This window comes from Eucalyptus grandis, chromosome 4 (genome assembly GCF_016545825.1).
Source record: "Eucalyptus grandis isolate ANBG69807.140 chromosome 4, ASM1654582v1, whole genome shotgun sequence".
NCBI classification, from domain to species: Eukaryota; Viridiplantae; Streptophyta; class Magnoliopsida; order Myrtales; family Myrtaceae; genus Eucalyptus; species Eucalyptus grandis.
In genome coordinates this window covers 28599462-28661347 of record NC_052615.1, presented here as the reverse complement: position 1 = coordinate 28661347, position 61886 = coordinate 28599462, and the positions used below count along the sequence as shown (strand labels likewise).

General features: G+C 39.1%; 2 protein-coding genes across 5 annotated transcripts; one reads left to right on the top strand and one right to left on the bottom strand.

Annotated features, from left to right (window-relative positions):
* Positions 1 to 22540: 22540 nt before the first annotated feature.
* LOC104441659 (putative E3 ubiquitin-protein ligase UBR7) lies at positions 22541 to 28305 on the bottom strand. Of its 4 annotated transcripts, none has more exons than XM_039311544.1 (7): positions 28087 to 28305; positions 27770 to 27860; positions 27004 to 27162; positions 25535 to 25795; positions 24001 to 24651; positions 23681 to 23806; positions 22541 to 22962 (listed from the first exon to the last, which is right to left on the bottom strand). In XM_039311544.1, the coding sequence occupies exons 2-6, from the start codon at positions 27848 to 27850 to the stop codon at positions 23717 to 23719; spliced, it is 1242 nt and encodes a 413-aa protein (XP_039167478.1). In that variant the 5' UTR covers positions 27851 to 27860; positions 28087 to 28305; the 3' UTR covers positions 22541 to 22962; positions 23681 to 23716. The 4 variants fall into 4 exon arrangements, with proteins under 4 accessions (XP_039167478.1, XP_039167480.1, XP_039167479.1 ...); XM_039311546.1 differs by lacking the exon at positions 22541 to 22962 and adding an exon at positions 23007 to 23607; XM_039311545.1 differs by lacking the exon at positions 22541 to 22962 and adding an exon at positions 23007 to 23604.
* Positions 28306 to 39725: 11420 nt separating this feature from the next.
* On the top strand, positions 39726 to 43155 carry LOC104441658 (RING-H2 finger protein ATL20). Its single transcript, XM_010054828.3, has 2 exons — positions 39726 to 40577; positions 42530 to 43155. The coding sequence occupies exons 1-2, from the start codon at positions 39833 to 39835 to the stop codon at positions 42943 to 42945; spliced, it is 1161 nt and encodes a 386-aa protein (XP_010053130.2). The 5' UTR covers positions 39726 to 39832; the 3' UTR covers positions 42946 to 43155.
* Positions 43156 to 61886: the final 18731 nt, after the last annotated feature.

Sequence of the window (61886 nt, the reverse complement as noted above, 5' to 3'; positions counted from 1 at the left end):
GATCTAATAAGAAGTCTAACAAGTGCAAATCAAGTAAAGTGGGAGATAAGTGCTCTTATCAACGAACCCCATGCCCAGTTGAGGCTTTTCTCAAATTTAAAGCCAGTCTATTGTAGAAGAGAGTATAACAAAATAGCAAATTGGATTACAAAAGCCAAACAAAAGAATGATTTACCATCGCCTTTAAGCGGTTTGGGATTCATTATGTCTCGAAGCTTCAATTACGTATTTCCAAAAAAAAATGAAACATATCGATTGAATGGATATTTGTGTGAAAATTTGATGGACCACAGAATTTTGATTCTCTCATCATTGTATACAAGCAATCCAATATATTTGGATATTCCAATAAATTTCGACCCTCTTCATCTCCTATTCATGGAGCTAATGAATGCAATCCTGGAGTCTCGAGATTGGTCCATGATTAGCTTTTCTCCTTGTGAAAACTTTGTATTCTAGAGTGCTGGCCCTCCGTGCAGCCTTCCAACCCGTATTCCACGAGTTCAGCCGGCCATTCCAAGGTCAACGAAGCACATTTTCTGCACTCTTAATTTTTTTTTATTTTTTTACTTGGCGGATCAGAAAGCACACTCTTTCGGTACGTATTCCCGAATGACACGTGTAATTAAAACCTTAAAAGACAGAAACCCTTAAATGCTAGAGGACAATTAGGTGAACAGTCGCCGCCTCCATTCTCATTCGGATACAGCATCTTTTCCATTCCCATGGACTTCACAAATTTGACTAATTCGCCTCTTTACCTTCTCCCTCACTCTACATTCATTCTTCAACTGACCCATTTCGTCTTCTCGATGGAATCTATAACTTTTTTGGCGGATCCACACGATAGGTGCAAATGAACTAATCCCACTGATGAATTTCTTTAAACTAGAAATCAATTAATTACTCATAGAGTCGTTGATCCTCCCAATGTATCTCTTTTCCTCATTTTTCTAGAAATTTGTTGAAATTACAAATTGAAAAAAGAAGAAGCACATGACTAAATTTAAGTTCTCCCTTTATCAGCAATATATAAACATAGATTTATTTATAAAACTTAATCTACTAAATAATGTGGTGGAATCACATTAAACATCTACGTAAGTTCGCTGTTCCTTGCTTTAGAGTTTCTTCTTGAGGAGAGGAAAATCAAGACGTGGAAAAGAGGTTTAAGGGGATGCACAGTCCGGCAGATCAGCACATAATTCTGTACAGGACGATGAAGGAGAAGCATCGTTCGACATAATATCTAGAAGAAAAATACCATGTTGTGCATATGATGTTTACCAAATAGGAGCGCATACTTTTTATAGGTTAAAGAAAAGATCATAAGTTGGAAACCCCGGCAACGACATTTTTCGGTTCGGCGTCAACTTACGTAGGCTTTGACTTGCCTGAATTCCCTCGAGAGAACACGCTCTTGAAGGCGCACTTATTAGACTACATTTTTCCCATTTTGCATTCAGCAGCCCTCCATGTCTTCCCTCTTTCCCACCAAAATCCTCTATAAATACTCTCTCTCTCCCCACTCGCTTAGGCAGTCTCTCATTATCTCAACACATACAACACATCTGAACACTTGTCACCATCGATTTCATTCTCATGGATCTCCGTCAAATCATACGGCTTCCTCGCTTTTCTTGCTTCGACGAGTCGTGGTCACTGCAATCGGATCATGAAGTTGCAGAAGCCAAGGAACCGCTCATTTACCGAGACAGGCGGGGCGGGAAGCGAGCTAACAATCAAGAGAAGAGGGTGATGATGAGAGTCAAAGTGAAGATGACAAAGCAGGAAGCACGTCAATTGCTCTCCAAGTGCAACGACGGCGGGATCCTTGAGTTCAAGGACGTTGCTCGCGAGCTCGCTCGGATCCCAGTTAGTCGCGTTAGTGTCAAGCCGATGCCAGCTCGAGAAGTAGATTATACGGCACTTAAGAGTATCCCCGAAGATGACATGAAAGAATGGTAAACCGTGCATGTTCCCCGAGATGTAACAATTTAGTCTAGGTTTCATCTTCTTCTTCTTTACTTTTACCATGGATTTCGTCATGGTTATAGCTGGCCGTTTGCTTCCCTCTCTGTTGGGAAGCACTGCTGTTGCTAAATATACTTGGACATTACAGATTTAAATTATGTCTTCTTTTTCTTTTGTTCTCGACTGTTGTGTAAAGATTTGAAGTTTGGATGATCTCATTTGGTCTTCTACGCATACTTGCTACATATGGTAATTTGCGTTTCAGTGTTTCTCATCACTGTCGTTGTACTTTTGGAATGATTTTCAGTATTCAAGATTTTGAGCTATATATCTACCATTTGTATTTGGAAGAAGACTCTTATTTAATATCAACAACCTCAATTCCGTCTACATATATGTTTATGCTGATATGTAAAGGTTACTTTAAGAATCATTTAGAGTGGACGTTTTCATATAATTTAGAGACTAAATTGGATATGGATCAAAAGTTCATGAATCACATTGAACAAATTAAAAGTTTATGGACCACATTGCATATTGGGCTAAAGTTCAGGACCACTTTATATATTAGTAAAGTTCAGAGACTAAATTGAATATGTACCAAAAGTTGAGGGATCACATTAAATAAATTAAAGGTTCAAGAGACATATTGCATATTAGACTAAAGTTCGAGAATCACTTTATATATTAGGTCAAAGTTCATAGATCATTTGTGTTATTTTTCCTCTCTCTTTTTTCGTAATCAAGGCCACTAGATTCTTACTCAAAAATTATTTTTTCTCTTTTGTTTTGCTGACTTCTTAAAAAGTTCCTCCTAGACACTCATTATATATATCATGGGGCCAATGGTTTAATCATGCTATCGCTTTCTGCTTTCTTTTGTGAAAGTCAACTAATCTTTATATTTCACGATATGAAATCAAACTGGAAAAGATGAAATAATCCATTTATTGATAGGTTAGTGGAAGCAAAATTTCATAAGCTATGCGTATAACTGTGGACAGTCCACTTGATTACTATTTACAACTTGATTGACTCATCCACTTGTGTATATTAATGGACTTGAATTGAAGTTATATAGAAAAGGGAAATGTGCGGTACAAGTCCTAAATCTTGTTGTGAAAATCAATTGAGTCCTAAAATTTTCAAAAAGTCCAAATAAGTCCTAAAACTTGTCAAATTGGTGTAATTGAGTCTTTTTGTTAATATTGTCAATTCATGTAATGTAAAACGATAATGTGGCATTTTTTTAATTAACTTCTCTCTCTTATGTGGCATTTTTAAATTTTTTCATTTAAATTTTGTTCAAATAATATTTAAAAACTACAAAAAGCTAAAATAATTTAAAAAAATGGAAAAGAAGAACAAAAAGGGGCAGGAATACCACCGCCCGTAGCGGCAACGCTAGCTTTGGGCTCTTTCCCCCTCACGAAGGGGAGAAGTTCGAACCCTAGTGTTGTCGTTAGGGATTCTTAAGCATGACGCTGTGGTGGTGGGTCCTGCGCTAGCGTTACTTTGGGGTTTACGTCGCGGCCGTTATTGGGCGCGACGGTTCCTCCAAAAAAAAAAAAAAAAAAAAAAAGGGGATAGGAACTCACCGATATGTGCTGCCACTACCCTTACTTGTGCCGGCGAGCCTCGGCAACCTTAGGGGAGGCCTCTTCGGCCTTAGGAGAGGGCCAGCAACCTCGCTAGGTTCAAGTGAAGGCTAGCATTACACAGATCTAGGCAAGCCTCACTTGAGATCGGCGATGGGAGCGTAGCGCTCACTTGCAAGTCCTACCCCTTTTTGTTCTTCTTTTTCTAGTTTTGTTTTTTGTTTTTAGTAATTTTTTAATATTATTTGAATAAAATTTAAAGGAAAATTTGATGAAAGGGCCATGTAGGAAAAAGAAATGAATTCAAAATGCCACATGAGAGTTTTCCATTAAATAAATTGATGATGTTAATGGAACGATTCAACCGTGCCAATTTGATAAGTTTTAGGATTTGATTGAACTTTTTGAAAATTTTAAAACTCAATTATACTCTCACGATAAGTTTTAGGACTTTTACTACATATATCTCTAAAGAAAACAAAACTTGTCAAGTCGGAACTCTCTAATTGCCACCTCATCAAGCATGAGGGCAATATGTAAGTTTAGACTCATCTCTCAAAATTTTAAAAATTATATGCATTAAAAATTTTATAAAAAAAAAATGTTAATATGTGTCTTTAACATATATTGTGAAAGTTTCATGTGTTTCAGGATAAAACAAATCAAAATGCATGAACTACAACATATTATTAAGCAAAAAGTAAAATATAAAAGTCAATCTAAACAGGTTCTTAGTTTCATCTTGGAATATTTATGGTCCATTCATTTTATGAAAAATATCACATTTCCGGAAAATATTTTTTAGAAAGTCATCTTTCAAGAAAATATTTATATTTTTCAATGTTTGCCCAAAACACGAAAATGGAGGAGAAAATATTTTTCACTGTTTGTTATCCAATTTGATTTTTTTTTTTTGGGAAAAGTTACCAAACAAATTGAACTTTAATTTTTTAATTGACCAAAAAATTAATTTTAATTTTTATATACTTTTTGAAAATTGAATTTTTTTAATTTTTTTCCTTTTCTTTCCTTCCTCCTCCTTCCTTCGCCGCCACGTGCCTTGATGATGGTCGGCTGCTTGGTGATCGACCAAGATGTGGGTTGCTAGATCCAACAAGCTTGAGCTTTGCCAAGCCAGTGAACTCGAGGTTGCCTGATCTAGGTGAGCCGTGAGCTTGCTGGCCTTGGTAGAGCTCAAGCTCGCATGGATCAGGCGAACCTAAGCTTTGCTTTGAGACCGGTGAGCTCGAGCCTTGCCCTTGCGATCTGGCCTTAGGCAAGGCTGGAGTTGGCATGTGGCCGATCACCGAAAGAAAAAGAAATAGAAAAAAAAACTCAATTTAAAAAAATAAAAGAGAAAAAGGAAACATAAAAATAAAAGGAGAATGTGTTTAGTGAAAGAATGTGAGGTGGAAGAAGTCATGGAAAATGTTTTCCATTTTTCAAAAATGAAAAATGTTTTCCTCACTTTTGAAGGTATTTTTTTTTCAATAAGGGAAAACGTTTTCCTTGAATAGTTAGTTCATTTTCAGTGAAACAAATACCGGAAAATTCAGAAAATATTCCAGAAGTTATTTTTCGTCAAAGGAATGGAGCCTTAATAGTGGCACTTGCACTGTGATTGGTTCAACATATATCGATCTGACTTCAGATAAGATTTAATGGTAGTCTTTTTTTGATCCAATCTGACCGTCCGATTTTATTTTCAACACGGCTATAAAAATACTAGAAAAGCATTTTCTGATGAACAATATTTGACCTCGGCCCAAACAGTGGATTACAGATATATCTATGAATATATTATGACAGAGTTTTCTTTAAATGCTGTCTATTAAAGTGTCACCTAGGTTGTAGATTGCTAAAGTTGGACTTTATTATTACAAGACAAGATATTGGGGGTACTTTCTCTATATAAGTAGCAAAGATATATGCACTCATATATCGTCCCTCATCATTCTCTCTTTTCATTGTGTTACTATTTAATTGTAAATTCTTTATATTTAAGAAATAATTTTTTTAAAAATTTTAGGCTTCCTTTATTTCACGGAAAATATTTTCTGGCATTTGGATCGTTTAATAAAATGACCCAATAAAATTTTTTTAGAGTCAACATAAAATTTATGCTTTAATTGAAGAAAATGATTTTTAAAAAAAAAATTGGAAATCATTCTTCAAAATATGACTAGTTATCGGCGCTTAAACCCAAAAATTTATATTTCGAATGGGAATCCCAACACTTATTTCCAAGCCCTTGAGAGCGGCCCCAAACCAAGGCCGGGTCTATCGAGGTCCATCAAGGTCAAACTCAAGTCCAAAGAGGTAATGGAGTTGATGTGACCGTTTGTAATCTCTGTTTGTAGGCTTTAAATAGCCGCACCATACCCTTTGTATGCCCCTGGCCAAAAAACAAACAAGTCTTGTTATCTTTCAATTTATGTACTGTAGTCAAAGCGTAGTTTCCATATATTTTGTCGTCAATTAAATTACAGCGTGTTTCTTAGTTGTATGTCCAAATATCTCGTTGGCAATTAAATTCTGACATCGTGTTTTGCTGTTATCTTGGTTTGTCGTCGATTAAATTCCAACAAAGTGTTGTATACTTTAATGTCGATTAAATTCTACCAAAGTATATCCAACAGTTTCCTTATGCCCTTGTAGTACTTCCTGTTTAAAGTCACCACAGATTTTGTCTCATCTTAAGAAAAATTGAATCGTCGAGGCAAACTCCAGTGAAATAGCCGAGAAGGCCTTGCCAAGCCTTCAAACCCGGAAGCTTGTCGATGGCAAGTGGGCGAGGTCAATGCGCGCCGCGCCTAGCTCTGCCATGTGCAACGAGCTATACATCGGCACCGATCGAGCTAAACCACGGGGGGAAGAAGGACCGGGAATAGAGTATAATTTTGCTGCAACTGGGAAGGTAGCGTTAATACTGCAACCTAGTGAGTGAATCACATTCAATATAACCTGCAATGACTCAGCCAACAGACCCTACACTAAATAAATATTAACCCTTGGAATTGGGAGGCGAAACGGAAGCACAACATACGGATTGAACCGACATCTCTGTGCAAATTAGACATATCATACAGGTTTTGATTCCCCCCCTGTCAGATACGAACCTCGTCATCTTTGACTCATGGGGTTAGTGAATATATTCCCGTAGGCGCAGAGATAGATCCACGGGATACTGTTCCCTCGTGAAAAGTTTCTGATTCAGAACTGGCGTGCCTGCTCTCCAGCCTGCCTCCAAACACGTATTCCTCAATTTAACCCCAATCCAATCCCCCACCATTAGAGGTGAGCAGTTCTAAAATCAGTCCAAAGTTTACTTGAAATATAAAACTTACCCATCAAAATTGGCTCCTCAATTTTTAAAACCTGAAACTTGAAACCCACTTTATCACAAATTTCAGGATCTACTTATATTTCACCTATAATTAACAATTGTAGTGATCTTTATCTCTAATGATCTTAATTTATTGCTACAATTCAGTGACCACAACTTATATTTAGACACACAAATAATACGAAAAATTAACAAAGTAAAAGTCTATATAATGAATAAATCACCAAAGATGAAAGTTCAGACGAGTGGTTTCGAATTACACACTTATCAACGGATGCCATAGAATACCGCACGATTGCATGAAACAAGAAAAACACAAAATCTGTCATAAGTTTAGAAAAAATTGGAAATAAGAATGCAGAAAAGAGAATTGAGAATTTTAGTATATTTCAATATATGGAAAAGAGTACATAGACAAACTATTTATAAGCTCAAGCAGAGGAAATTAAGGGAAATCAAATTATAATCAAAATAAATAGAGAAAATCAGAGAAAATATCCTAAATATCTCTAAAAGATATTTTAATATCAATAACATCCTTAATATCACTAACAAATCTATCTGTCGGAACTAGTCCCTTAATTTTTGAAACCTCTACCCAGTACCCAGCATATCTTGGAACTTGAACCTGGACCGGTTCCCACGGTTCGATTCCTCTTATTTCCTTTTCTCTTCTGGAACCTTGCTGATCCCTACCCACGATGGACTGGTCAAAAACAGTGCCGCTTACCAATCCAAGGTCAACGGAGCACAATCTCAGGTTTCTTATTTTCCATTCATCGTATAGTCACGAATGAGACGAGAATTTCAAACCTTGAAAGACTGAAACACGTCAAAAAACTAGAGAGGACAATAGGTGATCAGTTTCTTCATAAGTTCATGGAGCGTCAGAATCTATCCCATTTCCATGAACTCCACCAATACGACAAATTCGCCTCTACCTTCTCCCTCCTTATTCATTTATTCTTCAACAACCCAACTTCGTCTTCTTGAATCGAATTTATAATCTCTTTTGCGTAGCTACCCGATAAATGTAACCGAACAAATTGAGGATTGTGCTCTCTAAACTATACAGCTAAAGTATTTACTTACTGACTCGTTGACCCCCCATGCGTAACCCTTTTCTTCATTTTAAATTGTTGAAATGTCAAAAATCAAAAGTATTTTCCCAATTTAAGTTTCTTCCTTCATATAATTATTATAATCTATTAAATGATAGTGGTGGACTCATATTCGCCCTTTACTTATGTTCACCATCTCTTGCTTTGAATTTACACAACCTCGGCACATAAATTCTGCACCGGATGATGCTTAACCATATGAGAGCGCATTCTTTTTTATAGCTTAAAGAAAGACTCACGAGTTGAAAACCCATGCAACGACATTTTTCGGTTCGGCCTGACCTGGACTTTACGTAGGCATATACTTGCATGAATTTCCTCCGCAGAACACGCCCTTGAACGCGCACTTATTGGACGATGTTTTCGTATTTCGCATTCAACGGTCTTCTTCGTCTTCAGTTTGTCCACGTAGAATCCTCTATAAGTATTCTCTCTCTCTCTCCACTTGCCTATAGGTGGTCTCTCATTGTCTTAACACATAAAACACGTCTGAACACGTTTCATCGATTTGATTCTCATGGCTCTTCGTCATATTATATGGCTTCCCTTCTTTCCTTGCTTCGACAAGCCACCATCCCCGCAATCGGATTGTGAGCTCGCGGAAGCTGAGGTACTGCTTGTTCCCCGAGACAAGCTGAGCGCGAAGCTCGCTGATGATCGAGAGAAGAGGGTGAAGATGAGGGTGAGAGTAAAGATGACGAAGGAAGAAGCGGGTCGATTGCTCTCCAAGTGTAAACAGAGCGGGCTCCTGGAGTTCAGGGATGTTGCTCGAGAACTCACGCGGATCCCAGTTAGTCGCATCAGTGTCGAGCCTGCGCCTGCTCGAGAAGTAGATCATACAGCTCCTGAAAGTATCCCCGAGGAAGATGACATCAAAAGATGGTAAACCGTTAATGCTCCCCAAGATGCGTCGGCTTAATTAGGGTTTTATCTTTCCTTTTTTGTGTTTTTTTTTTTTTACTTCTACCATGGATTTCAACATGGTTATAAAATGGTTCGCTTCCCTCTCAGTTGGAAGCACTGCTGTTGCTTGAGTAGCCTGAATAAGAGAGATTTAAGTTATACCAACTGCTTCTTGGTCTTGACTCTCGTGTCAAGATTTATAGGTATTACAGAACCGATAACGCTTATGGTCTTCTTTTGCCATAACTATAGCAATCATCTTTCCACTGATAAACAAATATATCCTGCTTCAGTTAGACTTGTGCGCGTACATGATATCCAGATGCATATAGTGGTTCGAGTATCAATGTTTCTTATAACTTTGGTGTACTTTTGGGATGATTCTTCGTTTCCAAGATTTTAAATTCTATCTCTTCATCTTTTTGTATTTGCAAGTAGACTTCTATTAACATCAACAACCTCAAATGCAGACACGTATACATGTGGTGAAAATGGCTAAGTAAATTCCTAACACTCAACATGCGATAATCAACATATAAATGGGCAGAGTATTTGCTTAGGGAGAATTACCCAAAAAGTCCTAAATCCATTACAACTGTGTCGATTTAATCTTAATTTTTTTTTTCAGTTCTAAATATTTTGCAATTATGTCAATTTATTCTATCCGACCAAATTTGATCAGTTAACGCTGACATGGACGCTAGCTGGGCTGACCATTAGGCAAATACTAATGTGGCAATATTTTAATAATATTTTTTATTTGTTTTTAAATTTTTAATTAAATTTTTATTTTTCTTTTTCTTTTTTTCTTCTTCATCTTTGGCTTCCTTACTCCTGTGGTCGGCGAGGCTCCAGCGAGGGTGCGCCTTGGCCTTGCCGCAGGCAAAGGTGGCTTTACCCTCGACTGGCAAGGCCATGGCTGTTGGTGATGGAGCCAATTCGATGGACGGCTTGAGGATCGAGGACGAGGAGGACGAGGAGGAGGGCAACGACGAGGGGGTCAAGGTCTGGTTGAAAGCGAGCTTGGCATTGGATGACTGTTGCTCCTTGAGCTGCAAGTCGCGAAACCACAAATCGAAAACCCAATAAACAAACAAATCCAAATCTACCCATGTAAGGATCCCCTCTTTCCTCCAAATACGCCAAATCAAAATCGCCATCGCTGGAGACCTTAGAAGATCGGAGAGACATGGAGACTGGCCTTTCCCCACAGCCCCAGGCCTCACCCAGATCTATGCGAGGCTGCCAGAGAGGGCCGGTGAGGGCTTCACAACCATTATCAATGATTGGCGAAGGCTTCACGGCCATTGCTCAGTGGGCAACAAGCCTTGCCGGAGCCTCATTGGCCATATTGGGGTAAGGGAGCCAAAAAGGAAGAAGATAAAAAATTAACCAAAAATTCAAAAAAATAAAAATATTATTAAAAAATTGTCACGCCAGTATTCGCTAGTCAGCATTTATGTTAGTGCTAGCTGGCCAAATTTAGCTGGATGGACAGAATTGATACAATTGCAAAAAAAAAAAAAAAATTAATGACCGAGGAACCACCTGGGAGATCACCCTTCGAGGATCACAATTGCAAAAAGTTTATAATGAAATTAGCCAAAAAAATTAAAGACTTAATTGACATAATTGTAATAGATTTATGATTTTTTTTGGTAATTATCCCTATCTGCTTAGGAATCTCTCCGAACGTGCTCTAATTACATATTGCTTTTCTTCTGCTACGTGCGGACGGTATTCTTATCTTAAACCAGCTGTCGCTCTACGCGGAGTGGACTCTTTGAGTTGATAGATCATGTTATAACAGAGCCCAATTGTCTGATTGCGAGCCCAATTGTCCGATTGCAAGCCCATTAAAAGCCACATTAGCGACGGTCACCGCAATCAAGTGTCGCGGAAAAACAATGGTCCATGAAGTAGAAAGTCCCTTCTTGATCTTCATCGATCCAAGTGTTTTCTTCGAAGTATTGATTATGCAAAACATCCATAACGAGAAAAAGTCAGTGCATCGATTGGTTTAAGCCAGTTTTCACGACTTTTTTTCCCTGAAAAACTTCTAAGTTACAACAATGCACAATACCTTATTGTCGTCCAATCAGTTGACATTTGTCAATAATGTTGACTTTTTTTTTTAAGCTAGTAAGGCTTCATTTGATAACATACTTTTTTTTAAGCTAGTAAGGCTTCATTTGATAACGTTTTTATTTTTCTCAATTTCTGTTCTTTTGTTTTTCGAAACAAAAAAATAACAGAAATCCGTTTGGTAACGTCAATTAATTTTTATATTTTCCATAATAGAAAATTAGTCAGGGAATAGATTTGGAATAGAAATAAAAAGTAGAAAAAAAGTAAATTTATGTTTCTAGAAATAATTTTTAGAAATAAGTTATTTTCCTTTTCTTCTTATTTTTTGCCTCCACCGCCTCGTTGGTTGCCCGCCAACCGCCGCCGCCGCCACCTACTGCTGATGACCGCCAACATCGCCGCCCACCGCCTAGCCAATCGACCGCCACCCATGACCGCCATCACCACCAATCGTTGTCGCTTGTCGCTGTCACCATCGTCCACTGTTGATGACTGCCAACTTCACCCGTTGGCTAACCAACCAACCACCGTTGCCGCCGATTGCGGCTGTTGATGGCGACGAGCGACGACAGTCAGTAGTAGCCGGAGGTCAATGATCGACGATACAGAAGAATAAGAAAAAAATTAAAAGAAATTTTATATTATAAAAAAATTTGTGAATTATACCGAGATACATTTCTATTCTTTTTCATTCAGAAAATAGAAATTTTTGTATAGTTACCAAACGCATTCTTTTTAAGAAAATATTCTGAGAAATAGAAAAGGAAAAAGACTATTTTTTAAAAAAAAAAAAAATTATTTTTCAGAACAAAAACGTTATCAAATGGAACAATGTCCCTCAATGACTTTTTTAACCCTCCGCGAGGGGACCAAAGTCATTTGGTTAGACACAAGGTTTAACGTAGACACCTCTCCACGAAAAGTTACTAGAACGGATAAATGGGCTTTTATGTACTGACCGAGGGTCTAATACTCTTGGGCAAGATCTTTTCGTGGGCATACTCTGGTTGACGTGGAAAACCCGGAATTCCTTTATCTTTCAAGTGCACAAGATTGTTTCTAAGTCGATCGTGGACGATGCCTTCGCGATGAACAGAAGTTTGATTAATCAGAAACTTGAAACTATCACTAAAAGATGGGGCCTTCTTGCCGGAGAAGTGGAAGCTGCCGGACCGAGGCTCCTGGAACCTGAACATCAATGCCTCATGGGAAGACGACACATCGGAGGCCCCAATCGCCAGTATCTGCAGAGACACTCGAGCAGTTCCCGTCGCTGGCTTTCATGAAGCGAGTTCGTGTGGGACTCGGCCTCAATGGCGGAATCCGTAGCAGCTCGCGTAGGTCTCCTCTTCTTGTCTGAACTCGAGCGAAGTGATCTGCGGGGAAGGACATCTCTATCCGCTAGCTGAACTCCAGAGTGATAACTTATCAATGGTCGGTCAAGTGAAGCCCATAGCCCACGGGACACCGGAAATCTAATTGAGGAATGCGGGGGCCTTTTGGCCCGGTTTTGAAAGAAGTAAAAGTAGTCCATCCTCCAAGAGAAGCAAATCGATATGCGAACTGGATTGCAGAGGCCCATAGATTAGGGTACTTCTCTCCTAATTGGCTGGGCTACCTAAGCTTCCCCGGCCCTCTGAGAGTAGTTATGTTTTGACACTGATTGTGGTTGTTCTACCATCTCTCGGCAAATGAAAGTGCTTTGTTTTCGACAAACAAAAAAGAAAAGGGTGAGAGGAGCTTAATACAAAAAGAGAGGGTGGCAACCGATTCCAGGAGAATCCATATCACAAGGAAATTTCTAATCCACAGTGGATTTCACGATAGAGAATGGTTAATCAATGCCTAAATTATTCCATATTTTAGGGGATAATTGTTGTCAACCAACTTCAAGATAGCTGCCCCTCACGTCAATTCGACGTCATTTTAAGAAATGCTTACATCAGTTGTTTACTTAGAAGTGCAGGCAGATTTGAAATGTCAATCAGAAAGAAAGAAAACAACCAAAGATTCGCAGCATCCGTCGTACATTTAATATATTGATTTCGGGAAGTTTCTTTGTTTTCGAGGCTCAACAACCCGATCGATCTACCCATGTGAACGAAGACTTTCGTGGCCTCCTTTGTTTTTGTCGAATTTGGCCTCTCAAATCACCTAATAAGCCAAGATCTAGCGTGGATTATGCACCTTAATAAGACAACTCTCGAAGGAGGTCGAATAATATATTAGCCCACCATTATATGATGTTTAATTATATTGTTCCATTTGCTACTTTCGAGTAACACAAGATGCGCACGTAAGCATGGGAAAAAGTAAATAACAGATATTCATTCCATCGAGTAAATAGGAGTATATGATACGATAATACTCTTCATGAATAATCAATCTTGAAAATTTGAGAGTCATTGGTTTTTTTTCCTTTCCTATGAGAAGGAGATCGAAAGTCGATGATATATATGAAATTTTTATACTGTGACAATTAGGGAAGAACGCTTTATAAAAAAAAAATATATTGTGGTAACTATCATTTATAACACAAATACAACATTTCTTAGTATAACGTGATGCGTCCAATTGACATGTATCTACAAGTATCATTTTGTGGGAAGTTGATTCGGTAGAATCGGAAGCGAAAGAACCTTTTCAAAATGAAATTTCGGTGTATGAACTAGTGGCTATTAACCGTCTCGACGTGTAGTCATTTTCCCGGCATGGTTTGAATTTACACATAGATTTTCGCCTCTAAGTCTTCATTCCCGGGATTACAAGGACAAAGAACTCTTATAAATAAAGTTGGAAAAAGGGCTTGAGAGAACATGTGAATTGACAATGCCTATTTTTCCAAATTCTGTGCTCCCAACATCCAAACCAAAAATTTCCAATACAAGGAGGGAGGATGTACAAGTGATGTGAAAGAGCAAAGAACCACAGGAGGCCGTCCAGCAAAATCCCAAAAAATGATTTACACGGTTTTTTGGACCAGCCTGCCCCCCTCCGGAAAGCCCTTTCATCGATCAACATACGAGAAGATCTTTCCAAATTAAAAAGAAAAAAAAAAGGTTGAAACAAAAATGAAAAGAAACTCATCGTGACCTCTCCATCTCAGGCAGCTCAGGCACTTCCATGATGCTATCGAGCGACGGCTTCCACGGCCCACCGTCGACAGCGTCGCCGCCGCTGCCACCGTTTCTCCTCCTCCCTCTCTCTATTTCACCCAGAACTCGCTCTAAGTTGCCCTTCGGCCCTCCTTTCCTGCCGCTGTCGCGGCCCAGCTGGATCAGCAGCTGCTCCAGCTCCTCCTTGGTCAGCACTATCTTGACCCTGACTCTCCCGCCCCCGCCCCCGCCCCCCGGCCCCGCCGCCGCCGCCGCTCCGGTCCACGCTGATCTTCGCCGCCGATCCGCCGCGAGCGGCGGTCTTCCCGCTTTTGGTCCCTTGATGCCGGAACTCCTCCGGCTCCTTCAAGATCTCTTCGCCTTGCCTCCGCCTGCATGACTCCGCACAGTTTCCCATTTTCCTCACAACTTCAAGAAAAGCTCAGCAAAAGAAGGAGAAGAACAACGACGACACGCAGCTTTGATTTCTCCCGGAAAAAAAGGGTTTGCGGGGAGGCGAGAAATCGCTGCTTTATGAAGGATGGAGATGGCGGTGGTTGTGGTGGTTTGCGACTGAAGGAGGGAGTGGGGTTGCGCAGTAGCGATGCATGTGAGCTAATATGCGTTTGTTCTTTATAGTCGTTGATAGAGGTGCTTTTTTTTTTTTTTTTTTTTAAACGAGATTAATTTATTAAATAGTTTTGAGGAGAAGAAAATCAAAATGAAATAATTTAAAAAAATAAATAAATAAAAAGGTGGGTTCACGAGAATTGATTTTGCTAGCTGAGTGACCCGGCAATGTCGAATCTGACGTTGGCCCTACGTATGCCATTTTCGAACAAGCCCCACGTAAATTAAAATCGTGTTGGCACTTTGTCTGCTTGTTCCACTAGTTTTGATGGTCCTAATTTAAGTATTATTAGTATTTGGGAGGTTGTATATCTTGGGATGATCTAAATATGGTCGAAGTTTCAAGGTCTGAACCTATGCGTGCCCCATGACAAGATTAGAACTATTGGGTCCGTTTTTGAAACTCGGAGTCGTACCATTTCAGCTTACTAAATGACTTATGCGTGTGTATGATGGAAACTCTCACAATTTTTAACGGCTCATATTGATATCATGGATCGATTAGGACTTGGATTGCTGTATAATCCTATTTTTCTCAGCAACACAGAAGGAATTTTGCTTGATATAGTCAAGCATGTGCCGTGGAGCTAGAAGTCTTCTAAACAACATTTACTAATGTGCACAATCAATGCGTTGAAATAAAGTAACGTTAGAAAAATTAAAAATGATTTATAAAATTGATATGCTTAATGACACGGTGAAAACTACAAGTGATATATAAAGGCCGCGTTCAATAATATGTAATGAAAATTTCTCTCGTCACTCATTAGGCATAGTTTTGTAAATCAAACTTAATATAAGTTCTCAAACGAGAGCCTAGTTAAGCTCTTTTTGGTTCTTATTGTGCTTTAATCATTCAAGAAAGGTGAGAAAGAGTCAATTTTATAGTGATTGCAGTAGCTAGCTGGGGGAGTAGTAACCAAAGTTGATCTCTACTTAGTTATTGTGCCAATTTATTAATTCTTAGTCAATATCTTTGGACTGTTGACTAATTTGGGAAATTTCTTAGAAACTTAACGCAAACCTAAGTTTTAAAATCCTTTCCGGGGAGGTCTTTCTGTCAGAGTTGGTAGCTCCTGCAATATATAAGCGACATGCACGAAAGATTTTGGTGCAATCCCACGTTAGTTTGGTCTTCATATTAATGGAGGAGATTTAATAATATCACTAGCCAGCGACTAGTATCATGTTATCTTGATTTCATCACTCAATTGCATCAACTCTACCTAAGAGTACGTTTTGCACCTGTCCTTTGGACAAGTTTTTTTTTTTTTTTAATTTGATCCATGAACTGATCAACAGCTTTTCAATTCAGTCCTCGTAGATGTTTTATTAATATTTAGTTTGCCCCTTGTTGTTAAGAGGGAAACAGCTGAATTCAAAAGCAATAGGGGATCAAACAAAATACGTGATAATTATCCAAAAAATCTTAAACTTATTATACGGAAGCTAATTTAATCTTAAATCTTTTGATGATTTGCTAATTTATTTCTAATTCTTTCGATTGTGCCAATTTCAGTCCTAAAGCTATTTTTTAGATATTCAACTGGAAAAACTATATTGACAAATTATCGAAAGATTTATGACTAAATTAATAAATCATTAAAAGGTTTAGGACTAAAGTGGTACAATTGAAAAGTTTAAGATTGAATTGATCTTTGTACGATAAGTTTAGGACTTTAAAAACAATTTTCTCAATGAAACACTTCCAATATCTTGATTAATGGCACTAATTAAATACTGTAGAGCTTGAATAATAATTTTGAGGACTCTTTAGCTTCGGTCAAGGCTTTACATGTTCGTACGTACCTTTGACCTACTACGTTCTTTGTACCAAACTCATCAGGTACAAAGCAGTTGCTTGAGAGCTGAGAGAGTATCTCAAACTGCTATAATTTATTTTTCTTTTGGCCATACCAGTCCTATACGCTGGTTTTCTTTCTTAACATCATCAAAGCAGTCTAAGCCGACACATATAATATGAACATATAATATGAGAGCACTTTTCATGAACTCGAATCTCTTACGCTCGCTCCCATCTTCATCAAGCTGTGCGCCCATTTCTGGATCGTCTCGCTGATTAATTACGCCTGCACCGATTTTGGGTGTAAATGCCTGTTTACACCGGAGGATGAGTAATAACAAGTACGCCATAAACACGTTCTAGGTCATTCTCACACCACTTGTACTTTTGAGAAAACAGTGTTTGCGGTGACACTTGAGAAATTGAATTGGAGAAATTCCACGTTTACGGTTATATTTCCATTATGATTCTGTCATCTAGTGACTACTATTATGTATGCATGTCATCGTTGGACTCTTCTGCACCCGATTGCTTCGTTTTTGTCTTCATGGGATCGATGCATGTGTTGCGCAGACCATCTGCACGCGACATCTCACCCACCTTCGTCCAGTTCAACTAGAACCAACCCTAGACCAAAAAAAAAAAAAAATACAAAAATACAAAAATAAGTAGAACCACTCTCTAATTCGTGAACAAGAATCAGGCAGGATAAACCGCTGGTCTCATGAGGCTGCTCTAATTTTTGGGGTCGAAAGATACAGCAGTTGAGCTGAAAAGTTGGAGAAAGGCAGAAAGATGTGCAGAGTCACACATTAATGCTAATGTAATTAAGTCCAAAGACTATCTTTTTCTTACGCCACGAGAAAGCTAATCTCTTCCGACATCATCATTCATTCATTTAAGCATTACATGAAATGGATAAAAAATAGAGATCTCTAAAAAGTATATTACTTTTTAATAGAGATCTTATACGTATAAGACTTTATTTATAATACAATGTATGGACACGATAATGGGAAAGATATATATAATAGACTTTCTTAATTGTACATGGTTTAATTCCCAACTAAATTGATTTACTCAATCATTGTAGGAAAAGGAGTCATATCTCTAGCAAACCATGTCTCCAATACTCCCTCTTAAGCTGGCGGCTTATATATGTCATAGACGCCAAGCTTGCTTAATAGATTTATGTATTGCCTTTGGCATAGAGGTTTGGTGAAGATATCCGCGGGCTATTTTGTATTTCCTATTCCTATTGTCTTGATTATTCCTTCTTGCATTTTATCTCAAGTGAAATTGCAATCAACCTTTATTTGTTTCGTTCTTTCGTGGAATATCAAATTTGCTACAAGTCTGAGAGTGGCATCATTGTCACACAAAAAAAAGGCAGTCAATCCTTTTACTAGTATACCAACATCTCGAAGCAAGCCTTGTATTTATTTAGACTATTTCACAAATGGTCTTAGCCAAGATTCAATATTCAAATTCAGTTGATAATAATGAAACAGTTGATTTTTTTTTCTCATGAAAGCAACAATTCTCCCAACTTACTACAAAATCCATTGATAAATCGTCTGCTCAATGTGCTCATGGGACAAGTGGAATAATCAATGTCACAGTAAGCCGCCATTGTCATCTCTATGTTACAATCTCAATATAGAAGTATTCCCAATCCTGAACATCCTTTTAGGTCTTTCATAACTTTCAACATTACATTCATATGAGTTTGCTTTGAATTATGCATAAACTAATTGAGGATCAATACTACATAACATATGTCAAGTCTAGTTATGGTACAAAAAAAAAAAAGTTTTTTTTATGAGTCTCTGATTGCTCAATGGATCCTCATTTAGAGATGACAATCCCACCTCATACTCAACTGTCGTTAACTTAAAATTCTATTCGATTAGATTGAGAACTGGTTTGCATCTTGACAAATCTACTTCCAATATAATCTCTAAGACAAATTTTCGTTGGCTGAGACATATTCTTTTATCTGATTGTGCAATCTAAATGACAAGAAAATATTTTGGATGTCCCAAATCCAATCCTTAATGTGATAGGTAGAGTGCAGATACCTCTTAAAGTCTTTAACAACATATTCATCAGTGCCCATAATAAGTATATTATTGACATGTATTAGTAGATAGGTTGATGATTTACATTTGGTTCATGTGAAGGAGGCATAATTAAGCCTAAATCCTGCAGATGTGAGTGAAGTGGTGAATTTAGCATGCCACTGTCAAGAGGTCTATTATAAAGGGATTTACGGAGATGATATACTCAATGTTTGCATAAACCCTATGAAAGGTCCATGTAAATTTCTTCTTCCAAATCAACATGAAGAAAGGCATTGTGGATGTTCATCTAATGTAATGGCCAATCGTGGAGAGCGGTGATGGAGAGAAAAGAATGAACAACAACTTCCTTTGCTACTAGGGAAATTTTTTTATGATAATCAAAACCTTTTTGTTGTCTAAAATCCTTGGCCACTAATCTAGCCTTGCAACACTCGACGGAAGCATTCGCCCTATATTTGATCTTGTAGAACCATTTGCGATCAATTAGCTTACTATGATGACGTAGGGCAGGGGTACAATATTTCAGGTCTGATTTTCCATCAAAACACATAATTCAGCCTCCATAACCTGTTGCCAATTGGCTGCCTCATGGTAAGAACTTAAGAAGAAGGTTCCTAATCCTTGGAAATGCGGCTAATGCAACACATGTTTTCTAGTTATAATGATTGCACTTTCAGAGCCTATTGTATGTATAAGGCTCTATTTCTAACACAACGTGTGGACACAATAACGGGAAATATTTACAGAAGATACTGGAAATATATACAGAAGATACTTTTCTAATTGTACATGATGTAATTGCCAACAAAATTGATGTACTCATTAACATCAGAAAAAGGAATCTTATCTCGAGCAAACCCCGTATCTCCTACATGTACATAAGATCAGAGGTCTATGTTGTTCTTTCACCCGCACGCATGGCCTTTATATTCGTCGGAGTTTCACCATTTTACGGGCTTTCACGCAAGGGGCGCGAGGCGTACGAGATAAAACATACGTACGGCACCATTTGGCTGTACCTTATACTTGCATAATCATTAGTTTTGGGCCTAGCAAAAGAAGGAAAAAAGGGATACGTGATTGATTCATGCATGTGAGAACACAATTATTGACGTGCGTACATACGTCAGCATCCCGTGGGGTGCTCTTTTTCTGCAGCTCCAATTTGATCGAGTCAATTCCACCCGCTCTAACATTACATGTTTGACTTAGGAGACCTCAAACAATAGTAAACTATATATATATATATATATATATATATATATATATGTATAACGTTGTGAACGCAACAATGTGAAAGGTTTTTTTTGATAATCTAATCCATGACTCATAGAGGTGAAAGGTATAAAAGTTGTTCTCAAAAGAAAAAGGAACTGGTGATCATGCAACTGCATGTAGCTTTCGCCTTTTTCGCGGAAGTCACATGATAATGTTCCACCTCTTTACTATTCCTTCTTTGAATTTGAGTTTGACCTGGGCAACGCAGGCAAAAAGGAACACTTCTGTTGAGGACTAAGATCACCTCATATTCTATTCCGCCTGACAAAAAAAAAAAAAAAAAAAAAAAAAAAAAAATTGAGAGAGAGAGGATTTTTTTCTAACTTGTATATAGTTATTGGTAAAAAAACATGACCGGTGACATTTATTTGAAGGTAACTTATCAATAATTTGATGGGACCACCAACTCTTTTTTAGAGTTAGCAAATTGCGAATTTATGTGTTAAATTACCAACTCTACTTCCGACATCTTTCAATGGGTGAGAGAGAGAGAGAGAAAGGGGGGGAGAGGCGGGGGCGGCATTAGTGGTCATCGTAAAGGGCGACGGAGGCTAATGGAGTCGCTTCGATAAGGGTTCCTAGCAGTGGCATCTTGTTGGTCCATCGATCAGAATTTGGTGTAGCTGGAGTTGGCATCGGGAAAATTAGAAAGAACGGAAAAAAAGGAAAGAATTAGATAACCAAAGAAAAGACACATCTCAAATGTTTAAATACCCAAATATCTATTGGGTTCTCATTTGAAAGGGATAAATTGATAGATTGAAGATTTTAATTTACTCGTAATTTCAATGGCTAGCTATCCTTGATATCGCGGTGCCAGACCTCATTGGAAATGAAGATTGCTCACTTATTCTAGCACCACAAGGTTAAAAACTGAATTGTTCAAACCATATAACTTTTTTTCAACGCATTTCACGTCTCTCGATATACAATCTTTTTACCTCTACCAATCGCGTCACCGCTCGAAGCTTTTAGTCTGTTCAACCAAATCGGTATCAAGAGCCGAAGTCAATACAGACAGGACATTATAATCAGACAGCAATGTCCTAACATTTTTCATGAGAACAAGGTGAGTAATAGAGAATCCACAGTCACCATGAGACCATGCAATCTAACGTTTGGAAATCGGCCCCCGAACAATCAACCCCCGTAGTTGCGAATGCCATCACGATCATTTTGGCCGCACTAGAGATTGACTTGAACAGACCGGCAGACGACTCGATTTTCTACCTGGTGTCAAAAGCAGCATGAGATAATTCGCCCCATTTGGGTCCTCTTTATAGCACTCTCCTTTGAAAAAGTTGTGGTTAATCCACGCAGATTCAGTCAACCTTTTCCACCTTCTGTTGTCCTCTTTCCCTCCATAAGACTCTCCCTGCTATTTTGTTTCTTGCGAAAGTAGAAAAGCCACCCGCCTACGAAAATGACCCGCTAAATTTTCTGCAAGACGTACTCATTGCGCGGACGGGCTTGCTAAAACGCCACATTGTCCACACTTTAACAGCATGAATGATCGAACGCGCGTCATGCGCCTCATCAGCTTGCTGAAATTTGTATGCCCTATGACTTGATATTTCTTATGTCCAGGATATGATGAATTGAGCAAGAGATCTTCCTCACTCCTCACGAGTTGTGATCCTCGAATGTTTGTTCGATTTGAAAATCTCTATTAACTATGGAGCTCGACTTAATAGAGCGCTGTCTTGCCAAGCTATATAATAATGTTTGGGGAGTACAAGTTTGATTGTTGTTGCATCAGACGAAAAATTTCATTAATGTCTGGCGGCATTAGTATAAACCTCAAGAAATAGTTTTTAAGTACATGATGTAATCGTGACAGTTGATGATGTTTGATGTATTTATTGGAGTTTCTTATATCAAAGCACAACTTTTTTGAGGTTTTCCGTGACTAAGGCTCCATAACACGCATCATGCTCTCATATAGTTTTTAAGTATTCCATTCGACGGAAGCTTTTAAAACCGGGCATCACCTTGAAAAATAAAATAGCGATGGAGACGCTCCCAAACAGAATTTTTTAGAAGATAAATCGGTTTATCTTGAATCATCCTCCAGATCGAGAGGATTGGATATTCAATTTCCACATCACATAAAAATCCACACAAAGACAAAGGAAAAACGAAACCGCATCGCTGTCACGTTGCGGCGGAACAATGAAGATTGATTACCCGACAGTCTCCCGAGTTTAGGTAGAAGAATGACTTGTATCCCCTCCTTTTTTTTTTCTTCTTTTTTTTTGCGTGGAAAACCATTGTTTTCTACTGTTGTATCACATGCAGACAAGCTCATGCAGGACCAACGACCACCTAAAACGTGTCCCACCCAATAAAGTTTACAGATTTCCTTCAATTTTAAATTGAGCGGTGGAAAATCAATGCTCAATATACTGTCGGCACTCCGCGTGAATAAGACATACGAAATTCCACGACATTAGCCTCGATTGAAAGACTACGAAGATCAGTTAGCCCCACCTCGACTTCACGATGCTCCTAAATTCAAAACAGCCGGTCTGAAAATCCTCCCTTTCAGGGACATGCCCATTGCCCATATCAGAATGAACGCTTTAAGCATTTAATTGGAGATTATGTTATGCACTAACCGACCCACAATCATAATTATGAAATTGCATCTTCTAATCTTCAACACATCACAAACCTATTCAGCATTTTGCATCATTGATATAAAACCAGAACATGATTCAGTTTAGCTATGCATCAATGTGCTCTATTATTTTAATCCTGCATAAACCGACATCCTGCAATTCCTATGTACTTGCATCCGCTTTCCTGAGATTCTGCTGAGCAGGTGAGCAAGTGATAGCAACACGGGCTGGTAAGCAAATTCCATAAAGTGCTGTTCAAGATTTATCCCAAGTACTACTCGGCGAGTAGGATTTCCCTGTTGAAAGCCAGTTATGCTCTAACGTGCGCCCAGAGTGTTAATACCGTCAATCTTGTTTTATCCTCGCCTGACATTCACTGCTTCTATGTAGCAACATCGCGAGTATGTCAAGCATGATTTTCTGATGAAACAACAAAGTTGGAAAGTGAGTCGCAACTCATGCAATCAACTCCAACAAACCACTCGGCTCACCTTCATTAATAATCTTCAGTCAGATATCGCTTTCCTGGAACAATAATATGATTGGAGACTACTTAGGTAACTTACAGCCATTTCAAGATGTTGCCATTGCTTCCAAGTTTAAGGGGCAAGGCACCTAATGACCAAATTCAAGTTGCACCCAACCCTTCTCTTAGCTTACTTCACTGACCTAGGACCTAAAAACAAAGACCCAACCAGTATATGATCTGTTTTGCCAGTAGTATAAGGGTAAATGAACTTGAAGTTCAAGGACCTGAGAACGGGTCCAACAGAGAGATCTCTCTTAAGAGACCTTGTAGTGCAAGTTTCTTGGTTCTATTTGCCACATACACGAATTTGCATCCCAGTGAAGTACGCCCACATCTGGTCATGCAAGTCTACCCAAGCACCAGTACCAGAGAATGTGATATCAAATGCAGCATCAACCGCTCCGAATAATTGACATGGTTGAGAAATTAAAGTGAAAATGATTGACTTAACCTTAAGCAAAGTGATTTTCTACAGCACCAAAAGTCAGCATTCCACACTTGAAACATTCTTACTTGACGTAGACTATATGTTCCTGCTGCGTAAATATTTTAAACTGATCAAAATTTAAAACAGACCATGAAGGGATATTTTAACAGTCATGGCACTACCTGTTCCGCAACAGCCAGAGAAGACCCAACAAGCGCTCACTCCACACGCCTGCGTTTCTTGGCAAGATTCTCAAAAACCTGGTGGATATCATCAGAGGTGATTGGCTTCGATGGATCATAGGACTCCTACAGAGGAAAAGTATGTACATTCAAGGCCGCTGCTATCGTAATATATGCTATAAGGACTAACGTCATGAGGAAAGGGTAATGAAGCAAGAAAGTCCAACACACATTGCCTTCTGACCATCCCCCACTGTTGAGTAAATTTACTTTCCAAGGTAGAATCAAACTGAGCTTATCACTGAGTTTTAATGACATACCAGGAAATTACGCATCTCATCCTTCATGTCTGCAATGCCAGTCAAGATCTCCATCTTTTGCACATGACCTAACCTATTTAATAAACTCTGTTCTACACCTTCCAGCTGCTGCATCTTTTCTTCCCTCTTCTGCTTAGCCATTTTCTCATACTCCATGATTGAGTCCTCCTTGTCAAGCAGAAAACTGATATTCTTCTGATTGTACATATCCATGCACCTTTGACACTTACAGAGGACTTCCCTCCAACTTTTGGAGAGAAATAGTGGTTTGCAGTCTCCAACAGAGGATTGAAGATCCACATTAGGGCCCAAGAGACAACTGCCATGTTGAACATCCTCCTTCGTAGAATTATTTGAGCACATAACATTTGCAGAACTTTCGCCACTGCTCGAAATATTTTCAATAGAGATGTTTTGAGAATTTATCACGAAATCAGTTTTACAACCGTCATTCTTAACTTTCTCTGACCCAGAAGCTGCAGGTGTTTGCGTCAAAACATCTTTATCCTTGCTGGCATTTGGTGTAGCATCACAGTGCCTCCTTGCAGCCATTATAGCTTGAGGATATTCTTTCAGAAAAGAACAATTAGCTGAGCATGATTGGCATATGAAATCCTCATATAAAGGCTCTCCCTCTTCATCGCGAGGAATCTGGGAGTTTGAGGTAGGGAGCGTAGTTAAGCATTGCAAATCATTCAATCAATATCGAAGTATAGGCATGAGAAATCTTGTCATGTACAACACTTGAGAGTGGAGACATTGTCAAACATATAATTCTTTCTTCCTCCATATAAAACATTTCATTGAAGGCTTTATTCTAAAGATGGTGCTAATAGGAGAAGATTGGCTATTGTGTTCACTTGGTGGATGCTATGTTGAGGTTTTAAAGATGACAGCAACCAGAGAAGAGTAGAACTTGAGAACCTGAAGATGGAAGTCCCTTATTAGGTAAAGGAACATGCAAATGAGATGAAAGTACAAAAGATGCTAAACAACAGAAAACCAAAACACGCTCACTGTTCTACATCACATCACCCAAAATGGTAGTTTTTTATGGTGGGAATAATTGGTAGACAACATACTACATGGAGTGGAAAAAAATTTTCAAAGCTGCAAACTTACCTTTATATAGCAAAAGATATAATATGTTCAATGTACAATTCATAATTTTAATGCTGCATTAAAAAATAATGCAGGACAGCCCCAATAAAGCAGGCAAAAACACCAATGATAATACTCGACCAAGGGAATTTTGACAGGCTATGGGTTGGCTCGCTATGAATGGCTCAAGTTTTCATAGGAAGTGATGAGGAAAGCAAAAGTTCCCACAATAAATTGTAGTGTAAGTAATCGACAGAACAGCCAAGGTGTAGCATCATGACACAATAATACTCAGCAGTCCTGGTTGCCTGATCTTCATGGAGAAAAATGTGATGTTGACATCATGTTCAAAGATTATTCTTTTTTATAGTTATATCATACTCAAAGACGATAAAGTGAATTAAATCCTCTCAGCAACAACCCCATTAGTTACCTCATGAGATGATTCTAGACCAATATGCTCCTCATGAAACCAGTCCTCACATACACAGCACTGTATCATCTCCACTTGATCTTCAACATCAGGATCAGGATAGGGCCGACCACATGTGCAGTATGAACCCTTAAAGTTGTGATTATATGAATTCTTGACATTTTCCACATCCTTGTTTGCAAAAAGCTTGCAGTAAAACTCTCCAAACTTTGAATTTCCACAATCACACCGAAAATTTCTTTTGGTCCAGAGCTCCAGAATCTTGTGAAAAATGGAAATAGGAGTGTCATTTCCCACAGAAGGAATTAAAACAAGCTTGATATCGATTAAAAAGAATTAATTATAAGAGCAAGAAACAGCAAAAAGAATAAAAATTACTCAAATTGTTTGTCTCTGCCAGGAAAAAACATACTTGTTACGGTTTCCGCTTTTAATGAGCAGGTATTGATGCTAGCCATCTGAGAAATGGGATTTCAATTGCCCTTATGAATATCTAACACCAATAGAAAGCCAAACTCATGCCCAAAGAGATGGAACCAGCATATCTATTTTCACTGCAAACTTTAAGTTAGCTTTTCACTGCAAAGAAATGGACCCATTTATAGTTTATTCGTGAGTATTAAGTAACATGATATATATACATTGTGGACCTATTTCCTAATCGCTCAAGCTGTTGCAACTAACAATTCATCCCATATTCATTAAAGCACGAATTACAAGTTTTAATCCCAACGCTCCTTCTCATCTTTGTTATGCTTGTTGCTCATGCTATTCTATATGTTTTATTACCTCACACTGTTTGTTTTATGTGGTACGTCAACAAATCAGGTTGCAAATGTAAGAAATGGCTTTCATGCCAAGGGGAGTATTAAGCAATATGATTTGTCTAAGGACAGCTTAAGCTTTTGGTAAATAAGTTGCCCACATAAGAGCAAGTCAAAAAAATTGAGTAATATCAACACAGCAAGTCAAGCAAGTCAGAAACTCCAACACTATCATAGCCCAAAAGGAATTAGAGAGATGCCTCATCCCAATGACTAAAAGGAGGTGACCTCAATAGGGATAATACTGGGAGAAGCGAGCATAACCAACATATTACTAAGCAGCCCAGCAGTCTAGTCTAAATCGAATGCTGAATGGAGTATTTAGGATGTGAGTGGATGCTGTTAAAGTTCATCTCTAGCAGGTTATACATGATCTCCACAGTAAAAGCAGGGAAACTCATGTCACATGAGCAAGGTATTGATTACAGAAAGGCAAGGGGAGCTTCTCTTACTGATGTCAAAAGAGAATAACCACATAATTTCAAAACGACATAGAATCACAAGTAAAATTACTGTTCAAGAATATAATCTTCGTTCTGTACCTTACAGAGTCAGGATAAACTGAAGTGAGATCCATATCAACTAATGAAGTGATTTTACCATGATAAGTTTCTAAAGCTTCCAGGACAACATAAAAAGAACTACCTCATGCCCATCGTGACAAGACAAGCTGCAAGCTGTGCAAAATCCAGCATTTACATCCGGTGTGCACGTCAAACATGAGAAAATGGCCTGCCTCTTCAGATAACCTTGGGAATATGTACAATCCTTACCCTCATCACCACCCAATACCAAATCCGCTTCCTTGCAAGAAAAGTATGAACTCATGGAAAATCAGTGATGAGAATAGATCTTACTTGGCTCTAGGTAGCAATTCAAGTATTCCAGGGTATGCACAAAAAGGATGGTTCAGTGGCAAATGCACCACCTCTCCTTTTGGAGAAGACCATAACATCCAATAGTCTAGAATCAATCGTGCAAAATGGCAACTCCCCGAAAACCCTTGAATCTCTAGTACTTTAAAGCCAGTACATTTTCTTCCCTAACAAATTAAATTATTTGGGTCTCGGCCGCTCACCCAGAACTACTTTAATCTCCTCCAAATGAAAAGCATCATCTGAAGTATGTTAGCCACAGAGCAGCATACCCAGGAAGCCATATAAACTCTCCCGATTCACTGGCTTGCATACAATTGAAAATACTATAACCTCTATCCATCCTCAGATTTCCTCTTTCCTCGTCAAAGGCTGGAACTTGCCTATGCAGTCTCTCAATTCATGCATCGCGGCGGCAACTTAAAGCAGGAGAAAGAAAATTGCCGAAACCACACACGCAAAATCAGACGACCCCATGAACAGAACAACTGCTAATCGAATTCGCACGAGTAGGAGAAAGAGAGAGAGAGACTCACCAATTCCTGCTCCTCGACGTCCTTGAGGTACTCCTGGATCGTGATGGTTTGCTCAGCTTCTTCCTCGAACGCACCGGCCATTTCCACAAAACTGAACACCGAAAATGAACCCGACGTCAGCGAAAACTACCGAAAATTCGATTTCCAACGACCCCCAGATCGAAGGCGACGAACTCGAAATCGCCCAAAACGGATCGAAAAAAGAACGTCCCCCGGATCCTTAAAAACCGAATCGGAAAAAGGTTGGGGGGAGGGAAAAGGAAAAGGAACAGAAACCTAGATTTCACGAAACGAGAAGGTAGCGTGAATCGCCTCACCTGGTTGCCGTTCCTTGAGAGAATTCGCGAGGTCCGAAACGACGAACGGCCACGTAAAACCGGAAGAGCTTGGCGAAGGTGGTGGCGGAGTTTGTCAGCGCGGGTGTCTAGGGCTTTTATTTTGGGGGCGATCGAGGAGGAGAGTACGGACATTTTCCCGCCATGTCTTGATGAGAGATGAGCTTTTCCTGTGCGTTCGTGCGTTCGTGTTTTTTTTTTCTTTTTTTTTTCTTTCTTCGCTTTTGCGAAAAAAATCGAAATTTGCTTTGCGCGATCGTTTCCCTCCAAACGCGAAATTTGTGAATGGTCTGTCGATGTTGTTTCGGCCGGAGATTATTAAAGCAACCTTTTGTTGCTTCCTACACGACAATCCGACGGTCCATTGATTGACCGAGACATCCACCCCTCCTCATTCCAAAGGTCCTCTCCTTCTAGAAGTTTTCATTTTCCTTCATTGTTTTCTCAAGGGTGTAAGCAATTTCAATTCAAATTTGGAATCTACTTAATCACAGGTTTCAAGGTCTATCGTGTTCCATCTGTATTGTCAATTGAACACACGAAAAATATGAAACATTAAAATAGTGAAAATCTCAATCATAAAATAAATGTTTAGATTAGTAATTCCATATTATGCACTTATTGTCATTTATATTGAAAGATCGCATGAAGATATAGACTAAAAAAAAATCATGAAAACTTATTTCAAGTTCTATTTACCTAAAACTTTGAACTTATCGGTTGAAATAGATCTCCCGATTTTTTGGACTTGAAACACATCCTATATACCTTTAAACATAGAACCAAACAAGTTTCTATCAATCTAGTTATTCGATTTTAAGTTTAATTTTGAAACCATGCTCACTCCTACTTCTCGGTCCTCTTCCTCTTGCTTACCAAGAAAGACCTCGAGGCCAGCCTGTAAGAATTATTGTGGCCCATATTATGTGATTTATTATATGGTTTAATAAATGATTGAAATGCTATAAATAATATTTGGTTATGAGAAGGTACTTCTAATAAAACGAAAGAAAGTATATTGTTTTGATGCACATTTTCAATGAACATATAAATAGAGTCAGGTCTCTCTCCACCCACATACGAACAACAAAACAGAAAGAATGTATTCTCTCCTCCATCAATGAATACATTAAGGTTTAATGGGTTAAGGGAGAGAAATCGGATTTCTTCTTTTGGATCAAGTTCAAGCGTGGCGCTATGGATAAAGGTATGTCTTCATCTATTTGTGAGAATCATGAAGATCAAAGATCCTTGATTTGTTATGAATTTCCACATCGGGTTTTATATGAATTAACTAACAGTTAGTATCAGAGCCAGGTTTATGATCTCATGATTTTTTCATTTAAAGAAATATTATGATTTATGCATGATGATTTGTTGAATGATCCTGTTCGTAGCATTTGTTGTTGTTGAAATGTTTTGGAAGTTTCTGTTAAAGAAAATCCGAATGATGGACGTTCTTCATGGACGAAAATTGCGAAGAAAAGTTACTGTGCACGAGTGGAAAAGGACAAAAATGGAGTAATCTGGAATTTTAAGGACAAAAATGGAGGAATTCGGAATTTTGAGGGCAGGAAGAAACTCGCCGGTTCCGGGTAAAATCCGGCGACCCACCGCTTGATTTCGGACCCAAACCGTCGCACTGCCATGAGGAACATTAGCCATGAGTTTTTCCGGCATATCGGTGTTCGCTGGAGGCTAATCGAGCGGCGGAAGCGGCGGTGGTGGAGGGTTTGCGTTTTGGGGAAACTTTGGTTTGATTTGAGGCCAATTTTTGGTCATTTTCTCCGAAACTTGGACCCATGTGGTCGTGCCGGCATGCTCTTCAAAACCCATTATTTATTTGTGTGTGGGATGGGCTGTCGGAGAAGAAACGGACGGCGAAACCGCGGCGGAACGGTGAAAAACGGCGAAGAATCGCGTCTGTGCGCTAGGAAGAAGGCGCGTGGGCTCCATGCACGCGCTGCGGTTGCAGGCGTGTGGAACCCATGCGCCACGCGCCGTCACGCATGCGCAACCGCTGCGCGCGTGGGATCCATGCACGCGGGGCTTCTCGCGCGGTTGCAGGCGCGTGCAGGTGCGTGCACGCGCCTGCACGTTGGACGCGCGTGCGAGGCACGCGCCTGACGTCCCCGCGCGGCCTTATTTACGTTTTTACCCCTAGCCATTTTTAAAAATTCCAATTTTGTCCTTCTCGCAATATATTTACTGTTCTGCCGTTGTTTAATTAATAATTACAGTTCTGCCATTGCTGATTATTTACCATTTTGCCCTGGATTATAACTTTATGATTCTGCCCTTATGGAATTAGGATTTTACAATTTTACCCTTATGCTTTGATTAAGTTTTTGTCCTTGTGTGCAATTTGGTAAATATTTGTATTTTACAATATTAAAAATTCATATTATGAAAGGTTTGTTAGTCACCAAAGTGGCCGAACCTTGAAGTCTTTTGAATTTTTTAATATTGTAAATTATTTTATTCAATTACCCATGATTAATTGATGCTATGTATGAAATTGATATGTTTTGGACTTATGGGTATATTGAAGTTCATTTATTATAAGAACTTAGGGATTAACCCAAAGGTTAATTATTTTCTTATAATTTATGAACATGATGGTTGATAATTAATATGATTTGTTAAATTTGTTTGTATATCCAAAGATAACAAATAAATTTTAATAAGATATATTTACAATTATCAAATAAAAGTTATTAGCATCATTATGGTTTATATATATTTGTATATCATAGGATCGCCCAAAGGAGAACTATGATGTGCATGTGTAGTTTAGTTTGAATCTGATTAGGTGATATTCTCAAAGCATTAATGTATGAGTATTTTCTTGCACATTTGCAAGATTCGTACTGTTTCACTCCATTCGCACGCCTCATCTGTTCCATTATTCAATGGGATAAATTTTCCTGATTGGAGTGAACAAGTCCAATTTCACTTAGGTGTCTTGGATCTTGATTTAGCACTTCAAGCCGAGAAACCAGTTGCTATGCGATGAAAGTAGCAATGATGAAAAATCTTTCCATAAAGCTTGGGAAAGATCGAACGACTGAGCTTAATGTTCATGCGGATGATGTTGCAAACAACTTAAAGACTTCTCTTCCCAAGACTAACAATGCTAAGGAATTTATGAAATTTGTGGAAGAGCGTTCTCAAACTGCCGATAAGTCACTTTCGGGGTACATCGATGAGCATACTGACCACCATGAAATATGATGGTTCGCGTACTATGCATGAGCATATACTTGAAATGACCAATTTAGCAGCAAAGTTAAGGACTTTGGGAATGAATGTGGATGAGTACTTTTAGTACAATTTATACTTAATTCCTTACCTCATGAGCAATATGGGCCATTTCAAATGAATTACAACACTATAAATGATAAGTGGAATGTAAACGAATTAGCCAGTATGCTAGTTCAAGAGGAAACAAGGATAAAGAATCAAAAGGCTCATTCTGTTCATCTCTCAAGTTATCAAGGAGTTCGAAAGAATTTTAAGAGGAAAGGTGGAAGGAGCAAGAAGAAAGGACTACACATCCTGAATGACTCTTCAAAGGCTTCTCAAATCCACAAGAAGGAACACAATCTTATTAAGTGTCACTTTTGCAACAAAATTGGACACTTGAAGAAAGATTGTCTGAAATGTAAGGCTTGGTTCGAAAAGAAAGGTAAGCCTTGTGCTTTAGTATGTTTTGAATCAAACTTTACTGAAGTTCCTTATAATACTTGGTGGATTGATTCTGGTGCCACCACTCATGTGTCAAATATGATGCGGGGATTTCTTACGATCCAAACTATAAAGCCAAATGAAAGTTATGTGATTACGGGAACGAGAGACAAAGCTCCAGTTGAAGGCATGGGCACTTATCGTTTGATCTTAGATCTTGGGCATTATTTGGATTTGTTTCGAACCCTTTATGTACCTACATTTTCTCGCAATTTAGTTTCTTTGCCAAGACTTGATGTGGCGGGATTTTATTGTAAGTTTGGATCGAATCTTTCAGTCTATTTAAGAGTGATACTCTTATTGAACCGGAACTTTATGTGATGGTCTTTACAAATTTAGACTTGATAATACTTTTGTTGAGACATTAATGACCCCGCATCATAAAGTTGGCACTAAACAAAGTTTGGTGAATGAAAATTCTGCTTACTTGTGGCATAAACGGTTGGGTCATATATCCAAAGAAAGAATGCAAAGATTAGTGAAGAATGAAATTCTTCCAAATTTGGATTTTATTGACCTTGGAGTGTGTATTGATTGTATTAAAGGTAAACAAACAAAGCACACTAAGAAAGGTGCCACAAGAAGCACAGAGCTTCTTGAAATTATACATACTGACATATGTGGTCCTTTTGATGTTCCATCTTTTGGTAAGGAAAGCTATTTCATAACCTTTATTGATGATTTTTCACGTTATGGTTATATTTATCTATTGCATGATAAGTCTCAATCAGTGAATGCACTTGAAGTGTATATTAAAGAGGTTGAGAGGCAATTAGATAGAAAGGTGAAAATAGTAAGATCGGATAGAGGCGATGAATATTATGGAAAGTATGATGAATCAGGACAATGTCCAAGTCCATTTGCTAAATTTCTTGAAAGACATGGTATTTGTGCTCAATACACAATGCCGTGTACACCACAACAAAATGGTGTAGCGAGAAAGGCGTAACCGTACTTTAATAGAAATGGTTTGGAGTATGATGAGTCATTCATCTTTACCCTTGTCTTTGTGGATGTATGCTTTAAAGACTTCTATGTACTTATTAAATAGGGTTCCTAGTAAGGCGTTCCAAAGACTCCATTTGAACTGTGGACGGGAAGGAAACCTAGTTTACGACACCCGCATGTTTGGGGTTGTCAAGCGAAGTAAGAATTTATAATCCACATGAAAAGAAATTGGATTCAAGAACAACCAAAGTGGTTATTTCATTGGTTATGCAGAGAAATCCAAAGGGTATAAATTTTATTGTCCTAATCATAGTACAAGAATTGTTGAATCCGAAATGCTAGGTTCATTGAGAATGGTGACATCGGTGGGAGTGAAAGAATGCGTGATGCTTGCATTCAAGAAGTAAGGGTAGAAGTTCCTATGCCTAAAGCTTCTAAAGTTGTTGTTTCTGATATTGTAGTACAATCTAACAATAATCGAGAACAACAAACACTCAATAATGGAGATGTCAATAATGAACCTCCAATAGCCGAGTCACAAGAAATAGCATTAAGGAGATCTCAAAGAGAAAAGAGGTCGGCTATTTCTGATGACTATATGGTTTATCTACAAGAGTCGAAATTGACTTAGGAATTGGAAATGATCCAGATTCATTTTCCCAAGCCATGGAATGTGAAGATTCTAATGAATGGTTTAATGCCATGGAAGAAGAGTTAAAATCCATGCATCAAAATCAAGTTTGGGATATTGTTGAATTGCCTAAAGGATGTAAGAAGGTCGGGTGTAAATGGGTCTTTAAGACCAAGCGCGACTCAAAAGGCAATATTGAACGACATAAAGCCAGACTTGTTGCAAAGGGTTTTACTCGTAAAGAAGGCATTGACTATAAAGAGACATTTTCACCAGTCTCTAAGAAGGACTCACTTAGAATCATTATGGCTTTGGTGGCTCATTATGACTTGGAGTTACACCAAATGGATGTAAAAACCGCATTTCTTAATGGGAATTTAGAGGAAGAGGTTTATATGGACCAACCCGAAGGCTTTTCAGTTAAAGGAAAGGAACACATGGTATGTAAATTAAAGAAGTCAATATATGGACTTAAACAAGCTTCCCGACAATGGTATCTTAAGTTTAACGATACCATAACTTCATTTGGATTTAAGGAAAACACCGTTGATCGGTGTATATATATGAAGATTAGTGGGAGCAAGTTTATTTTTCTAGTTTCGTATGTTGATGATATTTTGCTTCTTCGCTAATGATCTTGGTTTGTTACATGAAACCAAGAAATTTTTCTCTAAGAATTTTGAAATGAAGGATATGGGAGAGGCAACATATGTGATAGGAATAGAAATATTCCGTGATAGATCACAAGGATTATTAGGATTGTCTCGAAAGTCTACATTGAGAAAATTTTAGAGAGATTTAATATGAGTAAATGTTCAGCAGAATAGTTCCAATTCGAAAGGTGATAAATTTAGCCTTATGCAATGTCCGAAAAGTGAATTGGAACGAGGACAAATGAATAATATTCCTTATGCATCTGTTGTGGGAAGCTTAATGTATGCACAAACTTGCACGCACTGGACATCGCTTTCTTTGTTGGAATCTTTGGGTAGGTATCAAAGTAATCGGAATGGATCATTGGAAAGCTGCAAAGAAAGTTCTTAGATACTTGCAAGGAACGAAGAATCATATGCTCACTTATAAAAGATCCGATCATCTCGAGGTGATTGGATATTCGATTCGTACTTAGCCGGATGTGCCGATACAAGAAAATCAACATTTGGTTACTTGTTTTCTTCCGGGCCGGAGGGGCAATTTCATGGAAGAGTGCGAAGCGATCGGCTTATTGCTGCATCCACTATGGAAGCTGAATTTGTGGCATGCTTTAAGGCCACAATTCATGGATTATGGCTGCGGAATTTTATTTCGGGACTTGTGATCGTCGACAGCATTGCCAAGCAAATGAAAATCTATTGTGATAACTCGCAGCAGTTTTCTTCTCTAAGAACGACAAGTATTCTAAGGGTGCTAAGCATATGGAGATCAAATACTTGTCTGTCAAAGAAGAAGTTCGAAACAAAGAGTGTTAATTGAGCACATTAGCACTAATCTTATGATAGCAGATCCCTTAACAAAAGGATTGCCGCCCAAAACATTTAATGAGCATGTTGAAAGGATGGGCATTATTGGACGTCATTAATGTTTGTATTATGATTGTATTAAGTTTATGTATTTGACACTTTGAGCTCACTTACATGTTTTTGATATTTCTGTTTTCTATTTAGTATACATTATGGAAATAGATGAATGTTAAATGGATAGTTTCTAAAGAAACATTATGGTTGGACTATTACTTGTACTTCTCATTTATGGATCATGTTAAGTAAAGTGCTATAGTTGTAGTACATAGAAGGGACTATGTCGATTAATGACATATAACCGCTATGACTCGCATTAGTTTTCTTTACTTAATTGTGATTATTATGTGATTGCCAATTTAATGAAATTTTATAGCATAATCTTATTGTGCACATTATAGTCTTCATTAAACCATGAAAGGAGAATCATATGGGCCAAGTGGGAGAATGTAAGAATTATTGTGGCCCATATTATGTGATTTATTATATGGTTTAATAAATGATTGAAATGCTATAAATAATATTTGGTTATGAGAAGGTACGACTCTAATAAAACGAAAGAGTATATTGTTTTGATGGAAGGCACCTTTTCAATGAACATATAAATAGAGTCCGGTCCTCTCTCCACCCACATACGAACAACAAAAATGAAAAGAACGTATTCTCTCCTCCATCAATTGAATACATTAAGGTTTAGTGGGTTAAGGGAGAGAAATCGGATTTCTTCTTTTGATCAAGTTCAAGCGTAGCGCTATGGATAAAGGTATGTCTTCATCTATTTGTGAGAATCATGAAGATCAAAGATCCTTGATTTGTTATGAATTTCCGCATCAGGTTTTATATGAATTAACTAACACAGCCAACATTGTTTGTGGTGGTTGTCGTGATGGCACGCCACACTCCCGATTTTATCATGAGTTTTTTGCTCTATTTATTCTATTTTGTCAAAAAGTGTCAACGAAATATCTTTCGAAATATGGATCGATATGTAGATCAACAAGAGACTATGAAGAGTCCTTTGTTCTTTGGATAAAAAATGCAAACTATGAGAATATTAAAAGTATCTTGACCGGAGACAATTATATCTAGCCATGTAGAGACACGAAAAAAATATAAAGATGAATAAGAAAAAATCGAACGATCGATGCTTTTTGATTAATTGATGGCGGTCCTTCCTACGAACTAAAATTGGAGTATTTATACTGACATACATGCTACAATTCAAGTACTCGTATATTCTGTCAGCTAAATCAATCTCCTAATCCACCGATTGCATTTGCCGACAAGTCTTTTCCATAGTGTGTGGATTTATCTTCACATGCGTTGCTCATCTGAAAAATATTCCATTTACCGAGAGTCTCTAGGTCGAAATCGAAAAACACATGCCACGACCCAGCTCACCCATGGGAAATTTGTTCAAGCATTGTGAAAAGTGAAAGTATATGTCTCTTTTCATCGGTCACATTCTTTTGAGAAAATTATAAAAAAAAAATTAAACTTATTGTACTTATGTAAATTCAATTATTAATCATTTAATTTGACCATCCTAAACTTTTTAGCAATTTATTAATTTAATCATTCCGACCAATTTCTACCAGAAATTGCTGACATGCTTTGATTAAAAAGAAGTACTTACTACATAATTTAAGGCAAGTTTGATAATCGCAAAAAATATGTATGAGCCCTTTTGATAGCCATAATTAGTATTGACTAAATAAATCCAACGAGTAAAAACCTCGCTCAGAAACAAAAATCAGTACACTTTCTTAAATAATACTCGTAGCATATTCTCTTCTATATTTTTCCCTTTTCATGATTCATATTAATATAATATTTTCCGGTTATACCAAGAATGCCAAATTTGGTATAATCATAGGCGTGGGAGCACATGGGCTTTTTGTCCAGAGCTGGACTCACAACCCTCATCGTCAATAAAGTAAGGGCTCATGGTAGGCCCTAACAACACAGATTTGTCCAGTTTTTTTTTTGGTCGGAATTTGTCCAGTTGAGTTGGTCCATAAAGTGCTACAGTTCCATGGGCCTTGATGGGCTCACAAACATACCTAACCGTAGTTGCTACCTTCCTGTGAACTGCATAGGCGAGTGACTTCGACTGAACGTCATGTGTCCCGCGTGCTGGAAGTCACCGAACGACTCCCAATTCACACAAAACACTTGTCAACACGAGGTCCACGATGGTCGATGGCATGACGCCTTGCATCGTCAAATCAACCAATTCCGTGTGAAGCTCGATGAAATCGACCTTTAAACATCAAATCGGTCCAGACGGGCTTCATGGGCCCAATAGGTTGATCCTTCTCATGTGGTTCTAAAAGCACCACGCGAAATAAATATCAACTAAGAACCTGATGTCGAAATTCCAAGAAGCATGGCCTGAAATTGGCATTGATTTTCCCATACATTGGAATCGCATCAGTGTCCTTGCTGTTTTTTTTTTTTTTTTTGTCCTATAATTGTACAATTGTTGCTGTTACTTTTTTTTTTTTTTGGTCGACCTTAAAAAAGTTGTATTTCATTTCAACTTAAGCAAAGAACATAGAACATGAACCCATCTGGGCTTCAGAATAAAGAAAATCAAAAAATTGTTGCTGTTGCTATTGCTGCTGTTACTTCTGTCGTTGTTTCCAAAGAAGCTCATCGCGGCTTATTGAATTGTAAGTTGACATCGATTTTCTATTTTTTTGTATTAAGTTTTCGATTCTGTCAATGGTAGGTGTATAGAAGGGCAAAATTTAGGTTTCAAGGTGCAATAAAAATATACTTCTTCCTAAAAAAATGCTTTCAGTGTACGTAAACATGAAAAAAAGTCAATGGAGCTTCAGCAATCGCGCTGAGTTCTAGTGTGCAATGATTGAAAGTTTGGAGATAAGTACCTATCTAACCTTCATTTTCCTCTTAATCTCCATCCTCGCTGTCTTGATGTTTCCTGGCGCTTCTCATCGCAAGTCTGAGAAGTCGACAAAGCATACGGTGTCCATCCCCCGTTCAAGCAAGAAGAAGCTTATCTCGAGGGCAGCAGCATCAGCAGCGAGGCGCTCCTGACGGCGGAGATGATATTTATGGAAGAAGACAGAGTGGGGAGAAGATGATGATGGTGATGACAGCGACGGGGCTCTCTGAAGGAAGACGATCATACGAGAGAAAAATTCCATTTCCCCATTTGAGAATTGGACCACACCGATTCCAAGATCAGATAGTCCAATTCCCAGTTCCCGAGTGAGAGCCAAATCATTCGGGAACCGATCACTCCTAGTCAATAAGCCTAATATTCCTCTATGAAAAGTCAATACTTGTCAAATATCTTTGGCATATTATTTTGGGTTTAATTGAGGATTTGATTGCCCGCCTTACCCCCTAGGTGGTGATGCTAGCATCGCTAGATTATCTATATTGACATTGATCAGTAAGTGAGGACTTATAGGATGTTGGCATTTAGGAGTGTGCCAGAATGATGGTTGGCCCAATATTTTCAACTTTTGGCATTTGATGGATATGTCGACCAATCCAGTTTGCAATTTGTTATTATCGTCTAGATTATTTTGACCAACGTTGTTTTCATTGTTAGAAGCAATAGAACTAGGATCATACTTCGATGCCAATGGATTGGCTTGGAATGTTGGTAGTTGATTGGATGATCTTGCGTCACCCACAGCATTGATGACTTTTCACTTGATTGCATTTGACATGTGACTCATGATGTGATTGACCATATCACTTTGTTGTTCTTTGAGCAATCTTCTCATGGCCAACATGATACTGGGATTTGATGCAACTTCCCTAAATGGTTCTTCACTGAGGTGCCTTGGAAGATCAACATCTTCTTGTCAGTTATCCTCTACCACTCTTTTGATGGTTGAGGACTCAAATGCACAACAACGTCATTACTAGTTCGTGGTAATAGATTATTGTTGCCCACAGCATCGTCAAATTGTTATCGAATTATGGTTTATGTCATTGTAATCTTCTCAAATCGACAAAAGTCCATCCCACCAAGTGTGCAAAAAAGATGTTTCGCTAACAAAGCACTTTTTGAAGTGTGGAGCTCTATGAAATTTGACAAAGGATGTGAAGATTCCTTAATTCTCATACAAGAAACGGATTGACGAGAGAGTTAAAAGAAATGAACATTAGAGACAATCGCAACCAGCCATATAAAAGAACACTAGAACGTAAAGAAAAAACGAAGACAAACATTGAACAATAGGTACTCATTAGTTGATTTGTGGTCCTTCAATCGAATTACAATCTTAATATTTGCAACTACTAACGACGATTAACAATGTTTATAAAGAAAGCAAATAATATCCAATGCGACTTACTATAACCATGACTATCGACTCCACTATTTGATGGTTATTCACTGCACTACTAACCGTCATTCGAGATTATCGACTCCATTGCTTGATGGTTATGTTGCCTCCACTTTCTTGGCGGTTGTTGTCGACCGAAGACTTGAACACTTTTTAGTATCAACACAAACTAATTGAGATTTCTTGAGAGCGAGAAGAGATTGGAAAACCCTACTTGTGATCTTCAGTTTGCGGATCAAATCTCGAAGAACTCGATCAACCACCCACGCGATATAGAAATCTGAAGACCTCATTTTCATAATCGGGGTGGCTGCGGCAAACAATTTCTTTATTTCGTAAGTCAATTTCACTACGTGTACCACTGCTGATAAGTAATACGGCGCCTACCAGGGCTCTTCGAGGATTGAATAATCAGATAATATGAAAGGTGTCGCTGCCCCATTTGTCGTCTCTTACTTAAGTCCTCTGATCGTCCCGCTGTCTCCTCACCAAACTCGGTTGCCGGGACGAAATCGACTTCGTCGTGCGTCCCATCATCTCCATCCCTCGCCACGATGCCACCTTCGCCTCGGCCCGGCCTCGCGATCGCCTCCTTGCTCGCTCTCCTCGCCCACCTCCTCCTCCTCCCCCATACTCCAGCCACCGCCGTCGAGGTCTGCGGCATCGTCTCCTGCCCCGGCTCCTCCGCTGCCGACCAGTTCCTGCCGCCCCCGTCGGTCCAATTCCCCTTCCGGCTCGACCGCCAGCGGCGGAGCCACCGCTGCGGCTACCCGGGCTTCGACCTCTCCTGCACCCCCGGCGGCGACACCCTCCTCCTCATCCCCGGCTCCGGCGAGTTCACCGTCAAGTCCATCACCTACTCCCCGACCCAGAGCATCACCCTCGCCGACCCGGACAGCTGCCTCCCGAGGCGCCTCCTCACAAACTTCTCCCTCGCGGGGTCCGTCTTCCGGCCCCTGGTCCCGCGGCAGTTCACCTTCCTGAACTGCTCCGATGGCACCGACTTGTCCCCGCTAGCGTCGGAGGGGGTTCGGGCCATGCCGGTCCCGTGCCTCAGCGGGAGCAGCTACACGGTGATGTCGGTGCCGACCAAGCTCTACGACAGGGATTCGTACCCCTGCGAGGTGATGGAGACGGTGACGGTGCCGCTGCCGTGGCAGTTCTGGGTGGACGTCGAGGCTGTCATAAGCTTGACGTGGGACGTCCCGAACTGCGGGTCGTGTCGGAACCGGGGCGGGCAGTGCGGCTACAAGAGCGATAACAGTACGGAGGTTGGTTGCAGCAATGCCGCACGAACCGGTCAGTTCCTGTTCCTGGTTTGATTTCTTGTGCTCTTTTGTTTACTTATTTATTTATTTATTTTTCAACTAGAAGGTTAGGGATCGCTAAAACTTTGACCGCCGTTAATTGTTTTTGATTAGGATTGCTTTTATTTGAATCATGTTGGTGGTTGAGATGATTCTCCCCTAGTTATAGGAAAATTTCACATAAGTTAAAATATTATAAGACTTACGTAAAATGACTCGAATACGATAACACGACATAAATTGTTAAGATTTGATATTATATGATTGATTTACAAAATTGATTCATAAAGCGAGATGTTGGACCTTTATGGAATTTTCGATATGCTTGCCGTGTTTAAAGCTCACTGGTAGCTTAACCGTCACTTATAGTCGATTTTATAAGTCACTTTTTGCATATGGATAATCTCTCATTTGTTTCCTATCAGTGAGGTGTTGGGGCTGTATGAGCACTCCATTAATCTCTATTAGCACCAACTACATGCATATGACATGTCATGCTCAAAAACACAATTCAATGCTCTAAATCTCGATAGAATATCAAGTAAAGTTATCAGAACATAAATTTTATATAAAAGCTAGATGTGTTGCGTGTTTGACAATCACAATATAATATTAAATAAGTTGTCTATTAAGCATGATTAAACTTTAGATCTAAATTTTAAATTGAGGCACTAAGCGACGTAGAGTTGATTGCTCTACTTGAACAGAACGCGGAGGACCAGTGGAAGAACCAGAAAGTCTAGGAACAGTCCCTTTTGGACGCACGGTGGGGGATCGAAATCAAAACATAACTTGCTCACTTTCTTTATTGGTATGCCGTGGCTAGGAGGGAATCGACGTTTTAGTAAAGTCAGAATAAGTGTACTGAAAAGACCCTCTCTCTCTCTCTCCCCCCTCCCCCGCCCCCGCCAACCCCCCTCTCTGTGTCTTTCTTTAATGGTTTGGCCGGCCGTCCAATCGCTTTCATCTTTCAATGTTCAAAAACGAGAAAAAGGAGCCTTGGTAATCTCTAATTTTGATCGAGCAACGCATCGTACTTACTGCCAAATGGGTCCTCGCGTGGCCCCCGACTTTACCGACAGATCATCACACGACGGGTGCGAAAATGCGGGGCGTCATCATTGCCGCGGCTTTTGCTCCTCCGTGGGAGCAAAAGTGGGGGGGAGCAAAAGAGGCCGGTGGCTTCTTCATGAATCGTTCTTCATCTTTTCTTCTAGATTGAATAATGCCAGTTTGAATTGAATTCGTACGTCTTCCGAGATGGGGTTTTAGTCATATCCACTTGCGAATTGACGCGACAGTCCCTCGTAGGTGGCAAGAGTGGAAACTCGGCTGCTCGATGGTGCGACTCAATAGTCAAACCTCTGCACTTAATGGAAAACTTCCTGCAAAATCCATTTTGACTCTCCCGATGTCGTTCACGAATGCATATTGCCTATGTTGGATCCGAGCAAGTCATTAAATTACATCATCTGAATTTTGAGACTTAAAATTTTAGGATGGTAGAGAAAAAAAAAAGATTAACACAAAAATTAGTGAAATTTAGGGAATGAGGTAGATACTCCGTCACTTCTTTGGAAGTGGCTATTATTAGGTAGGCAGATATTATAAGTTGATAATCTCCTACACCTAGAGTAATAAGGTGGGACGCAAAAGGAATTCTGCTGGGCTGGTCCATGTCTCGCATAGTGTATTTTAAGTGACTTGTCAGCCTAGCAAAGTAAAACTTTCTGCAAAATCAATTTTGATTTCTGCGACACTGTTCTTGAATGCATATTTTCTATGTGAGAGTGAAAGATGCAAGTGCTGCCACAGACGTTCGGACAAAGTGGGAGAACATGTCTCTTGTGTCCAAAGGGTTTGATGCTCTACGAATAAATCATGTTCTAGACTCAGATTTTATATCTTTTTATTTTTCTTTTTACCCTGAATTATTCTTTCCAGGTTTATCAAGAAGTGCCAAATATGGGGTCATCCTAGGAGTGGGAGTGCCTGGGCTCTTATGCCTTATTGGGCTGGCGTCTTTCGTCTTCGGTAAGAACAGGGCCCATGATCAGCCCGTGCAATCTGATGCGACCGACGTGTCCAACTTGATCGCCTCACGAAGTGCGGCTGTTTCGATGGGCCTAGACAGGCCCACGATAGAGTCTTACCCAAGAACCCAACTCGGTGAGAGCCGTCGCTTGCCCAAGCCCAACGACACCACGTGTCCGATCTGCCTGTGCGAGTACCAGCCCAAGGAGACGCTACGAACCATACCCGAATGCAATCACTACTTCCACGTTGACTGTATCGACGGGTGGCTCCGGCTGAACGCCACGTGTCCCTTGTGCAGGTACTCGCCCGAAGATCAGAGCTGATATCGTCTGGATTTCCTGATAGACCAGATGTCTCATTCTTTTTCGGAACCGTGATAATCTATACGAGATTCCATTCTAGAACGCGACAAGAGCAATACGTTCCTAAATTTATCATGTTTTGTCTTCGTCTTCATTGTTTGTACCATCAGGAACCATTAATTTTGTAATTTTGTGCTCAATACCATATTGTAAATACTTTACATTCTTTTGTGATAGAAGAAATTCGAGTGACGAACAAGAATGGCGCTATCCGAATTTGCCAGCTCTTTGTGGAAAGGACAATGGTTTTTGACCTCGTAGCATGTTTTACATCTGGATTCGTCTCATTTTTAAGTGAACAGACTTTGTGAGGTACATTGTTTGTCCAAATAAGACAAAAGGGTGAAGGTCTTTGAACAATTGGCCAATACTTTTTCACCAATGATCTTGCATACATTGTTAAAAGCTCCATGTCTCTATATCCACAGTGGTCGGGGGGACATAACTACGAAAAATAAACGTTCTCCATCTTCTCTTCACTGCAAACTCCTAACTAAATCATACAAAAGATGATCGGCAACTTGTGGATCCTCTTCTTTTTCTCCTCCTTCCTCCTCCATCTCGGATCGCCCAATCCCGACACATGCCCTGATGAATTTTGCCAACTGGGCGAACCGGTCATCCACTTCCCATTCCGTCTCAAGCAACGCCAACCCAACGAGCGCTGCGTGTACCCGGGGTTCGACCTCTCGTGAGATGGACTGGGACAGACGATCATAAACCTCCCCCCATCAGGTGAATTCGTAGTAGCTTCGATACTTTATGCCGAACAACTCATGTTCCTAAGAGACCCTGGCAATTGCCTCCCTAGACAATTTCCGAGTCTCTCCCTTTTGGATCCCCAGTGGACTGTCCAATCCTATAAGAACTTCACTTTCTTCGAATGTCCGCTGGATCGGTCAATCTTTCCCGGGTTCACCCCCGTCCCGTGCCTGAGCAATCGGAATCACACGATTGTGGCTATACTCACGGAGGACTTTGAGCGCACGATGAGCCCGGCAATGTCTGGGTGCGTCCATAATTGGACCGAGCTGGTCCCGAGTACGGACGATACGTTAGACAGCATCGGTTTGACGTGGTCCAAGCCAAATTGCGGGGATTGCCATGCTCATGGTGCGGTCTGTGGGTTCAAGGGGGACACGGGCTTGGAGACCGCGTGTACCGGGGAATCTGAACCTGAAGGTAATTCCACAAATCTTTGAAGTTCCTCGTTGGAAATACCTCTTCCAATGTTTTGCTTTGAACATCACTTGAGTGGCAACACTCGGATATAGGTTTGTCCTGGTTTTTAGGACCATGCGAATTTGACTTCGAAATAGCCAATCATGATTTGCCACGCGAAGATAGATGCTGGGCAGCTTAAAGTGCTAGGTAATTTTCTTGGAGATCGGAGAGGAAATTGGGGAGAAAATACCAAAAAATTCTAAAACCTATTATCTCAAAATCAATTTAGTCATAAATTTCAGTTAGACCAATTTAATCATAAATCTTTTTGTATTTGTACTAATTGAATCCATTTAGCTAATTTTGACTAGAAATTATTGATGTAAACGTCGATTGTCATACACGGCAAGACCAACATTGACTTAAACATTTTGAATAATATTTTGAAGTTTTTAATAATTTTTTTATCTTTTTTTATATTTAATATTTTATCTTTACTTTTTGGGGGGTGTTGAGGGCCGGCAAGGGTTGTTGGACATGGGAGAGGACATCGTGGTCCTTGTTGGATTTGGGCAACAAGCTTGTAGGCCCTTGCCCAAGCCACATGGAGGGTATTGCGGCCCTCGTCGGTGGCCGTGACGCCTCACCAACTTCGGGTGAGGGTGTTGCAACCCTTGCCTAGTGTCGGCAAGGGTTGTCACCTTGGTAAGGGTTGCCAAGCAATTGGTAACATGGATATCAATTGTCCTATGTAGCGTGGTTTGCATTGATATTGACAATTTAATATTTTGGATTTTTAATAACTTTTTTTTTTTCATTTGTCTTTTCTTCTTTTTTTTTTTGGGCTGAGGGTTGGTAAGGGTCATTGACCACAATAGAGGCTACCAACCCTCATTGGCCCTACGTGATGACGTTGCGGCCCTTGTTGGCGACAACAAAGGTGTTGTGGCCCTTGCTAGTGGTTTGACGCCCTTGCCAGATCTAGGCCTGGCGAGAGCATCATGGCCTTCACTAGGTTTAGGCGAGGACCATGATGCCCTTGCCTAATGACAACAAGGGTCATTGGCCAACTAAAAAAAGAGAGAGAAGAGTAGATAAAAGAAAAAAAACCATAAAAAATTATAAAAATTCAAATTATTATTAAAAAATGTCTACTCCTAAGTTGGATACCCGCACTCTCATCAACAAGTTCCAACCAAAATTGTTCAAATAGACTCAATTGGCACAAAAGCTAAATATTTAGGATTAAAGTGGTCTAATTAAAATGTTTATGATTGAATTGACACTAATGCAATAGGTTTATGATTTTTTTGGTATTTTTCCTCAAATTTTGTTGTTTTGAACTAAAGTGATCAATGAGGAATAATAGAGGGATTATATTATTGAAAACAACCATCATACAACATATATTAAGGGCGCATTTGGCAACCAACCAAACAATACAAATTTCTATTTTTTTGTTTCTGGGAGTAAATTTGAAACAAAAATCCATTTGGTAAAATTTTTACTTCGGAAATAGATTTGGAACAGAATTAATGAGTAAAAAAAATTGATTTTTTATTCGCAGGAACAATTCCAAAATCAAAACCAATCTATTTTTATTTTTTTTTTCCTTTTCTCTTCCTTCTTCTTGTTCTTCTTCCCTCTCTCTTCTTCTTTCACTGCCGCTGCCATCAGCTACCACCACTGGTCGTTGGTGACCAGTTGGGCAAGCTTGTCGGAGGCTCGCCCAACCACCAATAGGTGGGGCCTTGTCGGTGGCCTAGGTGAGCCTCGCCCGAGCCTCCACCGGCCATCGGTGACGGTCGAGCCATGGCTAGGCAATGGTCAACCTCTCCCATCTCGGTGAGATTGAGCTTGCCAGCCTATGATGGGCCTTGACCTCGTTGGGCCATCATGAGGTTGCCCTCGCATTGGCGGGTGACGTTGACCTTGTAGTGGCTTAGCGAGGTCGAGCCTCACCGGTGGCTAGGCCGACCTCGGACATTGTAAGGTCGGCCTCATGTTGGTTGGGTGATGCCGACCTTGTGGTGGCTAGGTGAGCTTGGCCTTGCTAGATCTGAGCGAGGCCACTCGTCTAGCAGCCGGCGAGGCTCGGCCAATGAGGTGTGGCCTTGCTAGGGGCCGGCGATGCTTCGGCGAGGTCACCGGTTCTCATTTGGCAGGTTGTCAATCATCTCTTGGTTGGCGACTGGCCAAAGTTTGAAGAAGAAGAAGAGAAACAAAAGAAAAAAAATAGAAGATAAGAAAAAAGAATAAAAGAATAAAATTTTAAAATTAAAAGAAAATTATTAAGATTAAAAATTTTGAGAACGGTACCAAACGCAATTCTATTTCGGGAGTAAAATTTTTAGATAGTGACCAAACGCTTTAAAATGCTTAGAAATTATTTTTAGGAATAGAATAAAAAAATCATTTATGATTAGAAATTGTTCTTGGAAATAGAATGATTACCAAACGCATCTTAAACTGCCAAACTAAGATGTTGTCAATAAAATCATAATCCTAGGAGTAATCTTTTAGGGCTAGAACTATCACCTAGAGAGAGGTGAATAAGTGAATATGTTGAATTTAAAAACAATTGAAACTAATATTACAAAGGACAACATTTGGTGATAAATTGTGTAATGGACAGATCTTACCAATATGCAATAATCTATCTCAAGAATAAATAAGAGTTTAAGAGATAGAAAAGTGCATATAACAATTATAGTGGTTTGGCTTTTCTATGTCTACTTTCTCATGCTGACAGCTTCTCGACTGAATTCCATTAAATGAATCAATTAGAGGTTATAACAACTGAGTACTCTCGAGTTTAGTAAGTGTGATCAAATCTTCTGACCTCGTACTCCAACAACAACCTTTAAGTGATTATAAAATTATGCTCAAGAAGACAAATCTTTAAGAATGAAGCTTTCTTTAAACTTTGGAATTTCAAACTTTAAAAAACTCTTGCATCTCTTTAACATCATGATCTCCTAAATACTTCTTGATGTCCAAGCTAACCATTGGACAGAAACTTTGAGAATCATTCATCCAATCAACTCGTTGGACTTGAATGACACTGGAAGATCTAATTACTTTAAGAATGCCGATAATGAAATCTCCCTTTGATTTTGCCACCCACACAATAGATTGGGTTTCCATAAGTTGACTTCTTAATATGTTTCGTCTCCATTAGATTGAACCAATAATTGTGATGCTCCAACTTATATTTGATATTCTTTCCTTATGGACAATCCATATATATATGGCAAGGAATCCACACCAATCTACTAGCTGTTGCACAAGGGTTCAACATCTCTTCACCATGACTTTGAATCCGAAGAATAACATCTAATCATATATCCTAGAATTTCTACCTGATCAAACTTATCATCAGAAACATAAGTCACTCAAGAAAAGTTTTATCAATCTTCAAAATAATCTAAGAGTATTTCCACAATGGGCCCAAGCTTTCATTTTAGGTCATCCTCGTCTAACAAGAAAATATTGAATGATCATGAAGATCTAAGTCCAGAGTTTATTATGATATTATGTTGGTCTCACGGTAGAATTTGAATAAATAATGATTCAAATGATATTGATCCTTATGTAATTTCAAAATAATGGTATAACTTTTCGTCTAATGGATTTCTTTCAAAAACCACCAAATTTTATTGAAAATTTTCTTAGGTATAGAATTAATTAAAAACGTGTATTATGGTACTTACGCATAAAAAGGCTTGTAGATAGTGTTCACTATTCTCCATGTTGCTGCAACTTTGTTGCATTTTTCTTCATTGCTTCACCTAGAAATGGAACAACTTTGTCACGACTATACAGTGGCCATCTAATTTCCCATACGATTACCAGAGTATTTATTCGAAACATCCAAATATTAGTCCATACCATGATAATGTCTAGTGGTATATATACTTACCGTTCCCGTATTGATTTTCATTATCTTTTGCGTAAATTTCTCTTCACTTCTAGAGGATCGTCCAAAAGGTACTGCGGTTAAATTAGAAGCCCTCGTCGGCATCGGCTTACCATGGTTAATGATCATTATGTGCATGTTTTGCTGCATAAGCCGCAAAATCCGGCTTCAAGATCAGGTCCAACAATACCAAACGGACCTGGCATCTTCAGCCAGAGAAGTCGAAGCCGTCTTGGTCATGATAGGAATGGACACGCCCACGATCGAATCCTATCCAAAGACTCAAATAGGCGATGCGGTGTCGCCGTTGCCCGGGGACGACATTTGCTCGATATGCTTGTCGGAGTATAGACCGGAGGAGACGGTGCGGATGATTCCGGAGTGCAATCATTATTTTCATGCTCATTGCATTCACCCATGGCTCAAGAGGAATGCTAGTTGCCCTTTGTGTAGGAATCACCAAGGGTATGTGTTTTATCTTCCACACGGTTGTTTGTTGCTCGTAGAAATTTCAATTTCAACTCAAGTACTTGGTGGCTGATTATAACATGGTCTGGCCAGAAAAAGGTACTCTTTGGAGTTTAGATAGAAATGAAATAGGGAATGCAAGTGTTGATAGGAACGAACTTGGTGTTCTATGCACTAAATGAGACGGAATCACATATCGACTCGATTTCTACTTGGGTCTAGGGTTTCTTTTAAAGGCATTGCACACATTTTTTGTTTGTCTGAAATTTTAATATCATAACGCATAGACATTCGTTTCAAATAACGTAATTATTCGGGCACGTTGCACACCTTTTTAGTTTGTCTGAAATGTTAATATCATGATGCATAGACAATCATTTCAAATAACATAATTATTTGGGCCACAAGTAAGAATTTCGTGTTTCGTAGTAGTTTAAGTTGCATTCCACGCATGCATGTGAATTTCGTGTTTCGTAATTTCGTGTTTCGTAGTTGTAGTGCTTATTCTAATTATTGTTTTGTGGTTTGCCCAGGTCGACCAACTCCACGGTCTCAAATCTTGACTGATACGTCGTTGCTTTTGAATAATGATCCGATCATGATTGCAATGGAGTTCATTGTTCTGCGCATGTGTATTGTTTGCAGTCATGCATGGACTTGAATTCAATAGGATTCTTCGAGGTTTGGAGTCCATTTGAGAAAGCACCGTTCCTAAATCAAATTCAATGAACCTCGCCACGAAAGGGAACTTTGTCATCCGAAAGGGAACTTTGTCATCCAACTCGAGCCTCGTTTCTTTTTCTCACCTTTTGTTCTTGATTTGAAGCTGTACATAGCCACATTGTTAGTGAGCTCAATATCCCACGTTCTATTAAATCTCTCTCTCTCTCTCTCTCTCTCTCTCTCTATGAATGTCTATGTACACTTGTTTATGTGTGTTTGTGAAGAAATAAAATTGTACAATCAGTTCTAAACCTGCTTGACGGATATAAATTCCGTTTTCAACTTTCTAATTTTGCTAATTAAGTTCTAAATCTCTGAGCAAAATATTAGTTTCGGCTAATATTCTTTGAAAGCATCGACGTGGCTAAGTGCCATATAGGATGGTCGGTGATAACTGGATTATCATGTCAATAATTTTTATCGAAGATTGATTGGAATGCTAATTAGAATTTCGCACAAAAGTTTAAGACTTAATTTGTAAAATTTGAAAAGTTTAAGATTGAATTAGTATCTATACAATAGGTTTATAATTGACTGGGTAACTTTTTTCTTTGTGCATATGTGTGTTGGTGTTAAATCTACCTATGGCGAATCTAAAAGGATTGAAAAACGACCAGAAGTTTGTTCCCTTGCTATAGCCCGTAGACAAAGTGATCAAAGTAAAAGATGAATTAATTGATGTATGTGTAAATAAGGCATGCCTACTCTCAAGAGCAAATCGCCAATTAAAAATTGCTAAAATCAATCTAAATAACAAGAAAGGCAAATTGCTGGAGATTAACGGAAACTAAAGGATGGTGTTGGAATTAAAGGAAATTGACCCGAATAGCACAAAATGACAAGGAAATCAAAGCATAAACATTGGAATATAAACTTAAATAGAATTACAATGAGTTCGGGACACTTGAAGTGCCAAAACTTGGCACGGGGGATACTTAGGTGTCAAAAGTTAGGAAAGTGACACTTAAGTATCAAACTCAAAGCAAAATGAATCAGTGAAGTGCTAACGGCGAGGAAATTCATCCAAAATGCATACGTGGCGATTTTCCGATGAGGCAAGTGCAAAACGACGTCGTTTTGCACGTTAACGTGATTAGACAAGTGCAAAAATGACGTTGTTTTGTTGCTGCCATGGCTAAATAAGTAATATAAAATTAATTAAATTAAATTTAAAACCAAATTAAAAAAAAAAGGAAGAAGATGAATAGCGATTGAGGGCTCAGCCCTCGTGGCTACCGCCTCCTTGTCGTTGCGGGGAAGGGTTAGTGACAATGGGGGGAGGGTCGGCTAGGGTCAGCTAGCCTTGGCTAAAGGCCGTGACCTCGGCCAACTAGCAAGAAGGGCTCGCGAGCCCTTACCTAGATTTAGGGTGAGGGTTGTGACCCTCCCGCATTGGTGAGGGTTGTCGACTCTCGCTCGGTCGGGCCAAGGGCTGCTGCCCGTTAGGGTTGCGTGGCTTCATCGTTGATCAACCGGGGTCATCTGGCCCTTCTTGGTGATGGTAGGGTAGTGGCAAGGGTTGAGCCCTTAGCCACTGTTCATCTAAAAAAAAAATATAAATTTGATTTTAAATTAAAATTCAAATCCGTGCCAAAAAATGACATCATTTTTGCATTTTTTTTGCTGAGTCGGCTTTCAACGAACCACATGGGCGAGCAAAATTAATAAAAAAAATAGCCACATAGGATTTCCGGTGGATTCACTGGAAGTGGTACTCAAGTGTCCCATTTTACAAAAAAAAGTAACACTTAAGTGTCGCTTTCCTAACTATTGGTACTTAAGTATCCCATTATACAAAGTTTTGGCATTTAAGTGTCCCCTTATGCAAAGTTTTGGCACTTGGGGTGTTTTTTTGCTAAATTACAACTAAAAAGGAAGGAAAAAAACACTTGATATTCAAACCAAAATTTTGAATTACAAAGGTGAGAATGCCTTTATTTCTAAGACTAGGTAGTTGCTTCAAAGTCGCTTCCTAAGAATGATGGAGCATCAAGTTGCAATTGCCCTAACCCTTTTGGTTCACACAAGTGTTTCAAATGTCGCGAATATGGACATATTGCCTTCAATTATCCTGATTGTCTCTGTAATAGAAGAACTTAAAGAAGAGAAACATGAAGACTCACCTATCTCCTATGAGGGATCAAAGGAGGTAGATGAAGTTAATTATGGAGATCAAGGGGAGTCTCTAATGCTTCATTGAATCCTGAATGTTACTCCTAGTGAAGAAGGCACATGGCTTCACAACAATATTTTTCACATTAGATGCACTTCTCATGGAGATGTGTGTAGTGTTATAATTGATGGAGGTAGATGCTATAACAATGGTGGATAAATTGCATTTCAAGACGGAAGAATGCCCGCAACCTTACAAGCTTTCTTGGCTTTGTAAATGGGATGAGGTAAGGGATGATAAAAGATGTCTTATTTAAATCTTCATTGGGAAAATTATGTTGTGATGTTGTTCCCATGGATGCTTGTCGTTTACTTCTTGGGAAACCTTGACAATTTGATAGAAAAACTAAGCATAATGGGTTCAAGAATACTCAGGGTACATGTGGTAATCATTTTATTCTCGGGAACAATTTCTCATAAAAAAGATTATTTTTTATTATGTTTCTGAAAATAATTTCTAAGCATTTTAAGACGTTTAGTAGCTGTCAAGGTTTCTACTTCCGGGATAGAATTGTGTTTTGTACCATTTTCAAAATTTCTAATTCAAATCATTTTCTTTAAATTTTTTTAATGATTTTATTACCTTTTTTTTTTTTGCCCTTTCTCTTCAAGCTTTGGCTGGTCATCGGCTAGGGAATGACTGGTGACCTTCCCGGAGCATCGCTAGCCCTCGGGAGGCCGCGCCTCGTCACCGAGCTTTGCCAACAATTGGTCGAGGCTCACTGTGTGGCCAAGGGAGGCTTGTTTGGCCACCAGCGAGCTCGCCGGACCTCGCCCTAGCTTGGTGGGCCTCCAGTGAGCTCAATGGAACCTCACCCCGCCAATCGCCGCAACAAGTGGGTGGATGACGGCTAATGGTGGCGGCTAATGGAAGAAGGCGAGGGAAGAAGAACAAGAAGAGAAAAATGGGTTGGCTTAATTCTAGAATTGTTCTTGAAAACAAATAATCAATTTTTTTGTATTTCTTGATTCTATTCCAATTTATTTCCGGGAACAAATTTGTTCTCGAGAACAAAAATTCTACTAAACGGATTTTGTTCTAAATCTACTTTCGAAAATAAAAGAATAGAAATTTTCACTATTTGGCCGGTTGCCAAATGCACCATTTGGTAATGATTATGTTCCTATGAACAATTTTTGACCACAAATGATTTTTTCTAATATATTTTCGGAAACAATTTATGAGTAAAAGAACGCACTTGATAATTGTCCAAGATTTCTATTCCCAAGATAGAAATGCATTTGGTAGGATTTTTTAATTTTTTTTGTTTCTTTTAATTTTTTAATACTTTTGTCATATTTTTCTTTTCTTTTTTTTCATTTTCTCATTTTTTTTATAGCTAGTTGCCGGCCACTGCTGTGATGGGCGACTGGTTGGGTGAGGTCCGGTGAGCTCGCTTGGCCATCGGCGAGGCTCGACCTCGCCTAGGCGACACGAGGTCGGCCTCACCCTGGCCTAGCGAGGCTGAGCCTCACCATGGCTATGTGAGGCTTAGCCTTGCCTTGCCAAGCCACGGTGAGGCTGGAGCTGACGGACCTCCTCATGGCTTGGCGGGCCAAAAGGAAGAAGAAGAAAGGGGAAGAGAAGAAAAGAAAAGATTAGAGAAGAAAAAAAAAGGAATTGATTCTAGAAATTGTTTTGAACAAGAATCAACTTTTTTTTTTTTTTTTACTTTTTGATTCTGTTCCAAATCTATTCCGAGGAACAAAAAAATAAAATTTTGTTCTCGAAAAAAAAAAAATTACCATGTTCTGTTCTTTTTTTTTTTGTTTCAATGAACAAAAGAATAAAGATAGATGTTCCCGGGATGATTACCAAATAGGGCCTAAAGGTACTTACTGTTGCCCATGATTTCATTGTCCCCCGAAAATATCTTCTTCTATGTGATTGTTTTGTGGGGCTATTGTGGGGCTACGGTGCTAGGTTATTGTCCTAGTTCTTCTATTACCAGTTTCTTAGGAAATATTAGAAATTTTGAATCATTACCTAACAAAATGATGTTATTGTTGAAATTGCATAATATAAAAAAAAATATTTGAAGAAAATCAAGATACTTCAATGTTTGAATTTTGTTGGGAATGTTGTTGCAAATAGAAACCATTGCATGGTGAAACATGTAAGAGGAAAGTAAAATTATTAACTTGCGCATTTTCCTTGAATCCGATATATTTAAATTAATAATTGAGAATAATTAAGAAAAAAAAAAGATTGAGATTCCTTAAGAAGGAATTGCTTTTTAGTATAGATATGCATTATCTGGCCCACTAATTATAATTCTAGTCTTGATAGCAATTTTTAATGCGTTATGACACATGCATGTATATCCAAAACAGGGAGGTTGGGACAAGTGCTATAACTTGGCATGGAGGGATACTTAAGTGTCATAACTTTGAAATGGTACACTTAAGTGTCAATATCGGAGTAAAATGGAACACTTAAGTGTCAATTCGGTCAAAAACTGGCCAAAATGTAAACTTGGCATTTTCCAGCGCCATGCTTAACCGACGTGGCAATTTATTAAAAAAAAAAAAAGCACACGTGGAGGAGGAAAACGACATTGCCCCATCCACTGTGCATTTGGCCAAACTAAACGACGTCGTTTTCCTTAGTGCTAAACGACGTCGTTTTGTTTATTTGGATTTTAACCGTTCGTCCATTCGGTTCACACCAGATCTCGACGTCCTCTCCATTGCCGTTCATAGCTTGCCGTTTGCAAGTCACCGTTTGCAGGTCATCGCATCGCCGTCGTCGCTCACCGTCGTCGATTTGCTCATGTTTTTTTTTCTCTTCTTCCTCTCTCCCGTGGTGAAATTAGGGCTCGACTCGTTTATTAGGGCTCGAACTTGAAATTTGGGGGTCGGCTGGGAAAGCTCAGGCTTGGATGGTATTGATGTGAGATTTATGGCTTAGATGTGGTGCTACAATCCTATTGGGGGGTTCGAATTGACAGTTTAGGATCGGCCTCGAAATGTAGGCTCGGTGTAGGGCTCGGCGGGGGGAAAATTAGGGCTCGGTGTAGGGCTCGACGTTGCCTCATCCACCGTGATGTGTGATTTAAGGCTCTAAATGTTGAATTGTGACGTGCGAAAGTAATTTGTAGTGGTTGGATGTGAAATATGCGATGGTGATTGTTAGGGTTCAGAGTATTGGACCTTGGACATGTTCGAATCGAATCTCTTATTGTCGTGGGGATGTGGACTTCTGGGTATTTTTTTAATAAATTGCATTGTTGAGGACCCATGCTGAGGGATCTCTCCATATTTTAAAGAAATGCGACGACATAATCAAAATAGTTGTTGGGTCCCATCTTTATTTGTCTTTGTCCTGAGGTCTCTTTTCAAGCTGCAGCTGTCGTCTGACCTATGCATCTTCCCTCTTTCTTTCTTCTTTTCTTTAATAAGGAGTGTAGGGACCTCCACTTGTAATTGTCTGTCTTTTGTGAATGTGGTCCCAAAAGTTAATTGTATATTTGTCATATTTTGTTGCAGAAATGGCTCATGATAAAGACTATATTGCTGTCATCATTTACTACGGTGGGGATTTTGTAATTGGGGAGGATGAGTGGGAGTATGAGGGGGGAAATGAGGGTACTATCTTTGTAGATATAAAGAATGCATCTTATATTGGATTTGTTAGGGATATAATGACATTTTTGCCTTGTAGAGTACAAAAGTTACTGTACTATGTTCATGGGAAAAGCTTGAGAGATGGTTTGAGAGTTTTGGAAGATGATAATGGTTTTAGGGATGTCTTATATCATTATCTTCATGGTAAAGATGCGAAAGTATTTGTTGAAAACAATAGTGATAGTGAGGACGAAGATGATGACAGAGATAGCACCCAAGTAGGAGAAGGAGGAGATGGTATTCAAGTTGGTACTGAGGTTAGGGATGAAGCAGGGCATGATGGACAGGACGGGGAGGATAGGGGCGCAGATGCTGTTCACCAGAGCGATTGTGACATAGGTGATGTCACTATCACTGAATTAGATTGAGAAGTAGCTGAATCCAGTGATGGTGATGATGACGATGACGATGAAGGGTTGGCTGCTGAAGTTGAAAATTTATTAATCTTAAGTGACGACGACGATGATGAGCTTACACAGTCAAGGAAAAAACAAAGGGACTTTTTGTCAGATAGATTTGCAACTTTGCAGGTAGCTGATGAAGTTCCAAACAGAGACGAAGGCCTTGCAGATGTTGGTGTTGCTGGCCAGGAGACAGATTATGAAGAAAACATCGACATCGCTACTTCCCAAGACGAACTTTAAGAAGATCAACGAGCTGTGTGTAGAAGGAAAAGTAAGTTTCCTTCCTATGATTCATCCGTTGCCTCTCCTACTTTGTCAATAGGTATGAAATTCCATGATGCAATGCAATTTAGGGAAGCTATACTGAAGAACTCCATTACTGCACAAAGAAATATTGATTTCATTAGAAATACCAAGAAATTTGTAAGAGCTAGGTGTTCGCGGCAAAACTGTCCATGGAAGATTTACGGCGCGTTTGTTAAGAAGAGTGGGTCTTTCCAGATTAGAGCCTACCAAGAGAAACACACTTGTTCCATTCATTTTCAAAACAAAAGGTAACAAGTGCATGGTTGTTCAAGCACTTCTTCGATTTGATCAAGCTGATGCCCAAGATGGAAATTAATAACTTTAGGATGCTGGTGAAGGAGTGTGTAGGCATCAATGTATTTAGGAATCAGTGCAAAAGAGTAAAGCAAAAGGTGATAAAGATATTTATTGGTCAGTATGCTAAGGAATATGGGCAGGTGTGAGAGTATGCATGGGAGTATAGGCTGCAAAACCCTACAAATAGAGTGTATGTAGAGGTGGTTGAGAGACCGCTTCTTGATCATGGGATCAAGTTCGATAAGTTCTATGTGTGCTTTGATGATGCAGACGACGATTTTTAGCTGATTGTAGACGGATTATAAGATTGGACGGCTGTTTCTTGAAGGGCTTGTGCAAGGGGGAATTGTTGGCGGCGATTGGAAGAGATGCGAATAACCAAATATTCCCATTAGCTTGGGCTATTGTAAAGATTGAGAACAATGACAATTGGTCCTGGTTCTTGAAAAATCTGATGGCTGACTTGGAGATAACAAACGGGGAAGGGTGGGCATTCATGAGCGACCAACAAAAAGTAATGCTTGCTTTTTGAAAAATTTAATCAATAGTTTGCTTTGTAATATGAACATGTAATTTGCTATAGTATTTCTTACTTTGAATTATTGTAAGGATTTGTTTCGATAGTAGCCGAGTTGTTGCCCCATGCTGAACATCGAATGTGTGCGTGGCACATATACGGAAATTGAGCAAAGACCTACAAAGGGGATAAGCTACAATTGCAATTTTGGCAATTAGTAAAGAGTCCAAACATGGCTGACTTTAGGATAGCCAAAGAAAGACTGCTTCAGTTGACAAAGGAAGGTTGTGCTACCCCATTTCAACTAGAACCGAAGTATTGGTGCAGTGCATTCTTCAGTGAGGAGTTCAAGTACAATAACGTCGACAACAACATTTGTGAAGTATTTAATTCGAAGATAATAGATGCCAGATGCAAACCAGTCATCTTAATGCTAGAAGATATATAAGTTGCAGTTATGACTCGGTTGCAAAAACAAAGAGATGAGGCTGCAAAGTGGACAAGACAATATGGTCTTAGGATTGCCAATAAATTGGATGAGAACTTGGGTGCAAGTAGGCATTGTCATCCCATTTGGAATGGAGATGACGGATATGAGATAATGAATGGTGCTGATAAGTATGTTGTCAATCTAGGAAGTAGGAAGTGTTCATGTAGAGCATGGCAAATAAGTGGAATTCCATGTATACATGCCATATGTGCCATTCAGTTGAAGGGCGACAATACAGATGATTACATCGATGATTGGTACCATAAATCAAAATACCCTGCTTCCTATCAGTTCATGATGCAGCCAATAGAAGTAGCAAGTTTTGGGAGCCCACGGATCATGAAGCACCTCAACCTTTGCCATTGAAGAAGAAAATTGGAAGGACAAACGAAGACGAAGAATGGTGGAGGGAGAGGTCTCAAGTCAGCAAAGAATGAGCAGGCAGAGTGTAAAGATAACGTGCTCTTATTGTCGCCTAGCAGGCCACAATATTAAAGGTTGTTAATTGAGGAAGCAATAACAACCGTTGATGCAAAGTGAATGGCCTAGTGAAGAGACAGTTGGAGAAATGCAAACAACAAGGCCAAGTGAGTCGATTGTTCTTCAGTCAACAACTAGAACCCCGGTAAGTCATGAAATTTATTTTATATTTATGTTGCTTTGTCGTTTATCATAAAAATGTACATAATATCCTATTTGGCCTTGTATGTAATGTGTTTGTTAGGTTACAAGAAGAACCCCAGTAAGTCATGAAACTAAACAGCTTGTTCGAAGAAGGCAAGGTAGAAGACGGCCAGCTAAAGGATTGGCCCAAGCAGCATCACGGCCAGCTGAAGGATTAGCCCAAACAGCATCACGGCCAGTTCAGTCGATTGTTTTTTAGCAACGAAAGAAATACCCAGTGGTAAATTCAACCATTTGTATTCAGTTTTTTATTTTCTTTACATTATTATATGTCCCGATATTATATTTATGGTGTATTTTGCCTCTTTCTCAGGTTCAAAGAAAGCAAGTTGGAACTCAACTGCCAACTGAAGGGCCATCACAAGAGCCACCTCAAGGGTCATCACAGGGGCTACCAGAAGAATCACTATAAGGGGCACCACAAGTACCACCGTCAGTACCACTAGATGGCCAACAGAAGGAGGTGTCACTGAAGTTGAAGGGCTACACAGAAGGACAACTAGAAAAAGGCCAAGTGAAGGGGCAGCTACACAAAGGCCATCTAGAAGACGCCTTGACTGAAGAATTGGTCGAAGAAGCCCCTTTGTAGTCAAGGGCCTAAGAAAGCAAGAAAAAGAGCAAACAAATCACAAGTTCTTGAAAGTGACGCCCCTATTCAAATAAGAGGGGCACTTGGGAATATGTTAAGACAATATGATTATGACTTTTATACAGATGAGTGTATTGGAACAGTTATTCTCAATGTAAGTTTTATTGGATGCATTTAATTTAATTTATGTTGTAGACTTTTGCTGACAATTTATTGTTTTTTTTTTTTTGTAGCTTGTGAGAAGTTCAGAGGTTCTTATCTCAAGCCCAACTCAAGAATCAACGGTTGCACCAACAAAAAAGAAAACATCAACTGTGCCAATAATAAAGAAGGGAAAGAACCTAGTTGTAGCTCCAGCTCCTTTTGAATCAATTCAGCCTGGGACATTTGCAGCTTCATCTAAGTCAGTGGATACTGAGAAGGTTGAAGAAGAAGTTGCCCATCCAGTTAGAAATAGTGCAAGAATTATGAATAAAGTGAAATGCCCATCGAAAGGAGCACGAACAGGGGGTGTCGTGCATATTGATTGATGAGATGAGATGTAATAGGATTTGTGGAGCTTAGGAGTCAAAATAGTTATGTACACGTTAACGTTATAATAACACTTGCTATGGATGGTTATCTTTTTTTTTCTTTAGTTTTTCATTCATTAATGTTGTGAGACTTAATTTCAATATCAATGAAATGATCTTGCGCTGCTTGTCAATTTTTGTTGTTTGTCATGGATTCTGCTTTTACTTGCTACTGCTGCTGTTGGTGTTCTGTGGTGGTAGCCGGAGTGTTGGTGTGGCTGGTGGTGGTGGATGGTGATGTTTGGTGGTAGGGAGTTTGTTGTTAGGGTGCTAATGTGGTGGCTGGGGTGCTGGTGTGGCTGGTGGTGATGATTGGTGATTATGGGTTTGTGGTGGGGGTTATAGGCTTATGCTGCATCTACACCTGGTACAAGTGTGCAGTTTACACATCTTACACCATGTGTATCGGTGCAAGCTAGTGCAAGGCTCAACTTGCACTAGTACCTTGTGTAGCAACACCATCAGCATGGTGGTGGCTGGAGCGCCTAATGTGTAGAGTGTGGCTAGTGGTGATGGTTGATGGTGCAGCTGGTGGTGGTGGTTGGCGCAATTTTTAGAGAAAACCCACAAAAAATTGGCATTTAACTGGTCATATTCTAAAAAACTTAGCACTTAACTATTCACTTTTAACTACAAGTGACACTTAACTGATCACTTTAATAATAACTTGACACTTAAGTGATCATTTTTTCATCACGACTAGCACTTAAGTAATTACTAAATACAACTTATGGCACTCGGGTAATCACTCATGTTTGTCTTGTGTATATGTTGGTCTGCATCAAAACAAAGAAGATGATGGTAATTTAACTTATGGCAACTCCATATGACAGCACAAACAACAACAAAGCAACAATGATCTTGTGAAACAACACAAACTTCTTCGCATTTTAAAGAAAGAAAAAAAGCCTACGTTTAATCTAGAACAACACCATTTTTAAGTATGGCAGTTGTAAAAACTTTTTCTCATTTTCAAATACTTTACATTTCATCATAAAGTATATAGACAACAAAATAAACGCTTGGTAACACTTTCGTTCAATTTTTATCATTGAAACTTCATTCTTGAAAGGTTTAGTTGAAGATGCTTGAGCGTGCATTGAGACTTCATTCTTGAAAAGTTTAACTGAAGACGCTTGAGCTTGCATTGAGTCAATATCGTCCAAGTCGGCCCACGAACACAGATGGAGATTGCTGTCTTTTATGAAGTAGATCCAATATCACCTCGTGACTCGGTCGAGAACTTTGCATCGATCCATTTGAAGTATTTGCACTTCGACGTTTCTTTATATCGGGCACATCCATAAGATCTTCTCCTACGATTGATTCGAGTTCACAATGTTCTTCTTGGACTCGGTAACCCACAAAAACAGAAACGCTGGCCTTCTCCTTCGCTTCGGTGAGAGGAAATTGAGGCGTTGCTGTGAGTCCCGCTCTCCATTTCCAAGATTCGACGAAGGAATTTTGAGCAAATGAAAATTAGGTTCGAGACTTGGATTCGAGCATTTCAGTAGGGATTTTGGCCGATTTAGGGTTTTGGATTTTGGGCATTTGGGGAGATGACGTCGTTTTGGAAGATTTGGGGCTTTTATTATGTAGACAACGTCGTTTCTCGTGAGTTAGAGCCAACTCAGCTCTTCGGCGAGCCACGTAGGCAATAAAAAATAATAAAATATTGCCACGTAGGATTTCCGGCAAGGGTCGCCAGAGGTGGCACTTAAGTGTCCCACTAGAAAAAAAAAGTGGCACTTAAGTGCACTGTTTTGTAGTTATGGCACTTAAGTGTTCCCCCGTGCCAAGTTATGGCACTTGGGCTGTTCTTCTACCCCAAAACAGGCAATGCCTTACATTTTTGAAATGATGTTAACAAATTAAGCAAGCATCATCGAACATTGCTTATTTAGTTTCTTAAGTTAAGAAAAAAAGTTGAGCGTAATTTAGTAGTACCATTTGGCTTGTGATCCTACCTCATCTATCTTGCAATCCATAATCTACACAATGATTAGTTACCTAGGTAATCAAATGATTTTAGGGAAGTGAAGCTATCACTTCTTGATAAATGGCTTGTTACAGTAATGAAAACAAGAAAAAGAGGACAAGTTTTGCTTGTGAAAAGAACAAAATAATTTTTTTTGAAAGCTTGATTCATTTAAGATAGGGCAAATACTACAAAAAACCATCAACCATATCTATTGTGATACAAATACTCCAAAATTTTTTTGGTGTTATAAAAAATTCTAAACTTACCTATTGTGACACAAACCCTCTATTTTAATTTCATTCGGGCTATTTTTATCATTACGGTATAAGTTCGGGATTTTTTTTTATGACACAAAAAAGTATAGGGTATTTATGTCATAATGGGTAAATTTAGGATTTTTAGTAACATAAATTAGTTCGAAATATTTGTGTCATAGTGAGCATAATTTGGGGTTTTTTGCGAGCTCAACCCTTTAAGATAACAAATTCAATTTTTCTGACTTATAAAGATTTAACTTACCAAAGAAGATAAAAAATTAGAAAAATCATTTTGAATGTAGAAGTAGTTAGAGGTTTAAGGAATCATCATAGAGTTTAGAGTTATGAGATTGAAACTATAATATGGGATTTCCTTTGCTCTTTATGAAAATAGTTTCTCGAAGTCCCTAATTTATTTTTGTTGGTTGCCTAGGTCTGCCACGTCTAGGGTCTCAACTCAGGGAGAAGATACTTCGTATGCTTATCATACCATCGTTAATCAACATGAAAGACAACAAGCCAATTAACAATGAGTGATTTCAAAATTTAAGCACCATATAAAATGTAATTAGCACATGAGTGACGTGATTGGCCAGTCTCACACATCGGTCTGCTTTGTGAAAATACTTTTCTCAACTTTAGGGATATTCGAGGCTCGTATATGATATTGGTAAAAGTAAAAGAGTTTGTTGACCTATACATAGATGGAGTTATTGTGCGTGTACCTTTTCT

Excerpts from the sequence above, each read along its gene's own strand:
- LOC104441659 (XM_039311544.1), bottom strand. The coding sequence starts at position 27,850 with ATGGCCGGTGCGTTCGAGGAAGAAGCTGAGCAAACCATCACGATCCAG. Across the intron at positions 24,652-25,534 it reads GTCTAGAATCATCTCATGAG|ATTCCTCGCGATGAAGAGGG; the intron begins GTAACTAATGGG and ends TCAAACTCCCAG. Across the intron at positions 23,807-24,000 it reads ATGAGATGCGTAATTTCCTG|GAGTCCTATGATCCATCGAA; the intron begins GTATGTCATTAA and ends TTTCCTCTGTAG.
- LOC104441658 (XM_010054828.3), top strand. The coding sequence starts at position 39,833 with ATGCCACCTTCGCCTCGGCCCGGCCTCGCGATCGCCTCCTTGCTCGCT. Across the intron at positions 40,578-42,529 it reads CAGCAATGCCGCACGAACCG|GTTTATCAAGAAGTGCCAAA; the intron begins GTCAGTTCCTGT and ends TATTCTTTCCAG.